Below are 60,948 nucleotides of genomic sequence, written 5' to 3'. Positions count from 1 at the left end.
ACCAGACCTTTCATCAGATTACTGTAAAACTTAGTTAACAACTAGACATACAGAGTAAAAGTTTGAAAGTCAAATTGAACTAAAGATAAACTTTGAATCACAGTGCTATCAAGTGACAATCAAGTTTTCTAAGAAGGAAAAGCGTTAGTTTTGAACAGTGCAGGCCACTGTTTGTTCATGTATGGAGCAAAGTTTTTATAATCAGGTTGTACCAAATACATATATGTTATAAACATACTAAAATACAACAAGACAAAAACTACCTCTTTTTCTCCTCCCAATTCAACCTTCTTTATCTGAAATTTCACTGTCTTGGTTCTGCACATGTCCAGACCATCTCAGCCTTGCCTCTCCTACTTTGTCTCCAAACAACATAATCTGTCCATCTGGTACAACATGTTTAATCCTGTCCATTTTGGACACTGAATTAAATATCTGAGCATTATTAACCCTCCCCCCTCCAGCTCCACCACTTCTCTTTTTGTTACTGCTTCATCTCCATCACCTCCATCACTTCCGGTCTCACTAGCAGGGGCGTGCCCACAGGGGGGACCTGAGGGTAGCACTGGCTACCTCCATAATCTAAATTGCCACTTAGCCACCCCAACCAGACATGTCAATTAGTTTGTACATAAAGTTTGCAGTGAGGTTTGCAGCGTTGCCAAATTAGTACTTTTGTCACTACATTTAGCACCTTTTCAGACCCCTAATTAACTTTTATTTTAAAAAGAGCCTGGCACCAAATCTAGCGTGTTTTGGTAAACTGACAGCAACTTTCTGAGGTAGAAAGTCGCTGCGTGACTGAGCTGAATCTGTTTCCACACACAGCAACCGGCTACAACAGGCTGTGGAGCGTTTCTCGCAGCATAGAGTCCCAACTGGGGACAGCTGTGCAGGTGCAGAAAAATGCCCGCTCCCATTAATATAATCATCATTCTGATAGTAGTATAACTTTTTAGAAAAAGTCTTGTTAAGAGGTCCATTTCATATCCAGTTATGCACAAATATAGAACCAAACAATCAGAACAATCCAGTCCAATCAGTACTCTTATGCACAGCCTGTTGATTTGTATGGTTGACCCCAAGTATTTAAACTCAGCCACCATCAGTACCTCTAACAGTGCTTCAGCAGAGGACCTAATTATTGGACCCACAGCTGATTGTGTAAGTTTGTTCTCTTACAAAACAATTTTTTTTAATAGTTGATTCATGTTAATGGAGATCTAGAATATCGACAAAAAACAGGAAAATCAAATTACATAAACTGAACTTTAAATGTTACTGTAACTAGCCCAAAAATATTCATAACTGTGTAAGATTTAGGTTTAAAGTAGTGTTTGAGTTTTCTGACTGAAATTAATAATATTATGGAGCCATGACCTGAATTTGAAAGATAATCTATGGAGGAAGCTCAAGATTAGGGTGATGGTAAGGAGGCCTTCCAACCTCAAAGACTAAGAACTCATCACCAAAAATACATCATCAAACTATCAAAGGAAAACATGAAAAAACGCTGCTCAGCTATTATGAAAGGGGTTCATTTCTGTAATGCCAATAAAGTTTTCCAATGATCATTGAGGAGTGGATGAATAATTTTTAACATGTCGTTTTTTAAATATAATGTCAGTCAAATGATTTCCTATCAGAAACAAACTGCTCGGTAGAATGAAGATAGTTTTAAACCTATGTGCCAAGGGTACAAATCATTTTCGACTTAACTGTAAATGACGTCGCTACTTTATCGTGAAGTATTTCTTTAGTGGAAAGCAATCAACACTTCCGGTCTTTTTCTTGACAAAACAGACCGCTTCCACAAGCGCTTGCTATGTGTCGCGAGGACGCGCGCGCGCGCCCTGATGCGATGTAGCAGCCTGTGACGTTTTTGCAGACTACAAAGGAAGAGGAGAACCCATTGCGTTCCAAGGCCATCTTATTTAATGAAATGCTCCTTTAGTACATTTGAACACTTCCGATGTTTCTTCAACCATATGCAGAGTCAACTGTAGCAGCTGAGTTGTTAATAAAATCTTAGATTTCCAGATTCGCTGAAGAACAGCGGCAGCAGTGGACAATAATAGAAAATGTTTCAATTATGTTTCAGGACATTTCAACCCAATAACATATAAAGAAACAAAAAGAAAACAAATTACTGTGTCTTTTTTTTTTTTTACTAATACGGCTGTGATGCTGACGTTATCATCGTTTGTTCCTTTATGCTGACCACGTCATTACAACGGAACTGTCCGCTAGCCGATGTTTCTCACCTGTTGATAAAAACGACGGACGGAAGGACGCTAACATGCGCCATTGAAAACAAACGTAGCAGCTACGGTGGCTATCGCTCTCTGCTAACTCGGAGCTCTGATACAGCCTCGAATAGATACACGGTGTATTTGTGAACCATGGAGACGATTTTAGAACAACAGCGTCGCTACCACGAAGAAAAAGAGCGGCTGATGGACGCAAAGACTAAAGAAATGTTGCACAAAAAGTCCACGGTAAGCTGTGGCGCTAAAAGCTTAGCGTTAGCATGAGGCTAACACTCACTTGAGAGAAACCTATACGACAACCAGAGTAAGTCATTGTTTTCATTTTTGTTTCAGCTGAGGGAACAAATTAATTCCGATCATCGCATAAGAGCCATGTTGGATGTAAGTATAAAGTTTGCTATGATGGATAGTAAATATCTGGCATCAAACTGTGACTTCTATGGGGCAATCAAAGACAACCTGTGTAAAGAGTCAATATTTCCAATTTCGATCCTTTTTCACCATTTCTGTAACTTTCTCTGACGTGTTGCACATCAAGTCATAGACAATTAGTCACATCTTGTCTGACGGTGCTTCATCCTGGTCTTCGTGGTGTGTAGAGTTTATCAGTTAGTTTTTATTTCTCCAGATGCTTGTCATGAACTCACCGTAGGTCCTTAACAGGGATGATTTAACCCACCTTTCTTTATTTACCATTACATAATGGATCTTCCACTCTTCCTGAGCTCAAGCTTCTCAGTCCCTTAAGATGTACCTTCGCTGTGGGCATTAAATATGTTACCAACGTACTAAGCATGAATGCCTGACCTTTGACTCTAGCATCCTACCAAATATTGGGTCAAAGCAGTCTCTTGCAGTTGTCATATTGCACACTGATATTGCAGTGATAATTCCAATTCAATAGTTTGTGTTGATCTAGTTCTCAACCTGGAAATAATGAATTAAAACCTTGTTTTAATTATGGAGTCATGTCCTTTCTCTTTTGCCTTGTGACTTTCATTGTGTGGAAAAATGTATTTATATAGATTATCACCAGATTGTTTCTGGATTGTCTGCTGTAGTTGCTTTTGACCCAACTCTTAATGGCAGTGTTCATGCAGGGAACTATGAGAAAGCCCACTTCCTTAGGTAAGAAGCTACCCCTCACATGGGTCGATCTGATTTTGATGTATTCAGGATGGTTTACTGTTGGCGCGACTCATCGTAGTTTTCACCTGAAGAAGGATTTCCTAGACGACCCGAACAATCAGCAGGACGATTCATCAGAGAAAATAGCTTTGGAGCACTGTTCTGCTGCCCATCTTGGTTCTTGAGCCTGTCTTTGAAGTTTGTCTTGGACACCATCTCCTTCCCTACTGTCCTACTTGTCACAAGGCCACTGTTATGTGTCCAGATGTCCTCACACCCGCCTGCTGCCAGTGTTCAACAAGCTCTGCACTAGTAAAAGATCTGTTCTGGTTGGTGATGATATGACTGTGGAGAAAGTCAGTCAAAATAATTGTTATTTTAAGCTAATAAAGCTCTTTCCAATGAGGTAACATCTAAACCCTTTGCAGATGGTAAACAGCAGTCAAATCAGAAAAGAGTGGTGATGCAGCTGCCTTGTGTAGTGAAACACAGTGAATCAGGTCTGATTGTAGGCTTTAGGTCAGCGTCATTGTTTAAAGCAGGCAGTGAAGAGCCTGACTGTTGCATATCTCCTGACAGAGGTACATGGAAGTGAGCGCAAACCTGAGAGACTCCTATGAAGACAAAGATGGGTGAGTTTGATGTTTGTTTGTTTTTTTAATTGTTTTAAAGTGACAAGATGTTTATAGCTGAGCTTTTTTTTAATTATAATATAAAACCATTGAATAAGATTTTTATGGGATTTGGGCCACTTAGCCCTCCACAGCAGGCATATCATCTAGAACCTGTTCTAAGGAAGAAAACTTAAAAACACGGGGAAGAAGGGAAGAGATAAGGCAGGGTAGTACTAGTTACCGAATGCCATGGGTGGGCCCACATCTAAGATTATCTTGTCCTGAGCCCAGGCTTCGAGGCAGATGTTTGACCCTTGAGTGAATTATTTTCTTTGGTAGGATGAGAAGGGATGAGCTTGCTGCCATCTCGGGACCAAATGAGTTTGCTGAGTTCTACAACAGACTGAAACACATTAAGGAGTTTCACCGAAAGCACCCTAATGAGGTAGGAGAGCTCACACGGTCTCATCGGATAAGGTTCTGTTGACACTACATTTAAAACTGTCTCTATGCTGGTTTTTGTCTCTCTTTGTTTGTCTAGATTTCCATTCCCATGTCAGCAGAGTTTGAAGAGCTGATGAAGGCCAGGGACAACCCCAGCGAGGAGGCTCAGAGTAAGGCTGAGTCCGGTTCGAAGTGCTTGTTTAGCCGTTGCTCCGTAACTATTGGTGTTCTGAACTGAATAATCGGGGAACTCTAGTGTTGACCATGATGGTGAATTAAACGGTTCATCTAATGACTTCAGGCTGGTTTGAAGTTGCTGCATCAGATATGTTTGGGAATGACTTTAATTTTCTATAGGAGGAGCATTGGAGACAAATCTGCAGAGAATGGAAACACCTCCTTTAGCCATACACAGCTGACTGACAGCTCGCATCAGGCAGCTGAAAAAAATGGTGTAATAGTTTTGAGCGACTGTGGCTCAGTAGGAAGAGTAGTCGTCTTGCAATCAGAAGGTTGTGGGTTCGATTCCAGCTTCTTCCTGCCATATGTCGATGTGCCCCTGGGCAAGGCACTTAACCTCAAGTTGCCTACCGATCTGCGTATCGGTGTAGAAATGTGTGAGCGTTAGTGAGTGCGATTGGGTGAACGTGGCTCTAGTGTAAAGCGCTTTGAGCGGTCTGTATGACTGGAAAACGCTATATAAGTTCAGTCCATTTACCATTTAGTCTTTAAAGAAAGTCTGTGGCACGGACTCATTCATCACCAAGGCTAAAGGCACTGAGGTGGTCAAAAAGCTCCAGGATGGCAAGGCTTCGGGGGTCGATGAGATCCACCCTTAGTACCTCAAGTCTCTGGATGTTGTGGGGCTGTCGTGGTTGGCACGCTTCTTCAGCATCGCGTGGTGGTCTGGGACCGAGGTGGTGGTCCCCCTTCACATGAAGGGGGACCGGAGGGTGTGTTCCAACTACGGTGGAATCACACTCCTCAGCCTCCCTGGTAAGGCCTACGCCAGGGTATTGGAGAGGAGAGTCCGGCCAATAGTCGAACCTCGGCTTCAGGAGGAGCAGTGTGGTTTTCTTCCTGGCCGAGGAACACTGGACCAGCTCTATACCCTCTGCAGGGTACTTGAGGGTTCATGGGAGTTTGCCCAACCGGTCCACGTGTTTTGTGGACCTGGAGAAAGCATCCGACCGTGTTCCTTGTGGTGCCCTGTGTGGGGTGCTCCATAAGTACGGAGTTGGGGGCCCTTTATTAGGGGCCATCCGGTCTCTGTACAAGCGGAGCAGGAGTTTGGTCCGCATTGCCGGCACTAAGTCGGACCTGCATGTTGGACTCCAGCAGGGCTGCCCTTTTGTCACCGGTCCTGTTAATAACTTTTATGGACAGGATTTCTAGGTGCAGCCAAGGGCCAGATGGGGTCTGGTTTGGGGACCAGTGGATTTCGTCTCTTCTTTTTGCAGATGACGTGATGCTGGCCCCCTCTAGCCAAGACCTACAGCATGCGCTGGGACGGTTCGCAGCTGAGTGTGAAGCCGTTAGGATGGGAATCAGTTCCTACAAGTCCGAGGCCATGGTTCTTAACTGGAAAAGGGTCCTGCCTCAAATGGAGGAATTCAAGTATTCTGGGGTTTTATTCACAAGTGAGGGGAGAATGGAGCGGGATATCGTAGACGGATCGCCACAGTAATGAGGACGCTGTGCCGGTCTGTTCTGGTGAAGAGAGCTGAGCCAAAAAGCAAAGCTCTCAACTTACCGCCTTGGGTTCCCTCTGGAGGAGGTGTCTGGCTGAGAGGAAATTCTGGGCGTCTCTACTAAGTCTGCTGGCCCCGCGACCCGGTTCCGGATAATGCGGGAGACAACAAGTACAAGTTTGTGGAAGAGCAGCATTGAATAAAATACTTTTTTTGTCATTGTATACAAAAATACAACAAAATTCAATCGGCCTTCGTGGTGCACTCTGATGCTGTTAACATCAGACTAAAAACACTGTAAATAAATCTCTAAACTATAGATAAAAGGTCATTGTGCACCAAGCACTTGCTTGCAGTGAGCCAGGCAGCAATCTAAACGTTTTTGCCTGAAGGTCACATAAATAAAGATGCGGTGAAGGTGACTGGCTGTGGTAAGAGGTGTTTACAGTCCATTTGGTCCAAGGATAGAAGCTGCTGGGCAGCCTTTTTGTTCTGCTCTTCAGGCTTCTGAAGCACTTCCCTGAGGGCAGTAAGGAGAACATACAGATCAGGGTGGGAGGAGTCCTGAAGAACCTTATTGGTTCTGCGAATACACTGGCAATGGGAGAGATGATCCTGGGAGGGCAGGGAGCAACCAATGATCTGTTTGCCTTGGTCACCACCCTCTGTAGGGCTTTCTGGTCAGCTGCTCTGGAGCTGGGATACCAAGCTGTTCAGCAGTATGACAGAACACCTTCAGTAGTGGACTGGTAGAAAGTAACCAGCAGCTTCTTCTTTAACTCCACTTTGTTCAGCTGTCTCAGACAGTGGAGTCTCTGCTGGGATGTTCTGATTCTAGCCCGGTTGATATGATTCCCCAGCAGCTTGTCAGTGGTGACCCTCTCCACCAGGACTCCATTAACGTAAAGGGGTTCCAGTTCCTCTCGGCTGATGTAGTTCCCTGGGTGTTCTAGGTGGCTGAGTGGGTGGTGCAGGGCAGAGTTGATGGCATCATCTGTTCTTCTGTTTGCTCTATGAGCATCTCAAAGCACTTCATAACTGCAGACATCAGGGCCCCCGGTCTGCAGTTATTTAGGTGGTCACAGCAGGCTTTTTGGGGACCAGGATGATGGTTGCAGACTTCATGCAAGGAGGAATGGTGTGGTGCTTCAGACACGGGTAGAATATCTTAGAGAATACCTCAGCCAGCTGGTTAGCGCAGCCAGGATGACAAACACAAACCTTTATAGTTGATTTAGATATTTTTTGAAGCTGTGCAGTTTCTCAAGACCAGTAAGGGGAATTCATGCCTCCTAGCAGATCTGGTCCTTAAATGAAAAGCGCCCTGGGCGAGCCCCTCCTCCATTGCCCTCCAAAGTTATGTGGATGTTCTTATAGTCCCAGCAGGACCCTTTCTAAAAGCTTACTGGAAGGTGTTTCTTCTGCTTCATACTTTCACTGCTTAGCTGTGACCATCCTAATTGTCAGGACTAGTGTTTCAGCTGCTCTCTGCTCTGGTCGGTTCCTCTCAGGGAGAGACAGGAAGCTGCAGCAGCCAGTGCAGTTGCTCCATCATTGTAAAAGTCCGTGTTGGTTTAACGCTACATTCATTCAATGACATCCATACTGAACTCATTTCACCATGTTTTCCGGTTTACAGTGGATTCCTCCGTCTTCCATCTTCACAGGAATCATTTTAATAACAATCATTTTATTGGTTAATTCCATTGTTTTCATGATTGTTTGGAACCAGAATCAAAATAATAATTTGATGAAGTTAACAGCCTCACCCCAGGGTCAAGAGTCCCGGTTAAAAATCCTCTCAAACCTTTTATCGCCTCCTTTCAGGTCATCATGAAAACCCCCAGCTTTGCATCTGTCTGTGATTTTTAACTCTGAACTTTGATTTTTGTTGAGATTTGAGCCAAATGCTCAGATTAGTTTCCTGTCAGTCTGTGTGTTTTTGATCAGTCTTAAGGCAGAGCTGGTGTTTAGCTCCTCAGCATTAGCTGGTTAACACATGGCCTTAAATCCCTGGAGTAAAAGCCGTGTTCCTTCCTCAGACATGGTGGATTTCACTGATGAAGAGGGATACGGCCGCTATCTGGATCTCCATGACTGCTACCTGAAGTACATCAATCTAAAGGGAGCTGAGGTAACAATACGCTACTTCTGCCTTAATTGTCGGCTCCTTTAAAAGAGGAGCCATGTTTTCTAACTGCTTCCTGCATCCTTACAGAAACTGGACTACATCACTTACCTGTCTTCATTTGACCAACTTTTTGACATCTCCAAGGACAGGAAAAACGCTGAATATAAAAAGTAGGTCCATGTTCCTGTTGTTGTTGCATCTGAACTGGCAGGCCAGATTTCCAGCCTGTATGACCTGGGAGACATGTGGCTTGTGCAGGTACCTGGAGATGCTACTGGAGTACCTGCAGGACTACACCGACAGGGTCAAACCTCTGCTGGACCAGAACGAGCTCTATGGGAAAGTGCTGTCAGACTTTGAGAAGAAATGGGAGAACGGGACCTTTCCAGGCTGGCCTGTAAGTCCTCCCCATGGGTCCAGTAGATGTGATAATTCATTCAGTCTTGGTAGCTCATGTTTCTCCTCCATGTTTATGATGCTGTTACAGAAAGAGGCGAGCAGTGCTCTGACACATGCTGGAGCTCATCTGGACCTCTCTGCGTTTTCCTCTTGGGAGGTAAAATGAAACATTCCTGCTCGAGTGTTTCATATTAACCAGAAAGGTTGTCCTTTACTGATTGAACTTATTGGTCTCCCGTGTCTTGCAGGAGCTGGCCTCTTTAGGTCTGGACAGATTGAAGTCTGCTCTAATGGCTTTGGGGCTGAAGTGTGGAGGGTAAGGGGAGAAGAAAGCTCCAGTGCCACATTTTGTGGCATTGCAACCACAAACGTCAATATATGTAATGTGACAGACCAACACAGAGTGTGCTTAAATAGAAAGTGGAAGGAACATGATGAATCTGAGAACGGTTGTATGCCATACTTTGAGCTGCAGCTTCTGCAAAAAAATCAGCGTTTCTTCCAGGATCGTCCTGGATTTAGCTCCATCTGTCTTCCTATCAACTCTGATCAGCTTCCCTGTGAAGAAAAGCATCTCCACATCATAATATTGCCACTCCCATGTTTTATCCTGGGATGAGTGTGTTCAGGGTGATGTGCAGTATTTCTTTTCCTCCACATATAGACTAAAGATCTGGGCAGATCACCTTCTTCCATGTTTGCTGTCCCCCTACCTGGTGGTCTTTCAACAGTGACCTTCTTTTTGTCACTTATCCTAAAGGCCAGTTTGTGAAGCTCATGACTAATATCTGTCGTGTCAGCAGATTCTTGCACCTGAGCTGTGGATGTCTGCAGCTCCTCCAGAGGTACCACTAGTCTAGTAGCCGCTTCTCTATTGCTCTTCTTGTCAGCCTGAGTCAGTTTAGGTGGACAGCCATGAATGCATAAACTGTTGTGAAGGTAAATGGTTTCACAGGGTTTTATTTGGAAGTGTCAAAGCACAAACGTGTCAGATTTTCATTTGGCCTTATTTTCCTTCCACTTCTCCAAATATGCACTGCGTTGTATTGGTCTGTCATCTAAACTGAGGAGGTTGAGGTGCTGTGAATACTTCTACAAGGCACAGGACCTCTGATCAGTACATAGCAGTGTTTGGATTCTCAGACGATGCCATGTTTGTTTCAGGACTCTGGAGGAGAGAGCTCAGAGATTGTTCAGCACCAAAGGCAAATCCCTGGAATCACTTGACCCATCTCTGTTTGCCAAGAATCCCAAAACCAAAGGTCCTAAAAAGTATGTGAGCTTATTAAAATAAATCTAGTCTCTGATGAAGTTCTGTGACGGTGCATAATGTAAACCTGTCCATGTGTCACTACCTCAGAGACACAGAGAGGAACAGAGAAATCGCCTTCCTAGAAGCTCATGTCTATGAGTACGTGGAGATCCTGGGGGTGAGTCTTCTTCATCAGCTGCACGCTGTTTAGTGGTCAGTGTTGGGCTTAGTCCCGCTCAGGTGTGACACTCTCACTGACAGCTGTGGGTTTTGTGGTTGTATCCAGGAGCAGAGGCAGCTCACTCATGAGAACGTCCAGAGGAAGCAGGCAAGAACAGGGGAGGAGCGCGAAGAGGAGGAGGAAGAGCAGCTCAGTGAGAGCGAGAGTGAAGATGAAGACAATGAGATCATTTACAACCCCAAGAACCTGCCGCTGGGTTGGGATGGGAAGGTGAGGCAGCAGTCAAATCAGAAGCTTTATGTTTTGTCTCACTCATCTCAGGAAGTGAAACCCATGTCTTTATGTAGATTCATGACACATAGAGGGAAATATTTCCAGCCTTTATTTCTTGTATTATTGATGCTAATGGTTCACAAATTCAGCCTTTCAGAAAATTACAATATTTTTGAAAAAAGTCAGTATTAACACCCTGATTAGCTAATTAACTCAAGACTCCTGCAAACGTCTCCTGAGCCTCCAAGTGGTCTCAGTCTGTAGGTTACAGGAAGACTGCCATTCCAACACATGAATATGTTTACGGTGGTTGTCCTGCTGGAAGGCGAACTTCCACCCCAGTATTAGGTCTTCTGCAGCCTCTAACAGGTTTTCATCTAGGATTTTTCTGGATTTGCTCCATCAACTCTGAGCAACTTCCTTGTTGCCACTGAAGCATCTCCACAGCTTGTGGTTTTGTCAAAATGCAAACATGAGTTCTTCTGGCTGTCTTCTTGCCACTCTTCCATACAGGCTAGATCTGTGAAATGCATGAATAATAGTTGTCTTGTGAATACATGTTCCCACCTGAGTCATGCAAATCTGCAGCTCCTCCAGAGTTACCATGGAAAGATGTGCTGAGTACAAATGCATGCCATACTTTTCAGATTTTGTGTTAAAATATTTGAAAACCAGGTATTCTTTCCTTCTACATTGGTTATGTGCTTGATAAATCTTTGTATCGTGACCACATGTAAAATAGTTTGGGTTTTATGAATAGTTGGTGGCCTGTGTTTCTCTGAGCAGTCTGAAGTTGTGTGTGCTTTTTCCCTGCAGCCCATTCCTTACTGGCTCTACAAACTCCACGGCCTGAACATCAACTACAACTGTGAGATCTGTGGAAACTACACCTACAGGGGACCCAAGGCCTTCCAGAGGCACTTTGCAGTATGTGGTTTTTTTTCTGTGAAAAACAGCTTTCTAAATGTTTGCTTAAAAAAATGAAACAGGTTTTCTGTACATATTTCTGCCTCTTCAGGAGTGGCGGCATGCCCATGGTATGCGTTGTCTCGGAATCCCCAACACAGCTCATTTTGCCAACGTCACACAGATAGAGGACGCTGTCTCTTGTAAGTGCTTTCTGTCAGCCAGTAGCAGGTTTGTGTCTTTCTGAGGCCGGTGTTAAGAAGCGCTCTGTGTGTGTTTTCTTCAGTGTGGGCAAAGTTAAAGTCCCAGAAGGCGTCAGAGCGGTGGCAGCCAGACACAGAGGTAAGTGTTTCTAAACAGAATTAGTCCAAATCGGAGGCATTCGCTTGTCTCATTACTTGTGTCCCTCTCAGGAGGAGTACGAGGACTCTATTGGTAATGTGGTCAACAAGAAGACATATGAAGATCTGAAGAGACAGGGTCTGTTGTAGATGGACAACATGCCAGAACAGACAAATCCTTCTGTGGAGCTTCTTTTTCTCTTTTATCTCCTATTTACTCGTGTTTTTTTAGACGTAATTAGTAATGTTGTTTAACGGGCCCCTCCTTCACCTTTTTTCTTTAGTTTGTAACCCGACAACCTTTTAATGGTTCAAATAAACAGAGGACTTTAGTCACTTTGTCTTTTCCATGAGTCGTTCTGGGAATCTGATCAACCAGAGGATCCATGTGTCCCAATGTAACAACTAACAACATTTAGTAACGCTTTATGCAATATTTGTTCTAAATAAAAAAATATGAGGAAATCTTAGGTATTTTTTTCTCTTAATCCTGATGCTGCATTTCTAATAGTCTTATTGATTTTAAGGTAACAAGAAAACGGTACTCTGGATTTAGTGTGCAGTTTGGGGAACTATTGGACAGAAGACGCTGAGAACTCAGTGAGAAAAATGTTGCTCAGCAGCACATTTAATGATTTCCAGGTAGTTGAGCTGTGTCCATGTGGCCTCCACTAGACGGCGCTCTTGCATCATTTACTGCAGACTCCTGGAAAACAAAAGGGAAGACAAATGTGGCAGTGTGAATCCCAGGTTCTACATCCGATGCTACACAACCATCTAGTCCAGATTCTAAACACCAGAGCTGTGGAGAATGGTGGTACTTCACCATATTACTCAAGTTCAAGTCAAAAGTACAGTACAGTAAAACTACTTTAATTGCTCAAGTAAAGGTAACTAGTTACTACCCACCTCTGATTAAGACAGACGGTTGGTTTCAAAGTAACAGAAGTCCAACATCATTAACTGGATCAGTCACTGATTTAGGTCCAGTTTAGATTTGTATTTTGTTTAACTGATTCATTATTTGAAAGGAGAGTGCTTAAAAATAACAGTTCAGTCAGTCAGTCATTCTTCCTGAACCAGTCTTCAGGTTCTTGAACCAGGGTTTCTACACAGTCTGGAACAGTCTGCCAAGTTATTTGGATAAATACAGACATATTTATGTGTTTCCAGACTTTTATTTCCTTTGCAGTGCTTAAAAGTGTACTTCCTTCTATCTATCCTGTCTTTCTTGTGTACTTCATTCCCTCTTCATCTTGCATTTCTCCCTCTCTCCTTTATGTCCTTCCATCTTTCCTTCCTTGTGTCCTTTATTCCTTTTGTCCTAACCCTAACCCTCTGTTACTTTGTTTCTCCTTTCCTTCCTTCCTTCCATCCTCCCTTCCTTCTGTCCTTACTTGTGTAATTCTTTTGGTTTCTGCTTTTTGTTGGTAACATATACAAACACTACCCACTGCACACATATCTGCCATAATTCATATTTGATTCACTTTAAAATAATTGCAAAGGACTGAAACGTATGGTAAGTTGGGTCTGAAATAGTCTGAATGAAAAACATGTAGTAACCCTGTCTGATATCAAGATATTTTCATCCACACATCTGCTGCTCGTTTTTTTTTACCCTTCTTTGTAAATACAAGATGGTTGTGGGTGAAAATCCCACCAGAACAGCAGGTTCTGAAATGCTCAGACCAGCCCATCTATCACAGACTATCATGACAGTTGCTGCCATTTGATTGGTTGATTTACTTTGTGTTAACAAGCTTCTGAACAAGTGTACCTAATGGAGTGGCTGGTAAGTTTATGTGTTGTAAAGTTTGTGATGAGGACTAAGAGCCTAGCTGCATCCTAAACGGCTTCACATCCACAGTTTTACTGAATGTTTAGCTATTCAGCTCTGCTCCTTCGGGTAGTGGAGAACCTGTGAACTCCTGTCAGCAAAGTAAAAAGAACCATGTGTAAAACTGCATGGACAGTTTATAAATGCTGCTTCTGTATTATTAATTCATGCATTTGGATATGCCATCAGATTACAGAGAAAACTTCTTTATCAGATCAAATGATTATCAGGTTTTTCCACATTCCCGTTAAATATCAGTTGAGCCTGGTTCCAACCTGCTTCCAGGGATTGTCTGTGATAGAAACTCAACATGAACAAAGTGCTGCTCGAGGGCTTCGTATTATTATGTTCAATGGCTTTACTAGGAAGATCCATTACAACCCAGACTGGAGGCTGTCCTGTTCCATGTTACTCACATGAGTACTGAAGCAGACATTTGATCAAACTGAACCTTACCAAACCAATTTAGTTGTACTTCCCACTGCTGGTGTAGACTACAGAAAATCCAAGATACTTAACTCTCAGCTCAGTTGCAAAGTACCACTCTGGGCCTATGGGTCTAAATGTTTAAACCTGGAGTAAATACGTTTTTGTGAAAATGTATGAAGGCCTAGAGGTCTCAGGCCAAATACAAAATACAACACAAGCACAAACGTCACAACACAAATACAAGTCACACATTAATAAAGAGTCAAAACATGAATACAAAATTCACAACACCAATTCAAAAGGCCACAGATTTTGGTGCAACACTGGTACCATCAGTTCTGCTGCAGCTTTTATATTTGTGTTGTGGTTTTCGTATTTGACCTGAGACTTCTGGGCCACTGTCTTAACAGAGTAAAATGCTTCAGTATATAAAATATACTCAAGTAAAAGTTCAGTTTTTGTAAAGTAATATAAAAAGTGCAAAGTGTAGCCGAAACAGTCTGCAGTCCCAGCCACACTGTGTTGAGTTCAGATGCAAGACACTCAGAGGAGGATACTGATAACACATTCTTCTGGGCACTTTATTGCAACCTTCACAGAAGTAACAAAGAGCACAAGTGTAGACTCAATCCTCACCGTTGGAACAAGCCTAACATGAAAAAGATATAAACTGAAATACAAAATCTACTCCATGAGAGGATAAAAAGGAGAGTGCTAATATACACGTAAAACAATGTGACTAGTTTTTTAGCTATCTTGTGCTCTCAGAATTCACTTAAGAAACTTAACAAGTCACCAAAACAACTATTTTCACAAACATTATGATACTGGTCATGCAGGAATCACTGTACGTAACGTAAGTGACATTACAGCACAGAAATCCCTCTTAAAACCGAGCTGCGTCAGAAACGTACCTCTCCCAGCACATACCCTACAAGCCACTAGAGGGCACTGTAACGCCAAAAATAAAACTCCCAACACAAACAAACGTTTAAATAACAAAACAAAACAAAACACATATTTTGGTGAAATAAACACACCATACATTCTATATTAAGACATATTATATAGAAAATAAACAAAGAAAAAATGTCTGTCTTTTTCCTTTCCCTGCTACAAAAGCACAGACAAATAGTACTTACATAATTACAATAACGCAAGTAAATGTTATTCGTTACTTTTCACCTGCTTCAGTACATGTTTAGTACAAGACTGTCAGGCGGACGGTCCTGTAGCCCTCGCTCCCATGTTTACGGGTCCACTCTGCGATGCAGATCCGTCTGACTGGAGGAAGTAGAGATTTGGTCTTGAGGCATTGTAGCGTGACTACTGGGCCGATCATGACAGCACCTTCACGGGATGAACCACCAGCCCAAATTTAACAAGAAGGTGTTGTGTGCGGGACATCCCGATCAGTTGCTCCCATATGACAGTTTAAAGAAAACTCGATTTATGTTCATCAGTGCGGCGTGTTTTATTTCTGATATCCTGATGGGAGAAATTTCAATGTGGGGATATTTAAACCAAATATCCTCCACTTTTACTGACAGACGCATCAGTCCATGTGCTGCTTGGAGCCACAAATACCATACTGAGAGACATAACGCTGTCCCTCTGTGAAGCAATCCCCAAAGCCGACCCAGAGGACATTGTTCCAAAATTTCCCAGTCTTGTAAAATGATGCTGAAGTACTGGAACGTACCTCCAGCATGTGACCCCAGTATAAGACAGACTAAGATCTTGTAGCGCACAGCTGAAATTGTTTCTAACCTGCTCAAAAAAATGAAAGGGATACTTTTTAATCAGAGTATATCATATCAGTTAAACTCCTGGAATATTGATCTGGTCTGTTCAGTAGAAGAGGGGGTTGTTAATCAGTCCAAGCTGTTTTGGTGTTGATGAAATTAGCTGCAGGTGAATTAAAGGGGCAGCCCAAAAATCAGGAATGATTTTCAATAGTTCTGCAAATGAACAGGGTCAGTCACTACTGGTAGCATGTGGTGAAACCTGGACCCTACAGAGGTTGCACAAGCAGTCCAACTTCACCAGGATGGCATATCAATACCATTACCAGTGCCATTGCCCTTAGGTTTGCTGTGTCTCCCAGCACAGTCTCAGGAGTATGGCAGAGTATCCAGGAGACAGGCAGTTAGCTACTCTAGGAGAGCTAGACAGGGCTGTCAGAGCTCGTTAACCCATCAGCAGGACTGGTATCTGCTCGTTTGTTCAACTAGAAAAAGGATGAGTACTGCCAGAGGCCTACAAAGTGAGCTCCAGGGGGCCACTGGCGTGAATGTCTCTGACCAAACCATTAGAAACAGACTTCATGAGAATGGCCTGATGGCCTGACATCCTCTAGTAGGGTATATACTCACTGCCCATCACCATGGAACTTGAGTGGCCTCCACGATCCCCTTAGCTAAATGCAATCAAACATCTCTGGAACATCATGTTTAGGTCCATCTGACGCCACCAGGTTGCATCTCAGACTGTCCAGGAGCTCAGTGATGCCCTGGTCAGGATCTGGGAGGAGATACCCCAGGACACCATTTGTCATCTCATAAGGAGCATGACTCAACATTGTGAGGCACATATACAAGCACGTGGGGGCCATACAAACTGCTGAGTACTATTTAGAGTTGCGGCAATGACATTTCAGCAAATTTGACTGGCCTGCCGCATCTGTTTTTCTGTTTCAATTTTTTTGTGACTTCAGATTAAGCCCTCTGTAGGTTGATCAGTATGATCAAATGGTTTGGCATCCTTTGGCATTGCAGACCACAAAAACCACATGTGGCGTTCCCCAAGGGTCCATCTTAGGGCCCTTTCTATTCAGTATCTACATGCTCCCCCTCACTCAGATTGTAATAAACAACAACATAAGTTACCATAACTATGCAGACAACACACAGCTATACATTACGATGTCACCAGATAACAATGAACCTATTCAAGCGCTTGGTAAATGCTTAGAAGAAATCAATGCATGGATGGGCCTACATTTTCTTCAGCTGAATCAAAACAAAACTGAAGTAATAATCTTTGGACCGAAGGAAGAACGTTTAAAAGTTAGCACACAGCTTCAGTTAATACAGCTAGAAACCAGCAGTCAGGCTGGAAACCTGGGTGTAGTGATGGACTCAGACCTGAACCTTCAGAGGAACATAAAGACAGTAACAAGGTCAGCCTTCCATCACCTAAAGAACATCTCCAGGATTAAAGGACTAATGTCTCAGCAGGACCTTGAAAAACTAATTCATGCGTTCATCTTTAGTAGAATTGATTACAGCAACGGTGTCTTCACAGGTCTGCCTAAAAAGTGGATCAGACAGCTGCAGTTGATCCAGAACGTTGCTGCCCGCGTCCTCACTAGAACTAAGGAAGTGGAGCACATCACCCCGGTTCTAAAGTCCCTACACTGGCTCCCTGTAGCTCAGAGAATAGAGTTTAAAATACTTCTGTTAGTCTATAAATCACTGAATGGCTTAGCTCCAAAATACATTACAGACTTGTTGTCAGTGGATCAACCAGCCAGACCTCTCAGGTCTTCTGGTTCAAATCTGCTCTGCATACCCAGAACCAGAACCCAACATGGAGAAGCAAATTTTAGTTCTTATGCTCCACTAATCTGGAATAGACTCCCAGAAAACTGTAAAAGCGCCAAAACCCTAAATTGCTTTAAATTAAGATAAAAAACTTATTTGTTTAGAGTGGCCTTTGACTGGGCTATCTAAACATTATTAGTTAAGTTTTCAGTCCAACTTTCATTTCATTTTCTTATCCATCATTCTATTCTCTTTATTTATTTTTTTAATGACCTCTGTTGTTTGATTTTTCTGTATCATTGTAATGTTTTTCCTTATGTACAGCACCTTGAGTGCCTTGTTGCTGAAAACGCTATATAAATAAACTTGATTTGACTTGACTTGACTTTGGTTCCTAACACATTGTCCATTCCATATCAGATGGATATCTAGCAGGATTGTTTTTTACCAATTGAGATCTTGTGTATAATTTTTTTGAACAGTAGATAACTAACTGCAGGGAGATTAAAGGTCACAGAATGTACTGGGATAGACTGCAGCCCTTTTCCTTCTTTTCCCTCTTCCTCATTCTTGAGACTTAGCTAGATAATCAGGCCAGACAAGGAGACTTTTCCACAAGGGGTTGAGGAAAAACCTAAGAAGAGCTTAAAGCTCTTATGGTGCGTTCACACCGAACGTGGATTCTGCAAATTTTGCGTGTCATTTCTGTGCTGTTGCTCGTTTCACATTCTGCGTGAACTCCGCGTTGCCAAATGGCAACAAGCGGCAACGCTTCGCCGCGTCATCAAGTAGGAGGAGCTTCTATCTGTTGCTTGCTGGTTTCAACTCAACATGGCAGACATGGATTACACGGATAATTACGGTGTTTTACCTGTGGAGAGCCGAAAAACGCCGCCAACCTCGACGTCCCTGGGTTCACCAGATTTTTCAGGGATGGGAACAGTTCAGAGATTACCGCCACCTACTCCAGGAGCTGCGTCTGGATGACGGTCGATTTCAGCGGTACTTCCGTCTATCCAGGACCCAGTTTGAAGATCTGCTGTCCCGCGTTGGGAGACGAATCGGCCTCCGGGACACCAACTACCGGCACTATATCCCCGCTGCTGAACGCCTGTCCATCTGTCTTTGGTGAGTACATAAATCTCAGCTCAGTAAAAAAACAGCCGATTTTTAATGTCCACGTCTCCTAAATTAAAGATATTTGTGCCTAAACATAACCAGGCCAGTTCCTTTCTGTACTTGTCTCGGTAAAAATAATTAGTTGAGTCATACAACTCTGGCTTGCCGCACACCGCCACTATGATCTGGTCCTCCATCTTCACTGACAACCGCTTCTTCTCCGCTGCAGTCTTTCACCCTACGTCACAGCCACATCCAGTCCCTGATTGGTTGACGTGACGCGAATTTAGGAATAAGTTCAGATTTTTCAACTTGTCCATCGCTCTCACTCCGCTCCCGCTTCGCTCGGTGCGCCTCACGCACCGTGTCCGCACCGCGTCCTTCGTCTCCTCGCGCCGCTCCGCTCCTGAACGCGCCTCGGGTTAACAAGTAAAACGGTCGCTCCTATAGCAGAATCCGCGTTCGGTGTGAATGCACCATCAGAGCATGAATTGGTTAACTGATAAGCTGCCAAAGGTATATTTGATTATTCTAGACAAAGTACTTTAATTTAGGATTAGTGAAATTAGATTATATATTTGTCATTGTTTGCCTTTGTATTGTTAGTCGAGTATCTTGCTTATGTTTTCTTATCTGTAAATACCAGTAAATATAGTTTAGTTTGATTAATGAAAAATTTATACTTTGATAAAATAAAAGGTTTTCTGGGGATTTTTTTAAGGTCTTGGGTTACGTATCTTCTTTCTGATTTTACTAAAAAACATGAACTCCTGTTCTTATTCAAACATATAATGATTGATCATTTAATGGGAAAGGAAAAGGATTCACCTCATATTGATAGTTAGATTTTTTTAGTTATTATTAGACGGATTTACCTTTTAAATTATATAGTAGTGTAATTTAAAATAGCAATAACCTACACTAACTAAATATGTTGTCATATTATGTTCTTTACATAACTTTTGAAAAGTGTGCAATTTAGGCTCACGGATTATTACTACTACTTATTTGTTCCTTTTTGTTTCTGTTTCCGTGTCCGTAACAATTGAAATAATCAGTAAGCAGTTTCTAATAAAGTTTCTTTTATAAATATCAAGCAGAGCATTACAGCGTTAGCCGTAATGCTCCACTGGTGAAAGTAAATCTGTTGGACTTTATCTTGGCACTCCGACAACAATTCTGAGTCCTACAGGACGTTAAAAAACAAAACAAACAAAAAAAAACAACAGAAAAATAGCACAACCACGGTACCGGGGCCCAATCCTACTCCTCTCGTGCATGAAGAAGGTGGAACCCCAAACAGAGGAACACAGATCACTATATACTCTAGGCTCTACCCTTGTTACATGAGACTAAGCACAAACCTCAGTGTATCAGTAAATTTATGTCAGCCTAGAGCGGCTTCAACTGGATTGAGCAGTGTGGTCAGTGGGTGTGATGAAACCTAATCTAGTGTGTGTGCAGCAATTCAACTTTTAATAAAGCATTTAATGATTACATATTTTATTTCTGTTCCTGTAAGGAACACATAGGTAACTTTAAGATAACTCTTAAGAAACGACAGGTGACGTGTACAGGGTGTGCACCCCCTTACCCCCAATTGTTGCTGTGGATAGGCACCAGACATCCCTTGACCCCATAAGTAGACACAGACAATGGACAGACGGATGGAAGATTAATTAAGTAGCAAATCAGCTGATACAGGTAAGGATCATTTATGAGGCCCATCACTTTAACTCTTTGACAGTTGATACTAGTTTTATTTTTTTACATTTTACATTTATTTTTTATTTATTTGTACTTTTTGTCCACTTATATTTATGATAATACAAGGAGTCCATTATCAAGATGTTCAACAAACTCCAAACTGTATGATAACGGTTATTTTTGAATAAAGAGGAAAAACATAATGTGGACCAAAGTGTTTTATCATATATGCACATTTTCTTCTGAGAACATCTTTACTCATTTAATGAAATGTTTTGATACTTAAAACTGCTTTACCCAAGTCTAAGATTCACAAAAGTAATGGATAGTTTAAAGTCAATAAATTCCCTAAATAAATCACTTGTTTGAAATGAGCATTTTGTCACATTCCTTTTTCAGGTTTTCCACAGACAAAGATGAAAAGAGTGAAACACTGGCTACATGTCTAACCATCTATTGGAAAACATTAATAGAAAGCTATTTACATTTTAAGTAATTGTCTTCAGTCAACCTAAAAGAGCACACATCACGCTCCACTGGCTACCTTAGCCACCCACATCATATTCAAGTCACTGATGTTAGCCTACAAAGTGATTTATGGAACAGCTCCCATCCACTTAAATGCTCTCACAAAGGTTTCACTCCAGTAGGCTATCAGTAGATACACTATGCTCAAGACAATCCAGATTGCTTTCATGTGTCATTGCACGATGGAGGAATGACCCACCAAGCAGTACCAGAACAGGCGTCCCTGTCCATCTCTAAGAAACTCTTGAGGACCCAACTCTTAAGAGGACATCTCCTATCCTAGCACCTCAACCTGAACCTCCCTCTATTTCTACACTGTCACCTCTGACAGAACCTGACTAGTGGTCTTCCTTCTAAGTAGCTTATTGTCAGCTTTATTATTAACTGCATTCTTATATCCTCATTTGTAAGTTGCCTCTTTGAAGAAACCTGCATACTATGAGCTACAACAACATTTAATTTCCCTTTGGGATTAATAAAGCATTTTGTATTGAATTATGCACAATTAATATATGCACTTCCTGATACACTATTAGTGACGTACTGAACACACATAGGCTCAATATTTTGACACCTCACTCCACCAATTACATCCAAAGAAATGGTAAGGCAGATACGGAGGCTTGTAAAATAATTTGTGAAGAAGCTGGTGCACCGAAGTAAGACTGATTCTTTCTAATCAGTCTTACTTCGGTGCACCAGCTTCTTCACAAATAGAAGGTCTCCTTTCTGTGACCTTCAAACTTTCAAATGTTGGTTTCTGTCTGGCTATGATGCATCTCAACTGAGGTACCACCTAAGATAGGTAAACAGATTAGGTAAATGATACTGACGTGCAGGTTTGTGATGGTAGTCATCCATATTCATGCACTACAGAAGGCAGACCTGAAAAGGTGTGTTCAATCATTGTGGCCTACAACTCTGGTCCAGTTCCACCGGTTCTGTCAAGGGAAATGGGCCAAAATTCCAGCAAACTATTATAAGACGCTATTAGAAGCAAGCCCAAAACATTATAGCAAACTCAGATAGTTTAAAGACAGTTCTTCAAATACTGAAAATGAACGGAAACTTCTGACGTTAAAGAAACTTTATTTTGACATTTAGCAAATAGAAATAATGTTATTTGATGCTCATTGATGTACAACAGAAACATTTCATCTGATTCAATGCCAGACAATGAGAAAAAAAAGATAAGTGTCATTTTATATGTAAATATGTGTTTTCAATCTGATGTGTGGTCATGAATGAGTTCATCAGGAAACTAAGCGGGGTATATGGTACATTAAAAGGGCAAACCAAATCCTAATCCTAATGTGTTGTCCTGTTTAGGGTTGATGTCTTTCAGTTGGAAGGAGGGAACTGAAGGAGGAAGCAGACTTTAACCGACCTTCATCTCACTTACTCACACTGCAGCATTCTACCTATCAACTGTTAACTCTTTAACATTTGACTCTTTCCAGTATCAATAAAAAAAATCCTCCGATAGTAAACAGACAGACATTTCAATTGGTCAGAAAGAAAGTACAGGAAATAACAGTCTTTATTTTAGTAAAACAGGGAAGGAAAAAGAACACTTCTCTCTGTAACCATACTGTTTTAGTTTACGAAGAAATACTGAGCAGAAAACGTTGGTGAGGTAAATCACCAGGGTCAACAGTCAACAGAGATAATTTACTGCAACTCACAGTGATTCTCAAAGCCTGCAGCATGAAGCTGAAACCATGTTCACATCAGCCACTTGTCCTTCTCCTTGTTAAAGGTCTCAGCCCACTGACGTGTCAGCTGTAAATAATGGTCTGGTTGGTTTGGCAAGTAGTCCAAATACAAATGCTCCATTGTTTTCTTGGGTACAGCCCTTTCTATCTGAGTGCCTTCATGCCATTGGTTAAAGGAGGTAATGGTCACAATCTCAGGTCTGGCAGACAGCGCTGCCTGCAGGGATGTCTCATAGTAACGTCCGTTGACCCGGTTCCTGGTGTTGTGGTTATTCCATGGTCGCACGGCAGTATCCACATATCCCGGACCAACGCTGGGGATAAACAGCAGGTTGTTTGCATCACAGAAAGCTTTGATGGCTTTCCAGTTCTGGTGGGATGAGCCGAAAGAAAAACCATTGGAGGCAAAGTAAGTGTACATGCCATCAAAGCCGCTGGCTAGGATGTCATGCTTGTGGCGCTCCTCGACAACCAGGGCAACAAAAACTCCATCATAGGGCGTCCCTCTGATGCTCTGTGAGCCTTTGGTTGTCAGGAGCTGTGTCCAGGATTCAGGTGGTGTAAGGTAGGAGTCATAGACATAAAACAGTGGCAGGACTCGCCCTGTGCTAGTCCTGAATCTGTAGAAGGCGCCATGTTTTCCATATCTGAGAAAAACAGAGTGAAACAAATGGATGTGATTCACAGGCGTTTGAAATCAAGAGGATATCCATAAATAATAAAATTACCGCTCACAGTAACTATGTGCAGAATGCACTGGGTAGCTTGATGTGGTGGTCAAAGCTACCAAAGATAATATTAATGTTAATACTACTACTACCACTACCAGCACTACTACTACTACTAATAATAATAACAACAGATAATAATAATGTTAATAATAACAGTAATGTGCAGAACATACAGGGTAGTTTGAAGTGGTACCATGACTTACAGAGCGTTAAAAGAAAGAATCTAAAGTATCTCAAGTTTTTTTCAGTCTTTGTAACTTCACAAACTTTTCTATTTTGGCTTCATCCATGCTTGATACTATAAATAATGTCATGGTGAAATCTGTTGTGTGTTTTGTACAACTGAGGTTAGACTGAAATAACTTAGGACCTGGTGGATCATTAACACATTTAGACCGTAGAACTGAGAGAGGAGGGGCTCTTTATGTGTTACTGACTGTGTAAGTGTTGCAGTGCTGTAAATTAGCCTCTGCCAACACATGAGCTACTAGACCTGAGTATTTTCATGTACCTTCAACAAAACCAACCACACTCCTCTATTAAAGGTTGTTGTGTCTTGGTCGTCTGTAAGGGGTCTGAATAAATCTTCATCACAGGCAGAGTTCATCTGAAAGCAACAACCTGGGAAACATAAAGGAACCCCATTCCTTGATTCCTCTTCCACTTGTTCATAAAAGCAGTCAATAAGTTAGACCTAAGTTAAACATTTATTATTGCAAGCTTGTTTAATTAATTGTTGTTTAATTTGAATGTTTGAGTTCTTTCACATCTTTTCCAACCTTTGGAGAGGTAGAGGAATGTGACTGGAGAGTAAGGTTTAAGGATTTAGCTGAGTATGTCCACAAACAGACCAAGGTTTGTCTTCATCCAGTCTTTGGGAATATAAGACATCCTCAATTAAACAACGTGAACACAGAGCAAAAAAAGGCGTAATCAGGAAGTCATTTACCACCACTGCTCTGAAGATAAAAAAAAAGGAAGCAGAACAGGTGGAAAGCTCAGCTCCTGCCTCAACAACGCTGGTTTGTCTCTTTCATATATTTCATAGAGACTGGTTACAAGCTTAAGGGCAAGCCACACAAACAGAAATTGGACTTCTTGAGGAGCACGGACACATGAGTAAATTGTGCAAAGCAAAAGTGATCTGTGAGGTCAGTTCCTTAACACATCCTACACTTCTGCACATTAAGAAGAAGGATGCAGCGGCTGACATTACTGATGGTCACACAGTTTTGAGTGCATTTGTCTGCGCTCATTCTGAGGCTCATAAGCTGACTGGGGCCGGGAAAGATGACTGTACTCTTGCAATAGTCCTGTCCAAGTCAAGTCCAAGATGGGGAATAAGATAGACTTATTCCTTTCTGGACCCAGGCAGCTCAGTGACATTCTGTACTGAGGCATTGATAAATTATTTAAAGCTTAGTGGAAGATAGACTGACATGTTGTTGAGAACCATGAATAAAGAGAAACTTGTCAGTACTTATGTGGTATCTGGCAATTTGTCTGGTGACAAGCTTATTGATCTGACAGACGCTTTCACGCACAAGACAATACCAGTAGGAAAGGAAAAATATACCACAACAAAAGGATCTTAAAAGGTGGCCTTACCTTTAGAAAATTCAACTGCCTAAGATTGAAGCTGACATTGAATTGCTTACTGGAGCAAATGTGCCGAAAGTTGTGGAGCTAAGGGAAATAATGAGCAGTGTTGGTAACGGGCCATACGCAGAAAGGACAAAACTCAGCGGGACTATCAATGGGCCTATGAGAGAAGGTTATAACGAGACAGTTAAAGAAAAACCAACCAGGATCTCACTGAATTGTATTTCAGTGGCCAGTCTGGAGCGCATGTGGTTCCAGCAGTTTTAACTGGACTTTGCTGAGGGAAGGAAACATGATGAAGTGGAAATCAGTTCATGCTCATGGTCACAGAATCTGCCAAATTAGTTGATGGCCACTATGAATGAATGAATAATTTTTAAGTGAAAATTATTTAATCATACCCTTTCTCCTTCCTATTGTCCTTAACACCAACACTCGATTCCTACTTACCTAAAAGTTCGTACTACTCCAGAGTTCATTAAGTGAGCAATACATTCATTTACTGTCCATATAAACACATCTACACATTCATATGTGCCTAAACACATCTTCAGTCATACACTTACTGTATGACTTATAGCCCATTGCCCACACGACCACAACCATTGCTAAAGTATGTGCACCCAATTCTTATTCATCTCTGGTGTGAGATTATCCAAGAGCTGCTGTAAGCACTCACCTGTACAGAAAATATTTGTATCATCCGCAAACAAAACAAGCTGTAATGCGTTTGAAACCTTGCATGTCATTTACGTAGAGAATAAACAGTTTTGGTCCCAATACTGATCCCTGGGGGACACCACAAGCAATATCCAAGCATGACGACTGAATTCACCATTTTCAAAAATTGTTGCCTGCTACTTAAATAGCTCTTCATCCACTCCTGAACCACCCCCCGTACACCATAATGCTCTACTTTCCTGATTAATATATTGTGATCAATTGTGTCATATGCTTTTTTTAGATCAACAAACAAACCAATTGCAAACTTCTTTTTATCTATGGAGCTGGTGATTTCCTCTATTAATTATAGGACTGCTAAAGCTGTGGTTCTCTGTGATCTAAATCTGTACTGACTTTAAGAAAGTAGTTTATCAATAAAAGTTTCCAGTCTGTTTGTAAAACGTTTTTGTAAAATCTTGGAAAACTGTGGAAGTAGAGAAACAGGCCTATAGTTTGTGAATTTGTGTCTATCTCCAGTTTTGTATAATATGATTTTTGCAGTTTTCATTTTGGTTAGAAATTCACCCGTTTGGAAAGAGAGATACAGATATGAGTCAGTGGTTTAACAATTGTATCAATAACTCTTTTGACTGTTGTCATATCAATGTCATCAAAGTCACTGGACCTTTTATTTTTACATTTTTTAGCAACACCTATGATCTCTTCCTCTTCCACCTCTGTGAAAAACATTGAATTAGGACTTTTTGTTGTGAGTACCTGATTTCAGCTCTCTGTAATCCCAGGATCAGGGAAGTTTTGGCAAAAAACTTGTTTTTTTGAACCATACAGACATATCATCAATAATTGTATTGTTGGTTTAAAACAATGTGGATACTTAATTTCTATAAATCCTTTTCTAACAACATTATTTAATATATTCCATTTGTTTTTCTCGTTTAATAGTTTACTATAATATTCCTGTTTAGATGCCCTTAAGATTTATTCTTATACCCCGTCTTATCCCCGCGACCCACTATGGAATAAGCGGTAGGAAATGACTGACTGACTGACTATTCTTATACCATTTATATCTATTTTCTGTCTCTGCTGTTTTATTCTTTAAGATTCTCTTTAAAGCGTAATCTTTTTTTACAGGCATTATGCAATCCTTTTGTGATCCATGGTGTGACAGAATATTTATGTTTTGGTATATTCTTTTATTGGACAGTGTTTATCATCTATATATTTGAAAATGTGTAGGAACATTTTGTAAGCTTCATCTATGTTTTTCTCCTGGAGAAATGAGTCCCAATTTTAACTAAGCAGATCCTCTCTTAATGCAGACATTGACTCCTCTGTTCTCATTTTTGTGTACTTTTGTGTGTCATCGTTAGCAGCTTACCTGTAACAATGTTCATAAACCACAAACACCGGTAGATGGTCACTAATATCATTAATAAATAATCCACTTGTTGTGTTGTTATCTATCAGGTTTGTAAATATATTATCTATTAATGTGGCACTGTGAGTGAGTGATCCTACTAGGTCTGGTGATCTTTGGATAGAGATCTGTACACTGTGTTTATAAACTCTTCAATAAGTTCAAGCAAATCAACATTCCCTACAAGTCCCCACAGATGAAAAATATCTTCTGATTTACAGTTGTGAATGTTTCATCAAAACACCCATAAAAATGTCCATATCAGGACCTGGTGTTCTATAGATAATAACCATAGCTAACCATCACATTTTTCTTCTTTTCCATACAGACTTCAATCGTTATACATTCAACTATGCCTTCAGCCACCTTTGTCATTTTATCAGTGACTCCATATTCCAGGTTTTTGTCCACATACGTAGCAACTCCTCCTCCATTCTTGCCCACTCTATTCATATATTTAAATTCATATCCCTACAGCTCAAAGTCCATCCCCTTCTCATTTCTCATCCATATCTCTGATATTGTAATGATGATAAATGGTTGTGTGAACTGGCTTAGAAAGTCTTTGATGTTGTTAAAGTTTGCAAATAAGCTTCGACTATTGAAATGTATAATACATCATTTATTGTCTGTTTTAACTGTCCTGTTGTATTGCTCTTCATTATAGTAACCACAGTTAACAATATCACTGTAAAAATTATTGTCTGGGTCAATGTCCTCCTCCATGTCCTGCACTCTGTTTAATTAAAAGTTCTCAGCTCCAAATGTTTCGAGTCCAAAGGCTCCGCTACTGATGTAATGTGTGCAGCTGTCAGTGAGTCTGTACATACTGGTTGTGCCATCCTGTTTATGAGTTAGTGTCACTGGTGTTACCTTGTGTCCATGCATGATGCTCACGTGAATTTTTCCAGCTCCTCGGTATCCCTGATGACCAGAACCTTTGCATCCTCTGGTGATCCATTCAATTTAATAAAAATATTGCAGTTTGTCGTCCACATTGCCTGAATTTTCCCTTGCTTCTTCAGGATCCTGGCCTTCCTAGCGATGTCAGCATTCCTCTTGGTCAGATGCTAATTAATGTAGATGTTAGTTCCCCTCAGCCTCCTTCCTTGTTTAAGCAGACCATACAACTACCTGGCCATTTTGCTGTCTTACCTTGCTACGAACCTTGCAACTTTGAAAGGACTAACTCTTGTTCTGATCCAGGTACCTGACCAAGCCACACTCCTTGGGGAGAAACCTCATTGCTGAACCCGAAACAAGTTTACCTCAGGATCAAGCCTTCAGCTGGCAGTTCGTCCGAACTCACCTCCAGGACAGCTTAGCCGAACTCTGTCCACCCTCCGATGGTTTAACACGCTCCGATCATCGAGGCTCCAGGTGGCCCCCGGCGAAGCCATCCCTCAGTCCGGACTGTGTTGCCATCTCCCTGGCGGATCGAATCTCGTTCCTACTGTAAGCCGTGTTTGTTTGATTCCATCAGCTGTCGAGTGGCACATTACTCATCCGATCTGTTGTTTTCTTACAGAGCACCCGCTCCTGATCGATGTCCCATTCTCACCATTTCCACTGAGTTAAATAAACTTCCTAAACCGCCTCAGTTCTCTGGGTGTTTACTGCATGTGGGTCAAGTCGGCCTCAAAAATTATGACACGCTCTGGATTGACAGTGGGAAATGTTAGTATTTTAGTGGCCGTGTTGGGCAAAAAATGTAAACGGTGGAATATTTTTGTTTTTTGTGTTTTTTGTTCAATAAAGCTAAGGAGACTAACCTTGCGTGGACACATTGACTGAAACGCGCGTCAGCCGTACGCTCCCGTGGATGGTTTGATTGGAAGATTAAACAAGTATTTTTTGCACAACTTGCTGTTCTCTAACAAGGAGCTTAACGACAATATTTACAACAGGTGTTTAAACCATAAATCAATCAATATATTTCCTGCATTTAAACAGTCCTCCTCATCATGCTGTTCACATTCTGACTTTATGATATCAAGACGACACCTAACATCTGATCAACAGTACCCTGCCATTATGAGGCTTTAAACAGGACGTTCTCAGATGGAAGTGGCTACTGAGCTTAGAAGGTCACAGAGGTCATCAGCAGGTTGCAACAGAAATACAGAGAGACTGGAAGAGTCGGACGAGCCTTTGGTGGTGGTGTTACAGTGTGGACAGGTCTATCTAGTCAGTACAGAACTGTCCTACACTTTGTGAATGGTGCAGTTATTAACCCATACTACCTGAATAACATCACTGATCCAGTCAGTGTTCCCCTGCATGAACAACACAGGCCTAATTTCATCTTCATGGACGACAATGCTCCAGGTCATTGAGATCACATCAATAGGGAACGGATGCTGGAGTATGAGCTAAATTGAATGTAGTGGTCTTCACTTTCTCCAGACATGAATCCCATGGAAAACCTCTGGGATCAGCTAAGTCACCGTCTAGAGACCCGTACCTCTGTACCCAGAACCTCAATGACCCGAAGGCCGTCCTTCAAGAAGAGTGGGATGCAATGCAGACAATAAGTCGACTTATGAACAGCATGAGACGTCGTTGTCAAGCTGGAATTGATGCTCAAAGGCCCACTGACAGTTTTTATTGTGGTTTACCCATGGAGTACACATGGACCATAACTGGCCGGAAACAAGAACAGCTACATGCTGGCTCAAATTAAATGTTTGTTAGAATCACCTTTTTGTATCTATCTAAATTATTTGACTACATCTGTGTGACATTAGATGCTGGTTTTCAAAATTTAACCATAAATGTTCAAGGTATAGTTCAGATATCTTTAAATGGGCCTTCCTTGTAAGGCTGACCAATCAATACGGATTAGTTTTCTCCAAACGCTGAAATGAACATCTAGTCAGAGTAAGTTAAATAAAATCTAAATTTGTGTTTGCACTGTGCTGTTCTGCATCCCAACCCCTCCCATGGGAACATTTTATGTAATGTATATCCAGTCAGAGTTAACCTTTGCTACAAAAGTAATGTGATGCAAAAAACATATTAGAGCAAAACATGCTCGGTTCATTTTTTGGATATAAGGTATTTCAGGGTTGACTGTTTTTCCCATAGTACAAATGTACTTTTCTCTTGGCGCCGTACTGACTGGCCATTAGCTGTTAGACTAACCAACCCTGGTGAAGACATCCCCAACACTTACAGTATCTTTTGCAGGTGAAATATCTAGCAATAACCTCCCATCAGAACCCCTGGTCAAAAGAAATTAAACTGTACATGACAATTAAACTATTTGTTTAATTGTCATGTACAGTAGATGGTCAGCTCATTGATAGGAAGTCAGAAAACATCTATATTTAACTAGCTGCTCATCATCCCGTCTCTGGCTTTGTGCTCCATCAGATCTTCAGCCCTTTAATGGTAATGTAGGCGATAGCAGAGCTAGACCTGATAGGGACTAAGACCAAACATGCCCAACACATATAGAAAGATGGGGAATAAGCTTACTTGTCAATGATATATTTGATGTTGTCATGCATGCTCTGGTCTGTCCGTCCCTTGTATGGCTGAATGTGAAAGGCCACCTGTGCAAAAAAAATACGGAGAAGGATTTTCACTAAAAGCATCAAGTAAAAATGCAAGAATCTGGAAAACACAGTGGAACGCTTTGAATCCAGCAAATAAATATCTTTGAGTGTTTATTTTTGTTTGTTGTTAGCAGTTTTTAATCAGCAATATGTAAACCTTAATACATACTGCAATATTAAAAACAATAAAAAGCTGGTCCATGACCAGATAATTTCATTCCTGGTCCCAAACCAAATAACCAGTCCCTGATCTGTCTGTGTTAACTCTTAACTCTGTTGTGCTTCTGGCCTTAGAGATTGGTTAGACAACATTAGAGAACAAACAGCATCATGAAGACCAAGGAACCCAGCAGACACGTCAGGAAGACAGTTGTAGAGAAGTTTAAAGCAGAGTTAGGTTCTACAACAATAACCCAAGCTTTGAACATCTCACTGAGCTCTGATCAATCCATCATCTGAACATGGAGAGAGGATGGAACAACTGCAGACCTACCAAGATATAGACGTCTACCTAAACAGACAGGCTGGCCAAGGAGAGCATTAATCAAAGAAGTGGATGATGGTAACACTGGAGGAGCTGCAGAGATCGACAGCTCAGGTGGGAGAGTCTGTTGACAGGACAGCGATTAGTTGTGGACTCCATAAATCTGGCCTTTATGGAAGAGTGAGAACAATAAAATTATTGTTGAACGAAATCCAGAAGAGGTCCAGACAGGTTTACCACAAGCCATGTAGGAGACACAGCAAACGTGATCTTATTAGATGCAACCAAAATGTAACTTTGTGACCTACATGCTGGGTATGGCAAAATATCAACACTGTACTTAACCTGGAGCCCACTTCTACCCGATGAAATAAAGTAGTGGCAGCATCATGCTGCAGGGATGCTATTCCTGAGCAGGGGCAGGGGAGCTGATAAGAGTTGATGGGAAGATGGATGTAGCTAAATCCTGGAAGAAAACCTATTAGAAGACCTGAGACTGGGGTGGAGGTTCACCTTCTAGCAGGACAACCACCCTACACATATACATATACACAGATACAATGGATACGATGTGTTAGAATGGACTAGTCAAAGTACAGGCCTAAATCCAACTGAAAATCTCAGACAAGACATGAAAACCGATGCTTTCTATTTAATCTGACTGAGACTGAGCTGTAAAAAAAGAAGGACAAAAATTTCAGTCTGTAGATGTTCAAAACTGGTAGGGACATAAACCAAAAAACCTGCACCCAAAGGTGGTTATATGAAGTATTGAATCAGGGGAGATAAATACCATTATACATCACCCTTTTCAGATTTCTGTTTGTGAATAAATTCCCTCTTTCAATTCACATTTTTACACTTCTCTGTATTGGTTTATCACATAACACCCACACAGGTTTGTGGTTTTAATATGACCAAATGGTAAAAAGTGTAAGGAATGTGAATACTTTTACAACGTAACAGCTTCAGCATCAAACACACGTGCCATATTCCTAACACAACCAGGGTTTTAGCTCAAGCTAGAAATTTCTGTGGAATGGGTGAGAGAAGATAGAGCTGGAGAAAAGTCAAGAGACAGAGGCCCTCCGTTCCTACAGACTTTCCATCATATGTGCCCCCACATTTAGGTGGCACAGGGTGACATCTACTCCACTGACCACAGTGTCCCTCAAATCCTTTGTCAAATCTTCTGAGTAATAGTCCACACTGTGCAGCATGTCTTCGCATGCTGAATCTGTCCACACTTTTTCACAAAGCACAGTTGTGTTGTGGTTGAGTTGAAAGCGTGATGGATGCCCTCTGTCACGCTGAAATAGCTCCAGTCACCTCATCCTGTTTGCTTCAGGCACAAAGAGTCAAAAAGGTCTACTGCAGCTCTTGATGCAAACAGCAAGGCACCGACAGAGCTGTCGAGCTGCAAACAGAAAGCATTCAACGCCCACTTCATCTTCTGAGGGAGGCTGCAAGGTCCTTATGAATAGTTTCCATGGTAACGCAGCAGTGTTTAGAGCTGGTGCTCAGGCCTGTCAGCTGTTTTTCCTGGTTTGAGATCATGAGATCATGCGGGGTAAGATGCCACTCCTCAGAGGATGGTGATGTCCAACCTGAACAATAGAACAACATCTTGTAGCTGCGCGGTTGCTTCTCTTCTCATAGTCTGTGCAGCATAAAATATGCCCCCCAGATGTAGAAATGGTGCAATTTAACCTGAATGAGCTTTACACATTTATACTTGCAAAAATAATTATACACCTCGAACATTTTTACATTTTCATATTACAGCCTCAAACTTCAGTGTAGTTTCTTGAATTTTTTTAAGTGATCACCACAAAGTACTGAAAATTAGTGAAGTGGAAGGAAAAGGTTCCATAGTTCTCAAAATAGATCACACTTTAAATTTGAAAAAGTGATGTGCATTTGTATTTGTCTTCTTTAAACTGATAGCAGATTCATACAACTATGAATCCAAGATACGGCAAGAGTTTTTTAAGCAGATGTTTCAACAGTAAGCCTAAACTGACGCTGTGTTCTCTAAAACATCATTGATCAATAGGTTCGAGAACGACATGAACTAGGAATGACTTTTGGAAACCACTTAGCTAAAATGGTCTTTTCTTGTTGTCGTTTTCTCAGGTCACGCAGGTATTTGGTTGGACCATCACTCCTTTGGTTTATCCATACAAGATGTCTAATAACAAGTCTAAGTCAGGCTTTGTGGAGAAATAGAGTTGAATGTTTTTAAGTGTTGTGAGAATGAATACCAACAAAACAGACTAAATAAAGCTGTTGGGTCCGAACCGGTTACCACGTGGGGTAAAAATGTCACGTTGAAAGTACTCATGAGCCACAAGAAAGAAAAAAAAGGATTTATTTTTCTTTGAATTAGAAATGCAAAATAATTCTATTGTGACTTTTTTGTTTTTACCTGATAGCAATAAAGTGAACATGCAAAATTTAAATGAAACAAAGTACTATGTTTTGTCTGGAAAAAGGAAATGGAAATAACTGTAGATTAAAAATACTAACAAAATATCACATATATGCCTACTTAAAAGAACGGCAAACAGTTTCCCATTTTTTTGGGTTGTTTTTTTTCTATTTTGTTGGTTCTGAAAGGTTTGCCTACATTTAACAACAAGAACAGGCTATGGGACGGTCTTTCTTTCTTCACTTGCTGTATTTAGCCTTGTTGAATTAATGGCTGTTTCTCAGTCAGCTTTGGAATAAGAGTCTCAGAATGTTTTTGGTTCTATTTATTAAACATATAATGATAGCAAAAAATTGTTTTAGTAAAAAAAGCAAACATTTTGCTTTGTATGTTTCATTCTGAGAAAGTTTAATTTGTCAGTGAAAATTGCACCCTAGAACATTTTAAAAAGTGTTAGTTTGCGTCAACTTGCTGTACTGGTGGGCTAAATCTGTACAATACATCAACATAACCTCTCACTGCTGAAAAGTGTTGTAGGTAACTACTGCTAACACAAGAACACATAGATTTCAAGCACATTTGTCTCTCTTCTATAGCAAACAGTCTGCTGATTAGAACAATAGATTGTATTCAGTTTCCCTCTGGTCTGATTTGTTGGGTCAGTTTGTACTTTGAGTTCTCTGTGTTACCATCTGAGTTGAAGTTTGTTATGTTAACCTTTTTGTTGAGCCAAACCCATAATTTTGGACATTTTTTTCACATTTTCTGTTTTTTGAACACTTCTGGTATCTCTCTGACTGGTTTGTGCATATGGTATCAAGAACTGGGATCTGCCAACCTGGATGTATTTGGTATTGGGGGTTTCTGTTATCAGATCCCTTCCCACTACCTAGCGCATGCTAGTATAAGGAAATGTGTGGACTCTTTATTCTTTTTGACTTCGAAGGAGCTGACTAGGCTCAGTGGAGTGAAAAAGGTCACTGTATGCATACAATGTTATTATACTTTTTTTTCTGATCCAACACAGTTTGAATGATTACATTTAATTCTCCTGTGATTCTTTTGCTAACTACCAGTCTTGCTTTCAGAATAAAAGATCCATCAGGAGAGGCGACAGGTTTTCTCCAACACTATGTAGAAAACGTGATTGAATATCGACAATCTGTGGTCTCCCGTGTCCTGGGCCTCCTCTTGGTGAGACGTGCCTGGAACACCTCCCGAGGAAGTTGTCCAGGAAACATCAGGTATAGATGCCCTAGCCACCTCAACTGGCTCCTCTCGATGTGGAGAAGCAGCGGCTCTACTCCGAGCTCCTCCTGGATGGCCGAGCTCCTCACCCTATCTCTAAGAGAGTTCCCGGCCACCCTACGGAGGAAGCTCTTTTCAGCCGCTTGTTTCCAGAATCTCGTTCTTTCGGTCATGACCCAAAGTTCATGATCATAGGTGAGGGTAGGAATGTAGACCGACCGGTAAATTGAGAACTTTGCTTTTCGGCTCAGCTCTCTCTTCACCACAACGGACCGGCACAGTGCCCCCATTAATGCGGCAGCCGCACCGATCCGTCTGTCGATCTCCCGCTCCATTCTTCCGTCACTCCTCAACTAGACCACAAGATAACTGAACTCCTCCACTTGAGGCAGGAACTCCCCTCCAACCTGAAGAGGACAACTCCCCTTTTCTGGTCGAGAACCATGGCCTCGGACTTGGAGGAGCTGATCCTCATCCTGGCCGCTTCACACTCGGCTGCGAACCGCCCCAGCGCATGCTGTAGGTCTTGGCTAGAGGGGGCCAGCAGGACCACGTCATCCGCAAAAAGAAGAGACGAAATCCTCTGGTCCCCAAACCAGACCCCCTCCGGCCCTTGGCTGCGTCTAGAAATCCTGTCCATAAAAGTTATGAACAGGACCGGTGACAAAGGGCAGCCCTGCCGGAGTCCAACATGCACCGGGAACAGGTCCGACTTCTGGATATCAGTTTCCTGGATGTTCACCAGGGTTGTTGTGGTGGTTCTGTGCCTGCAGAAATCCTCCAGCTCCTTGGTTTTCCCTACATTGAACAGGAGGTGGTTCCTCTGGCACCAGTCCACAAAGTCCTGTCTCCACTGTCTGTACTCTGAGTTGTCCTCACCTGTGATGAGACCGGTTATGGCAGTCACCAGAGATCTTTTGTAGGTGGCAACCTGGGGAGATGATGGAGAAGTCTGCAGTATAGAGGGTTAACAGGAATGGTGCCAGCACAGTTCCCTGCAGGGCCCCCGTACTCCAGGCCAGCCTGTCAGAGACACAGTCCAGTGTCATCAAATACTGTGCCAGTGAGGTAGTCCAGTTTTCACTGGGACAGGTGGTGGTCCACTCATGACAGCTCCAACTTGTCCCTCAAACGTCCCGACTGGACGCTATTAAAAGCACTGGAAAAATCAAAGAACATGATCCAGTGCTTCCAGTCTTCTCCAGGTAGGTCAGAGCTCGGTGTGCGAAGTAGATGATGGCATCATCCACCTTAATGCCTGGTTGGTAGGCAAACTGCAGGGGATCCAAAGAAGACCTCACCAGGGATTGAAGATGGTTGAGGACCAATCTCATAAAGGGCCTTCATGAGATGTGAGGTCAGTGGTACTGGTCTGTAGCTGCTGAGGTCCTTGGAATGTGTGGTCTTAGGCACTGGTACCACACAGAAGGTCTTCCACAGATGTGGTACTTTCTGCAGGTTCAGGCTATTGTTGACCATGTATCCCATAATGCCACACAGTTAATCTGAGCAACAGCTCAATAGCCTGGAGCTGATGCCAACCGAACATGCAGCCTTTAGAAACCTGATCACTTGCAGCCTGTTCCTCATCTGAAGTGTTGAAAGGAACAGTATGGTGCTGGGGGAGGGGAGCTGTGGAATATTGTCCTCTGAAGTGGATAGAGGTGGGTGATGGAATGGGTGATGGCTGAAAGGTGAGAGTGTGAAGTTCTGGGAAGAAAAGCAGACGGACGTTGAAGATAATGTGGGTTGCAGGGAGACTGGGCTGGGGGAGGGGTGACTGGGCTGGGGGAGGGGTGAGTGTCTGATCAAACCTGTTGAAGAACTGGTTCAGATCATCCACCCACTCTAAATCTCCTACAGCATAGCAGTTTGGTTTGTGACTTTAAGCTGTTTCCAGACTATTCCAAACCCCAAAGATGTTCTTCTACCTCAGCTGGTCCTCCATCGTCTTCCTGTAGATGTTATTTCCATCTGTGATCTTCCTTCTCAGTTCCTTCTGCACAGCTCTCAGCTTGTTATTGGAGAAACACTGTACCTTCACAAGTCATATGACTTTGGCAATTATGGTCTGAGGCCAACAGTACACTGATCCTGCATAACAGTATGACCTGCACGGGAACTCTGACAGTTCTGTAGATATGCAGCCCACTTCAGAGTTCAGTGTGATACACTTTGTGTTCTGACACATTTGTTCCTTGTCAAACTCTCAAAAACGTCGCTGGGTTTCAACGTATGCTTCTCAGGCATCAACTTTAAGGAAAAAAATGATCATTTCCTGTCTGATATTTTCCATCCACTAACAGCTGCTATAATGAAAAGGTAATCTGTGTTGTTAAGCTGGTGAAGATTTTCAGTCATCCCGGAGATGGTTAATCCAAAAGGCAGTTGTTAGCCTGAGTCAGTGGCCATAATGTAATGTCGATAGCGTATATAATATGGTATTCATTAATGACTGTTCATAAATGTTCATGATAGGAAGGCTGGGAAGAAATATTTTGAGCACTGGCCACAAACCTTTGAAATGTGGATCTTTTGATACAAACTGCTGATGTTTGAAAAGAGAAATGATTGGTTTCATTTATTTTACTGAACTAAGACTAAATGATTACAGAGCAGAAAGCAATATTAAAACATCACAGAGACTTATTCATTCATTCATTCATTCATTCATAAAATAGCCATAAAGTAAAAAACATACCGGTTGTCTCACCAGTTACCTTGATGCTGTGCCTTTGGGCAGCGTCCATGACAGCAGGAACTAGGTCCTCAGTGGGCTCCCCATGATCATCTGCCACCCCAGGTGGATACCAGGACAACACCAGCACTCCTACAAGCCCACAGGGTAGAGACAAGAGGAGGATGACTTTCAAAACGGCAGGGAGCAGGAAGTTTGCATAAATATGAGTGAAGTCAGCACACATCTCAGATTATGCCACTGGGAATTAGCATGTCAAGGCCCCTGCCTTGCCTGCTACCCAGTTTACATGCCACCCAATTCCGATGTTCCTCCTAACAGGTGGTGGGCTCTTGTAGAGAGAGAGTCCTGTAGCTTCATCAACTGTGCTTGACGAGCCCCAGGAGCCTAATCTGGGCGATATTAGCCCCTTTTCAGAGACACTAGATAAGATTGATAATTTAACACCTGAGGAGTCACATTTTATCTCAGCAAAAGGGGCTCAAGATCAACTAAAAGAAAAATGTTTTACTCAGCTAGATGGTGACACGTGTACACTAAAACTGAGTTGTCTTCAACTCCCAGGGGGGGAGTATTCCAAAAACCAAAGTTCGCTGGGCAGGGTCCTGACCAGTAGAGCAGATCTTTACCCTGAAGGATTTGCTCAGAGGATCATGGGGATATGATTCTGCAGTCTATAAGTGTTTTATGGATCTGGAGAAGGCTCATATCCATGTCCCTAAAGGCACGTTGTGTTGGATGTTGCAGTGGTAGGATGTACCTGGGTGGATTTTAAGGTCTCTCTTGTCTTTGTATGCCTAAAGTAAGAGTTGTGTCTGCATTATGTGCACAAAGTCAAACTTATTCCCAGTGAGGGGTGGACTCTGCCAGGGCTGCTCCTTGTGTCCAATCCTGTTTGTTGTGTTCATGGACAGGATCTCGGAGCATAGTCATGGAGAGAAACCCGGAGTCTCATCTCTGGTTTTCACAGATGAGGGGTTCTTCGGGCGTCTTCACCATGCACTGGAACTGTCTGCAGCCAGGTGGGAAGTGGCCGAGAGTCAGCTCCTCTAAATTGGAGGCTATTTATCAACCAGAAAGAGGTGGACTTCTACTTCTTTGCCTTGGTCAGTTATTTCCTCAAGTGGAGGGGTTTAAGTAACTAGGTGTCTTGTTCACCAGTGGTGGTAGGATGGAGTGTAGTGAAGAAAGACCTAAGCAAAAAGCAAAGCTCTGGATTTACCAGTCTGTCTACTTTCCAACTATCATCTGTGTTCATGAGACATGGACCATTGCTGAAAAAACCAGATCCAGGTTATAAGTGATTGGAATGAGCTTCCTCCGATGCTTGGCTCAACCTTAGAGATAGCGTGAGAAGCTCCAACATCTGATAAGGACACCTCCAGGTTGCCTCCGTGAAAGGACATGCATGAAGACCTAGAATTCACTAAAGGGAATATATCCCTTTAGGAACGCCTTGAGATCCCTCAGAATTAGCTGGAGAATGTTGTTGAGAAGAGAAATTTCTGGGTTTCCTTGCTGAACCTGTTATCTTGAACTCATATCTAACATCCGTCAACCTTTTAGCAAAACAACAGGGTTAATTCAATACTTTATTCTTTTATATGAATTTTAGTTAAATATCCTTCCTTTTTTCAAAATAGAGTTGTGTTAATGAATTACAAATGATTGTGTCTGATTTAATAATCTGTTTATCTAACAACACTAATTCAGTAGTCCTAGTCCAGGGTTTGCATATATATGATTGCTTAGAAAGTCCATATATACATAGAAATATCTGCCATGTTCATATGGAACTTAATATTTGTATCTCTACAATGGGGTAAAAGGATTGAGAATGGAAATTACATTATGGAAAAATACTGAATTTTAACATAGAAAATATGCATTAACCCCGCTAGCTTCATAACTGGGGGCAGAACCTTACCTGTTGGCTCAGATAAGAGCCAGCTCTACAGGTCCTTCTCAAAATATTAGCATATTGTGATAAAGTTAATTATTTTCCATAATGTCATGATGAAAATTTAACATTCATATATTTTAGATTCATTGCACACTAACTGAAATATTTCAGGTCTTTTATTGTCTTAATACGGATGATTTTGGCATACAGCTCATGAAAACCCAAAATTCCTATCTCACAAAATTAGCATATTTCATCCGACCAATAAAAGAAAAGTGTTTTTAATACAAAAAACGTCAACCTTCAAATAATCATGTACAGTTATGCACTCAATACTTGGTCGGGAATCCTTTTGCAGAAATGACTGCTTCAATGCGGCGTGGCATGGAGGCAATCAGCCTGTGGCACTGCTGAGGTCTTATGGAGGCCCAGGATGCTTCGATAGCGGCCTTTAGCTCATCCAGAGTGTTGGGTCTTGAGTCTCTCAACGTTCTCTTCACAATATCCCACAGATTCTCTATGGGGTTCAGGTCAGGAGAGTTGGCAGGCCAATTGAGCACAGTGATACCATGGTCAGTAAACCATTTACCAGTGGTTTTGGCACTGTGAGCAGGTGCCAGGTTGTGCTGAAAAATGAAATCTTCATCTCCATAAAGCTTTTCAGCAGATGGAAGCATGAAGTGCTCCAAAATCTCCTGATAGCTAGCTGCATTGACCCTGCCCTTGATAAAACACAGTGGACCAACACCAGCAGCTGACACGGCACCCCAGACCATCACTGACTGTGGGTACTTGACACTGGACTTCTGGCATTTTGGCATTTCCTTCTACCCAGTCTTCCTCCAGACTCTGGCACCTTGATTTCCGCATGACATGCAGAATTTGCTTTCATCCGAAAAAAGTACTTTGGACCACTGAGCAACAGTCCAGTGCTGCTTCTCTGTAGCCCAGGTCAGGCGCTTCTGCTGCTGTTTCTGGTTCAAAAGTGGCTTGACCTGGGGAATGCGGCATCTGTAGCCCATTTCCTGCACACGCCTGTGCACGGTGGCTCTGGATGTTTCTACTCCAGACTCAGTCCACTGCTTCCGCAGGTCCCCCAAGGTCTGGAATCGGCCCTTCTCCACAATCTTCCTCAGGGTCCGGTCACCTCTTCTCGTTGTGCAGCGTTTTCTGCCACACTTTTTCCTTCCCACAGACTTCCCACTGAGGTGCCTTGATACAGCTCTCTGGGAACAGCCTATTTGTTCAGAAATGTCTTTCTGTGTCTTACCCTCTTGCTTGAGGGTGTCAATAGTGGCCTTCTGGACAGCAGTCAGGTCGGCAGTCTTACCCATGATTGGGGTTTTGAGTGATGAACCAGGCTGGGAGTTTTAAAGGCCTCATGAATCTTTTGCAGGTGTTTAGAGTTAACTCGTTGATTCAGATGATTAGGTTCATAGCTCGTTTAGAGACCTTTTTAATGATATGCTAATTTTGTGAGATAGGAATTTTGGGTTTTCATGAGCTGTATGCCAAAATCATCCGTATTAAGACAATAAAAGACCTGAAATATTTCAGTTAGTGTGCAATGAATCTAAAATATATGAATGTTAAATTTTCATCATGACATTATGGAAAATAATGAACTTTTTCACAATATGCTAATATTTTGAGAAGGACCTGTATATACTGAATCATGTTATTCTGAAAACACAAAGCAATCTGTGGGAGAATAGAGCTCTGATATACTGAAATAATATCACTTCAATAATCCATAGAGATGATGTTATTTTGCTTATACAATCGACTCATAATGATTTCAGTTGAACTGCAGGTGTGTTCCTATCTCCACTAGCCTGGGGAAACCCTGGACAGACTGCCAGTCCTTCACAGGGACCCACAGGAGAAACAACCTACATACACACTCCTGATGACAATTCAGGGAGACCAGTTAGTCAACACAATTTTGGAGTGTAGGAGGAAGCCACAGCCAATTATTGTGTAAAACCAACCCCATCCAGCAGAAACGTGCACCACAAGTTCTTACCTGATGCAGCTGCTTCGATCTGGGCCATGTGTGACTCCAGCACCTTTGGGTCCCTGGAGCTGTAGGGCCCCAGTTCAGGGTAGAAACTGGAAGCAATGTCCTCCGGAGGTGTGTGTCTACCCTGAGCATGACTAGCAGCATTCTTCGGGTCCCAGTGCGGTACCAGCGGGTGATCCCAGTGGATGTACTTGTTGTCCATGCTGGGGGAGCCGTACCACAGGTAGTAGAAGATGTGGACGTCGTAGAAGATGCTGGAATCCCGGTCGGATTTGGTAAAAACCACCTTGGTGTCGCTGCCGCCGGAGCGGAACTGGGCCGGCGACGCCAGCGCGTCTTTCTCATCCAACCGCTTCCTCTCGGTCCTCTCCCCGATGAAATCCATCCCGGGCGCCAGATCCGAGAAGCCGTCGCTGGGTTTCAGCGTCCTGAGCCCCATCATGGTCCCGAAGATGAAAAGAGTGAAGAGGAAGAGAGCAACGAACGCCTTCCTGCGCATCCGGGGCATCGTCGCTGTCCGTGGTGCTGCCACAGGGAGAACACAGGCGCCGCTGCAGAATCTGCCTTAAAACGCACCAGGAGCCATGGATGTTGGTTCACAGGACCTGGTCTGTCTCCCCCTCCATCAGCTGGACATGCTGCGCTAAAAAGCTTCAGGACAACGTCTCCTGTTCACCATCATCTGCTTAAAGCAGCAGCACCACCGTATCTCGTCTGAAAACAGCCACCAACCTGTTTACCTCTCGTTCCCCATCGAGCTGTTGCAGTGTCTGTCAGAAAAGCAGAGGACAGAATGCTATATTTGTTTCTGTAATGGAGCAGCAGGGAGGATTAAGGCCGACCGGAAACAGATTCAGACTATGAGGGTCGATTCATGCCGCGAGGAGGAGGAGGAAGAGGAGGAGGAAGAGGAGGAGGAGCTTCATGTGTTTCTTTGGGGCCATCGCTGAAACAGAAACGTGCAGAATTGGAAAAATTGAACCCACTGCGGTTTATAATTTCATATTGTTTTTTAACATAAATCACTGAATAAAATTAGTGGGTAGATTTTACAGCATTTGTCAGTGTGAGATCATACCTCTGCAATGAAAGTTCAATTTAGTTAGATACTTTTCTTTCATCTTTACCAGGGGTTCCAACAAACAGATCTGCATGTGTTTGTTTAGAGGTTTAGCTCCTTATAGAAATGCATCATTTCTATAAATCATAAGAATATTTCAGAATTGTACATTTTTAAATGGATACCTGTACATTAGCAATATGCACCTACTATTAGATGTACTTACACTCATTAAGGGTATGAACGCTAATTGTTACCATTGTTAACAATCTTTTCTTGTAAATGTTCTTTTTCCAGGATTGAATAACTTATCAACATAAAACTTCAATGACCCCTAGAAGCAAGATCTGAGTGCCCAACTTTGAGTTGATAATCCAAAATTCTGCATACAGGCTCAGATTTACAAAGATTCACTGAAAAGCTTTAAAGTGGTGTTTCAACACCATTTTTCATTGGAGAAGGAATGGATTGAGCATGATGTCAAACAACAGGTAAGTCTGGGAAGATCTAAGAAGGAGAACTGTAGATTTACAGGGTAAGATATTTGGAGCTGAAAGCTATTTCTATATACAACTATTTTAGATGTTATTTTTTCAACATTTTGATTAAGTAACATCCGTTTAAAACAGCTTATAGTTTCCATAAGCTTTAATAACTGATAGACTTTAAAGCAATAATGTCAGTGTGCAGCTGTCTGTAGAGATAGAGGGAGTAATTCCTCTATAAAAAGGTAATATTTTAGGCTTTGAGACCATTTACAGTTATATTCTATAAATGAGAATATTATTTAAAAGTTTATTTATTACAGTAAATCCATCACTAAGTGAAACACATTATATAGATTAATTCCACACAGACTGATGATTTCAAGCCTTTATTTCTGTTAACTATGATGATTCATTCAACATTGAAAATTAGAATATTACATCAGACCAATAAAAACACATGTTTAATACAGAAATGAGGGCCTAATGAAAAGTATGTTTAACTGCCTAAAGGTTGTTATTTTCAAAAGGGGCTTTCATTCTGACAAATGAGCCTCATCAGAATATATATTGTAATTTATTGAAAATTACTGAATAAAATGTGAATAAAAAAATTCAAATCCTGATAATCTTTAACAAATTCTTAAGAGACAAGCTGTTGCTGCTATGTGTGGTTTATTCTCCTTTGTCTTTCAGGTTTTATTTGATTTCATCTCTATGAATATTACAAACTTCCTTTGACTTTAAAGTGATTTTCTTTCAGTTGTACTGTGTAAATGCTGTGAAATAACCATGTTTTAATCTTTACCGAAGCTGTGTCCTCCTCCTCTCTAGCCTCAGAAGTGAGAAAAGATGTAATTCCACAAAATCCCTTTAAAATGTTTTTTTTTTTGTGTGTGAATCTGCTGTCAAACAAAACAAACAGACACACTACTACTAGTATATTAAGATTTAAAATATTTTTTTTATTTAATCAGGTTTAATCAGGTTTGTGTCCTAAGATGAACAATGACCCATGACATGTTACAAATAAAGGACTTGCAGCCAAATCCACAAATATGATAACTTTTGTAAATTGTTTCCTCAAACATAACCTAGGTTTTTTACAATGACTGCATTTCAGTGAGTGTTACGAAAACATTAGCTGTGAGAATGGCACTAATTACCTCTCATACAAGCTGTTTGGTCTAAGTGTGTTTGAGGGATTACAGGGGTTGGACAATGAAACTGAAACACCTGGTTTTAGACCACAATAATTTATTAGTATGGTGTAGGGCCTCCTTTTGTGGCCAATACAGCATCAATTCATCTTGGGAATGACATATACAAGTCCTGCACAATGGTCAGAGGGATTTTAAGCCATTCTTCTTGCAGGATAGTGGCCAGGTCACTACGTGATACTGGTGGAGGAAAACGTTTCCTGACTCGCTCCTCCAAAACACCCCAAAGTGGCTCAATAATATTTAGATCTAGTGACTGTGCAGGCCATGGGAGATGTTCAACTTCACTTTCATGTTCATCAAACCAATCTTTCACCAGTCTTGCTGTGTGTATTGGTGCATTGTCATCCTGATACACGGCACCGCCTTCAGGATACAATGTTTGAACCATTGGATGCACATGGTCCTCAAGAATGGTTCGGTAGTCCTTGGCAGTGACGCGCCCATCTAGCACAAGTATTGGGCCAAGGGAATGCCATGATATGACAGCCCAAACCATCACTGATCCACCCCCATGCTTCACTCTGGGCATGCAACCGTCTGGGTGGTACGCTTCTTTGGGGCTTCTCCACACCGTAACTCTCCCGGATGTGGGGAAAACAGTAAAGGTGGACTCATCAGAGAACAATACATGTTTCACATTGTCCACAGCCCAAGATTTGCACTCCTTGCACCATTGAAACTGACGTTTGGCATTGGCATGAGTGACCAAAGGTTTGACTATAGCAGCCCAGCCGTGTATATTGACTCTGTGGAGCTCCTGACGGACAGTTCTGGTGGAAACAGGAGAGTAGAGGTGCACATTTAATTCTGCCATGATTTGGGCAGCCGTGGTTTTGTGTTTTTTGGATACAATCCGGGTTAGCACCCGAACATTCCTTTCAGACAGCTTCCTCTTACGTCCACAGTTAATCCTGTTGGATGTGAGAGAATTTAAGTACACCCTTTCATCAAACTTTTTGACAGGTGGGCAAGACTTCCGGTGAGGGCGGGACTTCCGGTTGGCGCCATGTGGGTGCCATGTGGGCAGGAGGTCACGTGGTCAAGCAGGTGGTGTGTCCAAGGGGGCGTAACCGTGGATGCTGATTGCTTGTCGTCATTAGGGGCGATACCTTAAATGAGTCAATTAAAACACAGGGCTGTGTTTGTTATAAATAGAACAAGACAAATATGGTATTATCGGAAACTGTTTGGCATCAGCACCAATTAAAAATAGAGGGGGTGTGTTTGTAAGCATCGTTAAACCTTGAATAACCCAATGAAAACAATAGGGCGTGCTTTAGTGTTTACTTTAAATACAGAGATAAAACTTTGCATTTTACATGCAGCATTCGTTGGAAAAAAGAACACCCGTTCAACAATGGCTAGAGTTAAGAGAGTTTATCGTCAAGCGGAGGAGAAACGCAACGCGTGCCAAGATGATGATGATGAACAAGCAACTGCATCATATACTTCCTCAACGGAGATACCTATCGGAATTCCCGTCATGACATACTCTACCGATGATGAGGATCCAACATCAACTTCAACAACCATGGTTGAAAATCAGACCTCGGGTCGGCCAAGAGGTATGTCAGTTCTGTGCGAAACCCCAGTGACCGTCTACCAGTATTCATCCCGTGAATTGAATGCTCCTAAGAAATCAACATACTACATCTGCAGGGTACAAAGACCCCCGTTCGACACTCTGCAGGAAGAATGGTCTTTGGAGCCATATGGCCTGGTTGGCAGCTGGGGTTATATTTTCATGTATGAAATAGGAGAGCTTTGCCTGTATCAATTGGATCAAGATGAGGTATTTAATGGATCACTGGCTCTGTGTACTCTCACCCACAGCGACTGGGCTGTGTTAAAGCTTGCAATCCCGCACCTTAATGATAGCCCTGAAACAGTCTCAAGGCAGGAGAGGGAGGAAGAAGAAGAAGAAAATGAACTGTCTCCTCGACCTGTAAAACGGGCGAGAATGTTTCATATACCATCCGATGTTGAAATAGCTGAGAGAGAACCTCTCTTTAGCGCAGTGTGGGGGTCAAAAACCACAGCAAATGGCCGCTGGTCTTTTCGGGCAAGCAGACGCAGGAACAACCGGACGAGTCCCTCAGATCTGTTTGTGTTGGAGGCTTTCAATCAAGACTGCGGCGTATTCAAGACAATGCTGGCTCTGCCGTTTGAAGCTTGGGCAGAGAAGATGAGTGAAATTGGACATCGTCTTTCCGACCTTTTCCAAAAGTCACGAAGTTGGATCGATGTCATGTCAGTGAAAAAAACGCTGACGTTTCCTGTTTTACGTTTAGAACGAACCCCCTTCTGAGGACACGCCCCTTCCTATGATATATATACGGGGGGATAACTGCAAGCTCACAGACACTGAGAATCGTATCATGAGAATGAGTGGACCGACACCATACAGGGATCTCTACAACCACCGAGCAGAGATCCACTTCTCTCCTGAGCACGATGAAAGCTTCAACATTGGACCATATCATCCGCCTTCCCCTGACCTCTTCTCACCATCCACCTCAACATCCTCATTCTCAGAGAACCACTTCAGTCCTGCATCACCTACAGGATACAACATGAAATATCTACCGCTTTCTCCAGACCTCTGCTCACCATCACCGCTATTCATGGCTGAGTCTGTAGACGCGAATGTCCTGCCTGAAGACATGAAGGTGGTCGTGGAGGAGGAGGTAGCCACCGGCTACTCACCCTCTACCGAAGCCCCTACACAAACCCTGGAACCGATGGAGGACCCTCAGCCTTCAGCAGAGGATGAGAGTAACCAGGAGGACAAAATTGACGGTTGGTTCTCAACCACCCTCATCAATACGGTGAAAACAGCGATACTTCATTTATTCAACATAACCTCTTTGAACTATCTCAGAGAAACCTGCTATGGATGTATAACGAACCACCCAAGCCAGCGTCAACACAATTGCCTGGAGGTACTGGGGGAGGATTATTACCAAGTCAACTTTCAACGCATCGTACGACGACTCGTAACCCCCAAACTCATTCCTGCTATTCAGAATCTTCTGGTACTTCGACGCATACAAGCGGATGACTTCAGAGTGAAGACGATTGCCAAGACGAAATCGGTACAAGGCGTCCACAGTGCAATAGCGCACGTTTATGATCGCATGGTCGATGAGAAACATCTCAAACAACTTAACTCTGTTTCAGAGTGCTATGGACTGACAAACTGATCTCACACGTTTGATGACTTGTTGTATCATTTTTTTTATTTTTATTTTTTAGTATTCCAGTACTTTAATTAATCTGCATTATATGATTTTTCTTCTTTTTTCTTTTTACTATTAAATACAATTAAAGTAGGAACATAGTAACCTTTCCCAAAAGTGTTGTTTACAAGCTAGTAGTGTTTGAATTCATCTGCATTAATCTGCATTTTATCTGATTTTGTTTTTTGGTTGTTTTTTTTTTTTATATTAAATACAAAAATAAATAAAAAAATAAGGATAAATCTACCCTCCTGTGTGTTTTTTCTCATTATTTAACAAGTAATCGGCAGAGTGAGCATAAGGCAGAGATGGCAGGAAGACGGCTGATGAAGAAAGTATATTATAGCCCTTCAAATCCGGGAAGTTTTGGGGGTGTAGATAGGCTGAGGAGGGTTATGCAAGATGAAACGGGAAAGAAGGTTGCGGTTGAAAAAGTTAAAGATTTTTTATCAAGAGAAGATACCTATACTCTACATAAACCTGCAAGAATAAAGTTCCCGAGAAACAGAGTTTTTGTCACCAGACCATTGAGGCAGTTCCAGGCTGATCTCTGTGACATGCAAGCTCTGGCCATGGAAAATGATGGTTATAATTATTTATTAACAGTCATTGACATCTATTCAAAAAGGGCGTATGTACGAGTTTTGAAGAGGAAAACAGCCGCTGAGGTGGTAAAGGCATTTGAATCAGTTTTTACAGAAAGTCAGATCCCCAAAAAACTTCAGACTGATGCCGGTAAAGAATTTTTTAACAAGAAATTTAAGGTTTTAATGGAGAAACATGGTATTGAACATTTTGCCACAGCGAGTGAAGCAAAAGCTTCAGTGGTCGAGAGATTTAACCGCACATTAAAAACATGGATGTGGAGATATTTTACAGCTAACAATACCCGTCGGTACGTCGATGTACTGCAAAACCTAGCTAGAAGCTACAACCATTCCTACCACTCCAGCATTAAAATGAGCCCTATGGAAGTGACCCCAGAAAATGCCTTTCAAGTGTTTCAGAATCTGTATGATGTCAAGTCCAACAGATATTGCAAGGACTCAGTGACAACGTTTAAACAGGGGGATCTTGTCAGAATATCCAAGGTCCGTGGAGTGTTTGACAAAAAATACGAACAGAGTTTTACGGATGAAGTGTTTACAGTGTATGAGCGGATACCCCGTTCTCCTCCTGTATACAAACTCAAAGATTTGGATGGAGAACCTATCGAGGGTTCCTTTTACGCTGAGGAACTTCAAAAAGTAAAAATATTTAACGACAAGATGTATCAAGTGGAAAAAATATTAAAACGACGTACGGTCAAGGGAGTCAAACAGGTTTTTGTAAGCTGGAAAAACTGGCCTGAGAAATTCAACAGTTGGATCAAGTTTGATGAACTTCGAAACGTATAAAAAAGGTTTGCACTAAACCTCACAGTTGACACAGCATCATGAACCGTCAGGTAGAGGATGATGGCTTTTACGTTACTCTTCCATCTAACGCTAGCATGGAAGTGTTTAAAAATAATACCAGTTCAAGTTTCCGTGTAAATTTAGCTCAACATATTGATTTAGAAGGCCAATGGATGGTTGCATTAGCCGAGATTTCATATCCTCATACATGGCATAATTTACCGGATCATGATGCCTACTTTGAATGGAGGAAGGCTGGTGATGTGGAGATCAATATGCAAAGGATCAGAAGTGGCTACTATAACAGCGTTATTCAACTCGAGACAGAGATGGAAATGTTTTTCAAAAAATTGAAATCGGGTTTACGCATTAAATTCAGCAAAGTTCAAAAGAGATTTGCATTTCAAGCAAACAATCCGTATGAAATACGCTTCTTCAGCACTCTAGCTTATATGATGGGCGTGAAACCAGGGGAATGGATTCATGTTTCTGAACCAAAACTGGCTCCTTTTCCGGCAGATATAAAGGCTGGTTTCTATCACCTATACTGTTACAGCGACGTGGTCAGCCCGCAAATAGTAGGCGACACTTTTGCACCTTTACTGCGGACCGTCAAAGTACAAGGCAAATTCAGTGATATGATTACTCAGACGTTTAACCCCGCCCACTACCTTCCAGTTTCCAGAAGACATATTGAAAATATCAATATAGAAATTAAATCGGACCAAAACGTTCCTGTAAATTTCATCTATGGAAAGACCGTCATAAGACTACACTTCAGACCGGTGATATCACAACGTAGCCTGAGATAAATTTTATTTGTATAAACTATTCCAGAGATATGTATATAACCTCTAAGATTGATTGGTTATCATTCATATTACGCTGGTCATTCAACACTGCATCAAGCAGGTAAGAGAGAACATGGCACAGCTAAGTCTGAGACGTGATCCAAATCGCTTTGTAAATTACTATGTAAGTCAATCAGGCGGTAATCTGCCAGGGTTTTATGGGGCCCCGGTCATGTACGGACGCGGAATTGGATCATTATTTTCAAAATTATTCCGCTTCGTATCCCCTCTGGTTAAAAAAGGATTTGCAATTGCAAAACCCCATCTTAAAACGGCTGCATCAAATATCGCTTCGGATGTCATCGGTAGAGCCGTGAGTAAAATGAGTGGTTCTACACACACCGACGGTCAAGAAGGTTCAGGAATTATGGTTTTATCCAAAAGACCCAGAACAAGACCCCCTGGTGATCGTTTAAGGACGGTTAAAAAACAACGACAAACGCGAAAAAGGAGATCAGTCGCAGCTGACAAACGAAGAGGAAGGAAGTCATCCGCAAGTTTTGATATATTTAAATAATGGCTCTTTTACATAACAAATCATCAGAGTGCACGCTGGCAGAGTTGGACTTATTTTCTGCCCCGATGACGCAGCTATCGATCGAAGATAAAATTTACACCGAGATCCAGCCTTTATCAGCAATCACTGATGGAGGCCCGATCGAGTTTTTCATTCCAGGAGACGGAGAAAAGTATCTGGATCTCAACGATACGCTGTTGCATCTCAGAGTGAAAATTACTAACGAGGATGGAACAAACCTGCCGGATGATGCACCTGTAGGGCTCATCAACTACCCGTTAAACACCATCTTCAGTCAGTGTGACGTCACTCTCGGAGATCGAATGATTTCACAATCCAGCGCTACACATCCATATAGAGCCATGATTGAGACATTGTTAAACTTTTCTGAGGATTCTTTAAAAACCCAGTTTAGCTCTTGTCTTTTTTTCAAAGACACTGCAGGTGCTCTGAACTCTATTGTTACAACTAACGGCCCTAACCAAGGTCTTAACAGCAGAGCAGGCTTTACGGCAAATTCCAGGGAGGTACATCTCCTAGGTCCCCTGCATGCCGACATATTTTTCTGCTAGAGACTTCTTTTAAACTCTGTTGACCTCAAAATTAAACTTACAAGAGCCAACGATGCCTTTTGTCTCATGGCAGCAAGAGACTCCACTTACAAACTCAGGATATTAGGAGCATCTCTTTTTATCAAAAAAGTTACCGTCTCTCCAGCTGTACGACTGGGGCACGCTTCAGCTTTAATGAAAGCAAATGCTCTGTATCCACTTTCACGTGTGAATGTAAAAACATATTCCATCCCTGAAAATTCAAGGGTATGCAACCAAGAGAATCTTTTCTTAGGCATCTTTCCCAAGTATGTGGTGATTGCGTTACTGGATCATGACGCTTTTACAGGAACACGCAATCTCAATCCGTTTGACTTTAATCATTTTGATATGGAATATTTAGCTTTGTGTAAGGATGGCAGACAAATTCCTGCTAAAGCCTTCCAGCCCAATTTTAACCAAGGTCATTCAGTCAGAGAGTATTACAACTTGTTTACAGCTACAGGACGACATCTAAAAGATCTTCCACTGAGTATATCACGTCAGGAATTTAATCAAGGATACTCTCTATTCACATTTAATCTTAACCCGGGTGAGGACACAGATGCTCTATCTCCAGTTTCCAGTGGGAATTTAAGATTGGAAATGCGCTTCAGAAACCCGTTGCCTCATACCACCACGCTCATCATCTATGCTTGTTATGACTCTATTTTAGAGATTGATTCAAAGAGGCGTGTGCTGGTGGATTATTATTAATCTAATCAGGCATGAATAATCATGAAATTGAGAGCCTGATGCGTCATCTGCTGGGAGATTTGTTTTGTGGTGTGTGGCCGTGCGACCAGCTGCCGCTGCTAGCTGACAAATTCCCAGGGCCGGCCTACTTTATTGTGAATACACATCCTTCACACATGCCTGGAGAACACTGGTTAGCTCTGACTTTGGATGAGAATGGTCAATCCAGCTTTTTTGACTCTTATGGATTCTCTCCGGATTTCGAGTTCTACCCGTCAAGCATCGTAACATTTTTAGAAGACAGATCCTCAAAAATATTGTATCATAATAATCAGCTTCAAAACACTCTGTCCACTGTGTGCGGTCACCATTGCATTTTTTATCTATGTCATAGAGCGTGCGGATTATCAATGCAGCAAGTGTTGTCGAAATACACCGGAGATGTGATTAAGAATGATTTAATGGTATCTAACTTTGTGAAAAAATATCAGAAATGTGTCATTAATCAAAGTTGTACATTTTATACTCACGGAACATGCTCTTTGGAGATGTTTCTGGATTGTTATGGAATTTAAATTGTCTTTTTTTTTTTCATTGTTTTTTTTTTTTTATTATTATTATTTAATATTTGTGTAATGATATCATATGTTAGTGTGTGAAGTAGAGAACGAAGTTAGACTTGAAAAATATAATCAATAAATATTTTATTGAATAAAAGAAATAGACTACATGTTTCATTTTCTTATAACGGTTTATGGTGAAAATGTAATCCATCGGGGTGGTAGTGTCGTCTTACGAAGATACCTTTTTGATCTCCCATCAGCATTTTTTGGATCTTCCAGCTCAGATCTCGACCAGTAGGGAGAATGAGTTATCTGCCTTCTTCTTCTTTTTCTTCTCTGCTTAACGCTGGGGGGTGTACCCCCATTTTCAATCGATGTACCCTCTGTTTTGAAACGTCTATATTCTTCACGAGCATAAGGGTTAATGACTGAAGATATAGGTATGTTTACTTCTGACATGGAGTGTAGAAAGTCAGACCATCCTCGGGTTTGTGATGCTCCAGATTTTTTAAACGGAAGCATGAGATTTTTCAACAAATCAATCATGTGGGACCCGTTTACGACATTTCCTTCAAATACAAATTCACCTCGCGAAGTCCAACTCTCACTTCTTTCGGATAATTTCTTCAAAATGTACTCGGCATTTTTACGGTTGTGTTTAGGTAGGCTTTTCAGTACTTCCGTAAGAACCTGATCCTTAGGGGCCTCGTCCTGCCCTGGGCCTTGTTTTTCTTGGGACCGCTCATGTTCAGGAACCTCTGTGTCACGCTGCAGCGTTAAACTGACCCGCTGTTTTTCTTCTTTGACACCTTGCTTAAGTAAAGTCAGATACCTCTGGAGAAGAGCATCGTATCTCTTGATTTTTTCATAAGAAGTCAAACCCGGCTCGTTTAATATCGCTCTCATTTCAGCATCCAAATTCTCCTCCGCCGTCTGTCTGATGGACGTGTCTGACTGGATAAGACGCTTGAATTGATGAGGTGAAATGAGAAACATCTTCTGCGATGTTCTGAGAGACATTATCTCCTGATGATTCCACCCACTAGATCACCGATCAAGGGTGCAAGAGCTGTTAAGATGGGGAGAATAAAACCACCTCGTTGCTTTTTGAGAGCCAACTGTTTAGTTTTTATCCCGGTTCTTTTATCACCCAACAATCTGATGATATTTCTTTGTTTCTTCAATTGTCAGTGTTGAGAGGGTGATAGTTTAATGTTACCTTTTAGGATAATCAGTGCAATCTCGCACAGAGCCTGAATAAAGTCGGGAGAGCAGTGTGCGAGAATATCTTTACGTTTCTGTGGACAGGCCTGGTACAAAGCTCTGAATAATGGTAAATTCCTTTTTATACGCGCTGACATGATGACTTACTTTGTTCTGGGCACGTACACAGCAGGCCACTGCTGAGGAAGTATCCCCGTTCTCAGTCTGAAATGTTCTGGGCAGGTAGGCGTAAAATCGATGATTAAATATCCATGAGCTTCTCTTGTTGCGTCTTCAAAACTCTCCAAGAAGAGACCCTTTTGAGATGGAAACATTTGGCGGGCTAGTATATTCAGCTGGAGTTTATCTCTCGGGTTCTTAAACAACACCATATAATTACAGTTCAAACTAATAGTGCGACTGAACTTTCCCTGATGAAAAACATTCTGAGTCAACATCATAACACTCATATTACGATGGTGACGAAACTGGGTAAAGACCTTCATCACGTTTTCATCATCTGAGGCTTGAGCGATAACATCGTCTAGAATGATCAAATGATTCTGATCAGGAGGAAACAGGTTTTCATCTTCAAAAGAATGAGGCAATCCTTCCACAAAGGTAATATTTTTATTCATCTTCTGCAATTCAGCATACATGGGTTGAAAAGATGTGTAAATCCATACAATATTTTCTGGAACAATATCCATGACATGATTACAGTTTTGTAAAATACTTTTTACAAAGAAAGTTTTCCCGCAGCCGCTGGGTCCAACTATCATACATGAGAAAGGTGCTCTAAATCTAGGATCAAAATCAATCTCCTGTAAATCCATGTGTCTTTTTATTTTATTTCTTCTTCAACTCTAATAACCGAAAGGCAGAGTTGTCCCGTCAGAAAAAAGGCATCTCTTATCATACACCAGTCGAAACGTTTTAAGAAATGTCGCGTTTGTCAAACGGAATCTCTTTTTATCCCTCCTGATCGTGTGTTGAGGGATTTCAATGACACCCTCACTTGACCCCTGTAAGTAGCCCTGGACCAGCCCTTTGATGCTGTCAAAATTGACCCTCTGGCTGCATTCATGCGTCTGAGTGATGCATTTAGCACGTATCATTACATTTTTACGGTTTTTGGTCTGGTATGCATAACTCTTGGGTCCTGTCGATGCAAACTCCGAAATGCTGTCACCATCTAACTCGTCAGTAAGATCACCCAGATAATTCCCCAATTCCAGAGGAGTTTCACCACTTTTTGTCACATAAATCAAACTGTCCGTGTCAATATAAATCAATCTGTCCTGTAACTTCTCCATGCTGCTGAGAAGTTTTAAACGTGCATAAGCGGTGGTGAATGCTGCTATAAACACATTATTTGTCTTCCTTGGTGGATATATGACACATTTGCTGTAGTTTCACTGCACTACACACATTTCAGGGTTGAAAAAATGAAAATAGTTAACCCTGTATTTACTCGAGAACATGAAGCTGAAAAAGTCTTCAGGGTTAGTGATGACTGTGGTCTGAGACAGATCACTTCTTTGCGCAAATTTCCCCCAAAAACTGTTTAAACACAATTTTGCAACCTGCCTTTTGGCAGGATTCATCTCGATTTTCTCAGGGTCTAATTGGATGCCCTGATGCTGTTTGTAGTCGCTTATATACTTTGACTTACTCTCCTGATCCACTGCTTCAGATGGATAGCCTGAAGCCTCCTGCTTACCCTTTAAAAAGCAATGAATGTAACCTTTAAAAATTGTATCACTTCTCTTTTCAAAATGCCACACCTCTGTGATTTTAGCAAAACGATAACTACACTCCAACGCTTTACAGAGTTCTACACTCGCCCAAACTCCCGTCAGAGCTCTTTCTTGATCATTATGCATGCAGGGACCTGACTGGTTATTTAATTCAGCGCATGAGCGGCAGAGAGTGAACACAAGTTTACCTTGGGATGTTCTGTAAGGTAAAACAGGGAACAACAGGTTACGTGGTGGGTAGACCACAGCTTTGATTATACCGAAGTAGCTGCTGGGGTCATCAAAATCTTTGTAAATGATGGTGGGGTGTCCGAGGGGAAAAACGCAGTTGGCGTTTACATAAGGGTACAGAGATGTGTAATCCACATAGTGTACAGTTTCATCCGGTTCCGCTGTGTACCTCAACTTCATAGGACAGGTGCGTCCACCATACAGAGCATCCCGGGGGGATAGCGGTTCGGGTGCGTTAACTTTCTCAAGAAAGCTGATCACCCCTGGGTCTGATTTTTTCATTTCAATCCACTCATGCTCCCATATGACTTCGAGACGAAGGCCGTACACAGTTTGTAACACCTTGCTTCTCTCAACAGTGGCTGCGTAAAACTGTTCAAATGCGACCCCTCTCAACGGACACTTGTCATGAGGCATGTAACACTTTTTACAGCCGTGGAAAAAACAGCCATAAAATTCAAACGCAACTTTGACACCGTTAATCTCTGCATACCCATCCACTGAATATGGCCCGATTTTCTTTTCACCCCTATTTAATGCATGCTCGATAAATATGGTTCTGCTGTCTGCAATCCAGCCGAGCCATTGAATGGACGCGCTGGAGAACGTTTTACTGCTACGTCTGTAGTCCAGAGGTGATGGAATGGCTAAGGTTTGAGGAGGAAGGAAATTGGTTACAAAAACCTTCATGCAGACCGATGCTATTGTGATACTTTTAAACGGATCCACATTTGTCTCCTTAAAGAACTCGTCTCTGAATTTTAAGCATCCTTGAAAAAGAATTTCAACGTCATTTTTACAATAACGAATTGCTTCTTTCTTAAAGTCAAAGACCTCTTTGCTCGCTTCTCTGTACCAGCTGCTAAACACCTGTTGTTCTTGAAGACTCATGCGTTCTACAGCGTAGCAGGATGGAGGAGGAAAAGGCCCCACATACTGGAGATGTTGTTCAGAGGAAAATAGGTGGGGAAAAAAACCCTTGCTTTGATCGGTAAAGCCTAACGCTTTCGGCATGGCACTAAGCTTCATGCACATAAATGACAGGCTATCAATGTATTTTAACCTGTAATCAGGGTCGGTTAAACAGAGAACTTTACTCCCTACCATGACGATATGTGGTTTAATGCCTAACTGCAGCATTGCTGTGAGAATCAGGTAACCATCGTACCCCCACGCATTGTGCGCTATTAAGGTGAAGCCTCTGTACTTCGGCCTCCTGAAATGCAGGAGAAATTTATGGGTGCAATTCAGTCCATAAGCGTACCATTCATCACCTTTCAACGTTTTAGCACAGACCAGAAAGGGGGTATGCACGCCGCTCTCATTGACGAGGCATTCGAAATCATAAAAAATCAGTTTATCATCAAGCTGATTAATTGCACTGCAAGGCAGAATGTAACACTTATGATCATCGCATGTAATGTCTAGGCTGGGGGGTACATTTTCACCGCAAATACTGCATTTTACATTACACACGTGTGGTTTATTCGGTTTACTGATTGGAATAACGTATATCCGTTTGCATACTTTACACAGTTTTACCAACTCAGTCACTCATAGGCCTTTCAGCACTATTTCGGATGCGCGGTTCCCTGTGTCTACTGAAACATGAGGAATTACGACAGATTCTTTGACAGCCTGCACAGCTTACAGGATTGCTAATCTCTTGCATACATTTATATGTTCGACACACTGGACAATAACCTTCACAATGGTGTGTATTTGCATTATCATAGCTGGCGTAACAGTAATTACAAATATATCTGCACCCCATAAAACCTTTGAGATTTTTTAGCCCATAGTAATGACCTTGAAATAACAGCAAAAACAGAGGGTTTGAACGATCGGGGAAACTGGTCTCAAATTTACACAGAGCAGTAGAGCCCGTGGTTCTGTGAAACACTACAATTTTTCTCTTCAGAATGGTTTCAAATTTACCAATATCACTAAAAGTAACTGCTGTTTGCTCGTCAAGGCCTGCCTGATGCTGCCATCTCCTCCCCAGTTCTACAGCACGGTGATCCGTGAGCTCAGGATCAGAGACGTGTGCGAGGCTGATTGCAAAACATAACGGATTACCGGTATTGTTTATAATATACAAATGACGCATTTTCTTATTAAACAGTTCACAGTCTAACGTTCCTGCAGCTTTACGCTTAGAACCTCCTGCTGGGTCATTAACAACCTGAAGAACAAATTCCATGTTATTATCTACAGGTATATTTGCATTCGATTGTACTAAATCGTCGAGGAAGTTTTCGAAAGCAGGCAGGATCATATTTCCATCATCTGTAACAGTAAATGTGATGTGACGATTGAGATTTTCACCCACTAATTCCAGCTGCACAACGTCGTTACGTCTGGTTAACGATCTCGCAGCGTCGGCTAATTCAATTATAATACGCATGATGTCTGTATAGAATGCTGCTAAATCTGGAACGTTACTTGGACAGGGCGGCGGTATGGTAAAAGGTCTCCTTATTTCATGGTTATTAAAATGTTCACGTTCAACCACAGCTGGAGGATCTCGCTCTATTTGATCAGAACTAACCGCTACTCCCGTATTGAAATTACCCCCGTGATGATCTGCGGCGTGTGACGTAGAAGGATTCTGATGAGTGTCAGGTGGATCATTTTGCTCAATACTGAGTGGACAAAATGCTCTATTTAAATCATCAAGAGCCTGATTGATTACGTTTAAAAAGTCACTGTGCTGATGTTCATTTATTACATTTTCACTGTTAGCAGGAGATGTTTTTAAAACGATGTTATCTGCTACTTCTGCATTAACGGGAATTTCGTTAAGTTCATTAACTAAATTTCTTATTTCATCCAGGGCAAGTCTGATTCGGTTATCCATTTCTATGAACATAAGAAAAAAAAAATAAATAAAACTAACCTACAGAAAAAAAAGAAACAAAAAAAAAAAAACACAGTGATCAGTTCAGTTTAAAATCACCTTGATGTCACCAAAATGCTTCTTTAACAGAATCTGACATGCTGCCAGAAGCGTTAACGATGAGGCCTTATTACGAAGATCCCGTGAGGCTGTAGAGACTGTCTTCCTGCGTTGTCCGTTTCTGTAGCCAATCTGTCCTACCATCAACGTTACCTCTGTAAGGAGAATGAACAAAAAATAAATAAATAGATAAATAAAATGTATATATATATATATATATATATATATATATATTGAAATAATCACATTAAAGCTGAAAAAAAAACAAAAAACAAAGGAATTCAAATTAATTCAGTATGTATGTATGAATTAAAACGTACCGTTCATTAAACCACTCACTAGCGTTGCTCTGCTTTGTAGCGCAGAGAGTCGCTGTCTTTTGGCCGGGGTTAAATATTCTGTAAAAACAGAAGACAATAAAAGTTATCTTACGCTGCGCAGCACAGCGTTCATAAATAAAACGAATAGTTTTTAAAATACACAAGTTTTTTTTTTAAATCTTACTCCGATTCTTTGCGGTAAAACCTCCAGATTTCACTTCTTGTTGAACTGAAACGGTGCCTCTCTGCTGAAAGCTGTCTTGATCTTTGAAAAGCGACCTTCTGGTGGGCGGATTCAATGTGGCATCTTTGGATGTATCTGTAAACAGGTTTATATGACATTTTATTGAACTATGCTTAAAATACATATATATATATATATATATATATTGTTTTTATTAAATTTTTATTTTTTTTCTACCCTGCTGCTGCTCGACAGCTGTGTCTTCCACAGAGCTCTCAGTCGAATCTGTAAACAGTTTTATCTGAGGTTTAAAATACATTCACTCTCAAAGAAAAATAGTTAGTTCTTAGGACTTACTTTCTGGTGGTGCCGGTAACTTATCCGGTGTGTCTTCAGGGGAAATGATGATAATTGACGGAGGAGTATTCAAAGAATCAGTTTTAATTTCTGTGTTAAAAGAAAGTTCAGATGTAGTTGGGGTTTTTTCTTGTTTGGAAATAATTCGCCTTCTCAATTTTGACTGTCGATTCCAGCCACTGAACCCTCCAACTTGATCATTCGGGTTTACCTCTCTCATCAAATCTATAAATTGAAACATTGTCAGGGGTTAACTATAATATATATATGTATATATATATTTTATTGCATTTAACATTTACTTACCATAATCTGATTGTGTCAAGATGAAATCATCAAGGTCATCAGTGGTGGGTTCTATGACAAAGAAACAAATATATATATATATATATATATATATATATATATATATATATATATATATATATATATATATATATATAAACAATATATATAAACAAAATTAGAGAACATTCACATGCATTTAATGATTTCTTAAAGATGAATACTTACTTACTTACTTACGTTTAAAGATGTCATTGTGCTTTTGTGAATTATTAGAAGTAGATTCCACAATTTCCGGGATTCCTGAAATATTTACCGACATTTTTTCTTGTCAGTACTGGTATTTTCAATGTAACAAGTGTTATTGTTCAAAGACATTCAGCATTTGAAGACCCTGACACTGAGGTTAGCCAATGAAACAGAGCCCCCGGACAACATTTACTCACAGTATTTATACCAGAACATAACAGTGTTATCTCAACTGCAAAGACTATGTTTTTAAGACCAAAACCCTTTCTTGAGTTCAAAGGTGATATGGTTGTCTAAGGAACAGACCTAACTGCCCTTCCTGACATCGCCCCTAACAGTTGGATATACAGGTCCTTCTCAAAATATTAGCATATTGTGATAAAGTTCATTATTTTCTATAATGTAATCATGAAAATTTAACATTCATATATTTTAGATTCATTGCACACTAACTGAAATATTTCAGGTCTTTTATTGTCTTAATACAGATGATTTTGGCAAACAGCTCATGAAAACCCAAAATTCCTATCTCACAAAATTAGCATATTTCATCCGACCAATAAAAGAAAAGTGTTTTTAATACAAAAAACGTCAACCTTCAAATACTCATGTACAGTTATGCACTCAATACTTGGTCGGGAATCCTTTTGCAGAAATGACTGCTTCAATGCGGCGTGGCATGGAGGCAATCAGCCTGTGGCACTGCTGAGGTCTTATGGAGGCCCAGGATGCTTCGATAGCGGCCTTTAGCTCATCCAGAGTGTTGGGTCTTGAGTCTCTCAACGTTCTGTTCACAATATCCCACAGATTCTCTATGGGGTTCAGGTCAGAAGAGTTGGCAGGCCAATTGAGCACAGTGATACCATGGTCAGTAAACCATTTACCAGTGGTTTTGGCACTGTGAGCTGGTGCCAGGTCGTGCTGAAAAATGAAATCTTCATCTCCATAAAGCTTTTCAGCAGATGGAAGCATGAAGTGCTCCAAAATCTCCTGATAGCTAGCTGCATTGACCCTGCCCTTGATAAAACACAGTGGACCAACACCAGCAGCTGACACGGCACCCCAGACCATCACTGACTGTGGGTACTTGACACTGGACTTCTGGCATTTTGGCATTTCCTTCTCCCCAGTCTTCCTCCAGACTCTGGCACCTTGATTTCTGAATGACATGCAGAATTTGCTTTCATCCGAAAAAAGTACTTTGGACCACTGAGCAACAGTCCAGTGCTGCTTCTCTGTAGCCCAGGTCAGGCGCTTCTGCTGCTGTTTCTGGTTCAAAAGTGGCTTGACCTGGGGAATGCGGCACCTGTAGCCCATTTCCTGCACACGCCTGTGCACGGTGGCTCTGGATATTTCTACTCCAGACTCAGTCCACTGCTTCCGCAGGTCCCCCAAGGTCTGGAATCGGCCCTTCTCCACAATCTTCCTCAGGGTCCGGTCACCTCTTCTCGTTGTGCAGCGTTTTCTGCCACACTTTTTCCT

At 41.7% G+C, this 60,948-nt stretch overlaps 2 protein-coding genes and 1 long non-coding RNA gene across 3 annotated transcripts; 1 reads left to right on the top strand and 2 right to left on the bottom strand.

Annotated features, from left to right (window-relative positions):
• The first annotated feature begins 2,263 nt into the window (after positions 1–2,263).
• Positions 2,264–11,962, top strand: sf3a3 (splicing factor 3a, subunit 3). Its single transcript, XM_047383730.1, has 17 exons — positions 2,264–2,498; positions 2,604–2,651; positions 3,978–4,030; positions 4,352–4,457; positions 4,554–4,626; positions 8,190–8,281; positions 8,366–8,448; positions 8,537–8,675; positions 8,766–8,834; positions 8,926–8,993; positions 9,842–9,949; positions 10,038–10,107; positions 10,216–10,380; positions 11,200–11,310; positions 11,402–11,492; positions 11,576–11,631; positions 11,703–11,962. Exons 1-17 carry the CDS (start codon positions 2,403–2,405, stop codon positions 11,778–11,780), a joined length of 1,506 nt encoding a protein of 501 aa, XP_047239686.1. The 5' UTR covers positions 2,264–2,402; the 3' UTR covers positions 11,781–11,962.
• A 269-nt stretch (positions 11,963–12,231) lies between these two features.
• On the bottom strand, positions 12,232–16,964 carry LOC124879273. The gene is made up of 2 exons (XR_007040989.1): positions 15,085–16,964; positions 12,232–12,336 (listed from the first exon to the last, which is right to left on the bottom strand). It is a non-coding gene; the product is annotated as an uncharacterized LOC124879273 (long non-coding RNA).
• Positions 16,965–21,870: 4,906 nt separating this feature from the next.
• maneal (mannosidase endo-alpha like) lies at positions 21,871–43,390 on the bottom strand. The gene is made up of 4 exons (XM_047383731.1): positions 41,301–43,390; positions 37,394–37,503; positions 30,431–30,507; positions 21,871–23,160 (listed from the first exon to the last, which is right to left on the bottom strand). Exons 1-4 carry the CDS (start codon positions 41,803–41,805, stop codon positions 22,524–22,526), a joined length of 1,329 nt encoding a protein of 442 aa, XP_047239687.1. The 5' UTR covers positions 41,806–43,390; the 3' UTR covers positions 21,871–22,523.
• Positions 43,391–60,948: the final 17,558 nt, after the last annotated feature.

This window comes from Girardinichthys multiradiatus, chromosome 13, assembly GCF_021462225.1.
Source record: "Girardinichthys multiradiatus isolate DD_20200921_A chromosome 13, DD_fGirMul_XY1, whole genome shotgun sequence".
In the NCBI taxonomy this organism is placed as follows: domain Eukaryota; kingdom Metazoa; phylum Chordata; class Actinopteri; order Cyprinodontiformes; family Goodeidae; genus Girardinichthys; species Girardinichthys multiradiatus.
Note: the sequence above shows the minus strand (reverse complement) of the source record. Positions and strands in the feature narration are given on the sequence as shown.

Bases quoted from the DNA above. Each gene is read 5' to 3' on its own strand.
- sf3a3 (XM_047383730.1), top strand. From the start codon at position 2,403: ATGGAGACGATTTTAGAACAACAGCGTCGCTACCACGAAGAAAAAGAG. The intron at 2,652-3,977 runs GTAAGTATAAAG...ATCTCCTGACAG, and splicing joins GCATAAGAGCCATGTTGGAT to AGGTACATGGAAGTGAGCGC. The intron at 10,381-11,199 runs GTGAGGCAGCAG...TTTTCCCTGCAG, and splicing joins CGCTGGGTTGGGATGGGAAG to CCCATTCCTTACTGGCTCTA.
- maneal (XM_047383731.1), bottom strand. From the start codon at position 41,805: ATGCCCCGGATGCGCAGGAAGGCGTTCGTTGCTCTCTTCCTCTTCACT. The intron at 37,504-41,300 runs GTAAGAACTTGT...GTGGGCTTGTAG, and splicing joins GATCGAAGCAGCTGCATCAG to GAGTGCTGGTGTTGTCCTGG. The intron at 30,508-37,393 runs GTAACTGGTGAG...TTTTTTGCACAG, and splicing joins CCCAAAGGCACAGCATCAAG to GTGGCCTTTCACATTCAGCC.